At 41.3% G+C, this 60948-nt stretch overlaps 1 protein-coding gene across 1 annotated transcript; it reads right to left on the bottom strand.

Moving 5' to 3' along the window:
- Nucleotides 1–776: 776 nt before the first annotated feature.
- Nucleotides 777–51355, bottom strand: CWH43 (cell wall biogenesis 43 C-terminal homolog). Its single transcript, XM_059065794.2, is given in 18 exon segments — nt 777–855; nt 3904–4059; nt 8789–8824; nt 9137–9165; nt 14323–14467; nt 20256–20399; nt 22645–22780; nt 23836–23917; nt 23919–23942; nt 25517–25596; nt 30133–30258; nt 32980–33237; nt 38098–38186; nt 42118–42319; nt 44455–44609; nt 44985–45105; nt 49471–49662; nt 51280–51355. Coding segments are annotated over 18 exon segments (2097 nt in total). The 5' UTR covers nt 51323–51355.
- Between the last annotated feature and the right edge of the window lie 9593 nt (nt 51356–60948).

Here is a 60948-nt window from a genome sequence, read left to right as displayed (position 1 = left end):
CAAATAACATTCAGGGCCCTTCTAGCTCTAAGATGTAATGTGTGGCCCCCTGAACAACAGTCAAACCACTATTCCTCGCGGAGATAATGCTTTTGGGCTGAATTCTCCCCATCACCTACCTGCTTGGTTCTAGGGAAGAAAATTTTCTCTGTGGGACCCCTCTGTGTGCGGAGGTATGTTCCCTGACAGCTGGTCGCCTGACTGACTGGAGACATCAACAGAGAGTGTCCTGTACAGCCAGGGAGTGATGCAAACCCGGAGAAGAGTCACAATGCTATCATAGCTCAGGGAAGGATGGCAATGGGCGTGCTGCAGCTGCTGAGTCAACAACAATTATATGTACACATTATTCTGCTAACAATTAGACTTAATCTTTAAACATTTTTTTCCCTGCCTTGTTCCAAGAGGGATGTAAGGCTGCTTGATTTCTGTAAGTAATCCTTCCAGCTCGTCAAAAAATCCATTTCCTATTTTTAAGCATTAAAAAGGTAAGACATTTTTGTTATTTCCTCTCTCATAGTAAAACTTTCTTAGGTTACCCCACATTCTATTTTTTATCAAATATTTACAAAAAACAATTTGGAGAAATGCTTGTATTTAACAATATATGTTATAAATTGATAGAATTTCCCACTGCATAGATACCATATTTTTTCAAAATCAAGGGTTTTTTTGTGTATAGTTTCCCACTTTAGTTCATCTCTTCTTTTTATCTTATAATTATATTTTTATTTCCTTTAGGATTGTGTGGTCAATGAATTCCTGTTTTAAATAGTTCATAAAAAGTATTTGGGAGTACTCATATGAAAATGATGATTGTTCTCAAAATTATGTCCTTCTTTGTAAGATCCAAATCTAAAAAGAAAAAAAGTAATTGATATGTAAAAACTATTCCAAAAGATATGTTCTTATGTGAAATTTAACCATAATCTATTGTGGTTTTACTTATCTATCATAAAACCAGGAGAGATATGATTAATTTATAAAACAGCAAATGAAGAAGAAAAAAAGGATTCATGCCTATGGAAAAGGCATACTAAATTTTAACCTTCAAAGTCCTCATTCCATGATTATGGATCATTCCAAAAGCACAATTGTTTGAGAATTATTGGCTGATAACATTTGTGAAAAATAAGTCTGGATTTTCTCCCTTTCTCGTTTGGAATAATATCCATTTTATAGGTGAAGGGATGTTATTCATGTTATATTTACGCATCTATACAATCTATTTTGGTAAAATTGCAATTCCTAAGGCTTCTACAGTGCTCAGGTGCTACAGATTAATGATTTACTTTGCCAATGAATTATTAGGTAATTATATAGCTCTGGTTGGTATGATGAAATACAAAAGGCACTGAAAAGGAAGCTATGACTTCCTTTTCTTAATCAGCAATTGCAATATCCAAATGACTACGATAATGTAGGAGATAGGAGATCTGTTTACTTTGTCATCTCAAAACAACAATAAGGGATATTAAAATTTTGCATAACCTTTGACTGTACTATTCCATGACTAGAACCGAGTACTAATGAAGAAATCAAGGATATACCCAAAGATATAGAGTCCCTGGAAGACTTTCTGTAATAATGAAAGGCTAAATGTGAAATAAAACTATTGGTTAGCTAAGTTTGGTATATCCATACAATGGAATATTATGCAATCACTAAAAATATTTTCAGAAGAGTATTTTATTATTGAAGGAAGTTCATCATATACTGTTTGGATGTAAAAACAAATCAGATTAACAAATATGATGAACACACATACACATATATATGTTTCATACATTTACAAAGTTGGGATAATTGTGTGATATATAGATATATATGCATATAAAAAAGCAAAGATGTATCCAAAAATATTACCAGTGATAATCTTTGAATTGCTTATCTCTCCACTAAAACATAAGCTCCACAGGACAAAGATTTGGTCTTAGTCACCACTCTGTCCTCAGTTTCCAGCATAAGGCCTAGCATGGTACTGGCATCATGGTACTTAATGGCTGTTTGTTGAATTAAGGAATGGAATTTTTTTGTGATTCTTTGATTATTTCTATTTTATAAATTTTCATATGTATATATTTTATAAGGAATTTTAAAGCAGACCTTCTACTTAATGCTTCTGTTATTTTCATAATTAAACTGAGTGAGAAAGCAGATCGAGCACCCTTCACAGTTGGTGTGGATCAATCTACAGCTGTGATTAGCCAAAAATATTTTATTTGGACTTCTCCACACTCCTGATATGAGAATAAGGAAACAGGAAAATTATTTTTCTTCCCAGATCTTTGAGCTTCCATTTAAGAAGTAATCTCAGTCAACAAAAGGAGGGAAGCTTTCTATTTTACTTCTACTGTTACTGCTACAAATACCGTTGCTGCTATTGCAGCTACTGGCTCTGGAGGATTTACCATGCAATATTTTAAGAACTTTGTGTGTCATTCAAACCTCAAAAAAACTTAGGAGTCAGGCACTACCACTTTTCCCATTTTGCAGATGAGATTTGAAGCTTAGAGAGGTTAAGCAACTTGCTCACAGTTGCGCAGCTGTTCACTGGCAAAAAGTGAAGGTCTGAACTGGGCAGCTTTTCCCCAGAGCCCATGCTCTTCACAGCCACATTGCAGTTACAAAGGGCAAGATCAAATACAACGACTGAAGCAAATCAAGACTTGGCTATAGCTCTCCTTACGTTTGCTGCCTACACTTTGATACAGTTTTTTCTTGTAAGGAGAGACAAGGAAGAAAAAGAGAATGGAAAAATGTCATTTCCCCCCCAAACAAAATGACATCTGAGAAGTTTCTATAGCTAGTAGCTGGTAAAAGTAGTAGAAATGTCAAATAATACTAACAAGGTCTATGACATGTTCTGGGTCTGGTTTGAGGCAGACATTTCCTCTCATTATACAGTCATGGGAAGAGAAAAGAGCAACTACTCCAAATCACATGTTTTGCTGCAAATAGATTTCTCAGATAACCTCTATTTAAAACTAAACAACACCCAACTTATTTCAAAGGGTAGAGTATCTGTAATGGAAATAAATAATCCACTCTCGATAGTCTCAATTCTTACTGCACATTAGAATAACCTGGAAAGATTATTTTTTAACCTGAAGCCCATGTATCACCAAGAGGTTCTGATGAATTGGTCTGGGGTGGGACCCAGGCAGAGGGAAGGGTTTTTTTGGCAGTACGTGGGCCTCTCACTGTTGTGGCCTCTCCCGTTGCGGAGCACTGGCTCCGGACGCGCATGCTCAGTGGCCATGGCTCACGGGCCCAGCTGCTCCGTGGCATGTGGGATCTTCCTGGAACGGGGCACGAACCCGTGTCCCCTGCATTGGCAGGTGGACTCTCAACCACTGCGCCACCAGGGAAGCCCCAAGGGGAGTTTTTAAAAGCTCTCCAGGTGAGTCTAAGTGCAGCCAACGCTGAGAATCACAGCACACCAATGATGCTAACAGGCTTCCTTCCCACTTGTTGGCTCTGTCACTGACCAGCCACGTAACCCTGATGAAGTTATGTTCCTCAGCCTAAGCTTCTTTACCTCTAAAATGGGGATAACAAGAGGACTGATCCAATGTGGATTAATCGAGACAACACAGGGCACTAGAACAGGGTCTAGGACACAAAAACACTTTAATATTAGCTATTATGATGGTGATGGTGCCGTGCCGTTGATCTTTTTTGCCTGAAGTTGGGACTTCAACACATTTCTCTATCCCAGAAAGCAGGGATCATAACTTCAACCCAAGTAGGATGTCATAATCTTTACCAGGAGCTCCCTTAACATGAATAAACCTCTAGAACCGAATCTAATTTGTAGCTCATTGTGAGGTAATATTTAGGTCCCTAGAGGGGATGGACAACCTCATAGCTGTAGTTCACAACATAAAGGAACTCACTCACCTGGGATTCAAGTGAATTTTCTCGGGAACTTCCCTGGGGTCTGTGACCACTTTCTGGTTGTCTCTATAATTAATGGGATCATCAGGGATCCTAAATTTGGCCATCTGAATTTCAGAGTCACTCAGCTCAGCATGGGAGATTCTTGCATAACCCAATCTGTGGCAGAAACAAATGGTTTGTAAAGATAGTATTATCATACAGAAATCTGATGAGATCTAGTATTATAGATAACACCTTCATTATTAAGCCAATTTCCCATTTCTAACTCTACTCTGTATATCACTAGAATTAACTTGATTTATTACTCTAAATATTTATCAAAATATTGCTTTTATGATATAAATGAATAAGGAATATGCACGTAGGTTTAATTAACTAAACATACTTGGCAAACTTACTCTATTACACTAATGAATATTCTGTCTGTACAAATTGCCTCTCACACATTTGTTTTGTGTCAATAGCAGGAATTCTTCAGAATGACAGGAGCATAGGCCTAAATTCTTTCTTACCTTAAAAAATCCAAACACCTCATGCACATTTTCATTCACATTGAAACATCTAAAATAAAAGATTTTTAATGCCTGAAAAATTGCACAATTTTCATGTCTGAAAAAATTGTACATCTTGTTTTTGCTTACATCTTTTGGTTCTCCAGGAAATTCAAAGCATTTTGTAGATGTTATCTATCTGGATAGTTATCGAGAAGCTCACATGGAAAAATGGAAGACCATGAGCAGCCAAGAATTCATTTTATTTTATTTATTTTTTGCCTTTTAAAAAATGTCAGCCTCAGTCATTCACTTATTGAAAAAACAAATACATAGCCAGTCCCTACTACATGCAGGCATTGTTCAGGTACTGGGAATAAACAGTGAAGGTCTTGCCCTCATGGAGCTTTCATCCTAGTTGGGGAAAACAAATTAAATATGTATATGTATGGTGATCAGTACCCAAGTGCTATGGGGGAAAAGGCAGAGTACAGAAGACAGGGCATGCCAGGTGACAAAGGCTGTTATTTTATAGTGGATGGTCAGAGCATAACTCTCTGACAAAGTGACATTTGAGCAAAAAGTTGAATGAAGTGAGAGAGCAAACCATACAGGTATTGGAGGAAGGGCATTCTAGGGAATGGGAACAGCAAATGCAAAGGTCCTGGGGTAGAATGCACTTGGCTTTTCTGAGAACCAACTCCACAATGACTGGAGTGGAGTGCATAGGGGGAACCTGAGTTTGCACGGGGGTGGGGGCAGCAGATGATGCAAAGCCTTCCTGACAGACTTGAGATTTTCTTCTGAGAATGAATTGGTAATCCAAGGAGTTTTGTGCAGAGATGCAGTGGCTACTGTGTAGACAGCAGACTCCAGGGAAAGGGTCAAAGCAGAGAGAACAGTTAGGAGGCCACTGCAACAATTTAGGTAAAAGACGATGGAGGCTTGGGCCACAGTGGCAGTAGGAGGAACACTTAAAACCTGTAACTACATATAAAATAGAGACAGAAATCCAGAGCTGGAACCAGCAGAGGCAGCAAATCTGCCCACCACAGCAGGTAAGAGAAGAGCTATGATGGCATCAGATGTGGGTCTGAGTTGTCTGACAGGTTAATGCATTTGTCTAAGCTCAGGTCCCAAATCTGTGCAGTTCCCTGTAATTCTATGTCACTGCCTCTAGTAAATCTAGGTTATTTATTTCCCAAATCTCTAAGATCAAAGTTCTAACCCATTTCACAGACACAGGCTTCAAAAAGTCCTTGACGATAAGGAATCTGACAATTCAAATCTTCTACTAAAACAGGGACTCTCTCATTGTTGTCCAGTAAATATTTATTAAGTGCCTACTGAGAGTAGGGCATTGAATTAGATGATCAAGGTAAAGTTTATAGAATTGGTTTTGTGGACAGAAACTAAATAACAGTAGTCCTAACTTCATTAATTTTGGTATTTTCAAAATTAACTTCCTGTCTGTTCCAGACTAAACATCTGTGTTCCCTCCCCCCAAATTCATATGTTGTAGCCCTAACCACCCCCATTGCCCCAGTGTAGCCATATTTGGAGACAGAGCCTCTAAGAAAGTTATTAAGTTAAATGAGTTCATAAGGGTGGGTCCCTGATCCAATAGGATTAGTGTCCTTAAAGAAGAGATATCACAGAGCATGCATGCTCTTTCCCTCTGTCTCCAGAACCATGAGAAAATTAGTTTCTGTTGTTAAAGCCATCCAGTCTATGGTATTTTGTTGTGGCAGCCTAAGCAGACTATTATACCATCTCTGACAGTCAGTCACTATATGTATGTGTGTATATATTAATATATATCTCCAAATATTTCTAAATATATACATATATTTCCCATCCCACTCTCCTAAGGAGAGACAAAGAAGGTCTTGGGCCACAAATGTACAAAGAGAGCCCAGTGATTAACTATTATGGGAACTAGTACTATAAATACCCCTGTCCCTTGGCAACTAACAATTTTTACATCTTGAATATATACCTTTTTCAGTCTATCTCATAAACTGTCTTCTAGAAATTCTAATAACCCCATTAAAGCAACCACTTTAATATGAATTTAAACAGAAGCAATGTTTTCAATCTGAAATATCATATACTTTACAAAACTAGCATGCTCCCTCCCACCTTAATGTTTTGGAAACACCAAAATAATAGTCAAGCTATCTGTCCTGCAGCCATATAGGCAGGTGCTGGGTCTTTAGAGTTTCTGAATTATTAGTGTAACCAGAATGAGCTTAGCATCTCAGGGGCCTCCCTGGCCACCTCAGTAAGCATGTGAACCAATGAAATTATCCAGGAACCAATTTACTAAGTAATATCCAAAGTCCTTCATGAGAGTCCACAAGACCTGCTCCCTTCCCTCGCTGGCCATACACTCCCCACTTACCTCCTTTACCTCCATCTCCATATACACCCTCCTGCCCCACAAATATCACTTTTCTTCAAAAACATCAGCCTTCCTGCCTTTGGGCTTTTGCACTAGCTGGTCCTGCTACCTGGAAAGGCCTTCTCCCAGACAGCCACATGGGCCACTCCTTCAAGTCTTAGCTCTAATGTCAACTTTTCATTAAGACCTACCCAAGCCCCTATTTACAACTGCATCCCATCTCCATATTCTGGATGTTCCTTATCCTGCTCAAGTTTTCCTCACTATAGTTATCACCTCCTAAAATAAGACACAATGGAATTATTGACTCCATCATTCCAATCATTGTCTATCTTCCCTCAGCCAGTTGAGGGATGCTTCTCTGAACTTTCACTGCTATACCCCTGCTGGCTGACATACATTATGCCCCATCAATACTTGTTGAATGGCAAATGGGGTAAAGAACAGTAGAACCTAATGGTTTGCTTTCACCAGACTGTGACTCATAAGTGAACAAGCCATATCTCCAAAGGGAGAGAAGTTGACCATGTGATTCTATATCATCTCCAGAAAGCAACCATTTCTTTCATCAATGTAGATCACAGATCTTAGAACAGAAGGTTACCTAAGGGGTGATCAGTTCCACACCAGCTCCCCTCTTCAGTCAGGCAATGCCAAGATGCCTCCAGGTGATAAACTGCTCTGTATGGAGGAGGAACTAAGGCCCAGAGAGGTCCATCCTAGAAGGCCCCACTGTCCCACAGTTCCCAGCACTGCCCCAAGAAGGGTAGTTAGAGTTCTCAGGTCAAAGAACTCCACAGATTCTGTACTAACGGAATTTCAGGATGAGTTTCAGGGATGGTCTCCAGCATGTTGCATCCACTAAAGAACCCTGTAAGTGGAGGGGCCTGTGAATCCATCACTGTCAACAAGATCTGTCCCTCCTTACCTCTCTCACATCACCTCCCATCTAACTCTACTCCAGCCGTGCTGGCCTCCTAAAACTCTTGCACTTCCTCTTCCCTCTGCCTGGATGCTCTTCTCAGGATGTATGCAGGCGGACTCCCCCTCATTCGGGCTGCTGCCTGAACAGCACCCCATCAGAACAGCGACCCTTCCCACCCTCGGTACTCCCCACCCTTCTTACCTGGCTTTATTCATCCTTCTCATCATATTTATCCCCACCTGGCATAGTCTATTCCTTACATGCTTACTTTCTGTCTCTTTCCACTGGAGTGGAAGCTCCATGAGTCAAGGATTTTATTTTGTTCCTGTTATATCCCCATTGCCTAGAACAATGCCAGTCATGTAATAGGTATTTAATAAATACTTGCTGAATAAATGATTGACTGATGAGTCCCTTTTTTGATATTAAACTGCTCTTTGCTTTGTTTAAAGCAACAGTGCCTTCAAAACAGATTTACACAGTTACGTGTTTGAATTCTGAGATCTTTCAGCTATAGTATTTTTGAATTTTTACATATATATGGATAATATTCATTTTTTGATATGGGATGATATGGGGTGATATTTTTAAAAATATAATCTACCTTGAGAGCTCACCACAATATAGTAGTGGCTCCAGCCAAGGTAGTTACCTTACCCAAGATTACATGATTAGAAGCTGGCAAAGCTGGAATTCAAGCCCACGGTCCATGCTGTTTCCACCATGGCATACAGTCAAAAACGGTGCCATTCCTAACATGTACTGACAGTTACATAATTATCATGCTTAATAACTCACACAGTATCTTCTTTGTATAACTAAACTTAATTTGCTTAACCATTTACTCCTTCTTAACTCATTAGGCTATACACTGAAAAAAATGTTAAACTGGGTAACTAGTCAAATCAATGTCTATGAAAAGTAACACAATTAAATAATTGCTTCCAGAAAGTTTTTCTTTCCAGGATAGACCCAAAAGATCACAATAACAGTAGATTAAGAAAAACAACAATCCAAAAAAAAAAAAGAAAGAAAGAAAAACAACAATCAAACACCTATGCTTACTTGATCAGCCCTCAATATATAATGTATTCACACCATCTGTCTTTTTTTTTTTAAATAAATTTATTTATTTACTTATTTTTGGCTGTGTTGGGTCTTCGTTGCTGTGCGAGGGCTTTCTCCAGTTGCGGCGAGTGTGGGCCACTCTTCATCGCGGTGCACAGGCCTCTCACTATCGTGGCCTCTCTTGTTGCGGAGCACAGGCTCCAGACACGCAGGCTCAGTAGTTGTGGCTCATGGGCTTAGTTGCTCCACAGCATGTGGGGTCTTCCCAGACCAGGGCTCGAACCCGTGTCTCCTGCATTGGCAGGCAGATTCCCAACCACTGCGCCACCAGGGAAGCCCACACACCATCTGTCTTGCTCTGTGCTGTCAATATCCTAATAATGAAAAGAGAATGTTTAAAGCATTAAAAACGGTGCTCTATTCTGAATTGCCAAGAAAACGTGTGAGCTACAGTAATAAACATGCCTTTCTTTTGTGCATGCTATTTTCTCTGCCTAACTCCTACTGATTTTTTAAGGTCAAAATCATTTATTCATTCTATAGATATTTTTGGAGCACCTACCATATGCCCATGTGGCCCCAGTATGAGATGCTGGGAGTAAAACATGAAGGTGGTCTAGAGAGAGAGTTAGGCAGCAATCACAACACGGTACTGGCTCCGCACAGCTTTCCAAGTCTCTCTTCCCAGGCAGAATTGACTGCATGCTCATCGGTCATCCTGTGTAGTCCTTTATGCGCACCAGCTACACCACTTTGTACAGTTAATTGTTTAGATGTCTCCACTCTCCCCTTCCTGAGCAGAAAGACTCAATCACCTAGGCTCCCTGGTTGCTAACATGAAGGCTGGCATTTGGGAGGAGCTCATTCTGTTTGTTAAATTGAGTCACTGGCAACACATGTTTCAGAAGTAATCATGAGTCCATTTGACGTTGAAAGCTTGAGACCAGCGTTACTTTTCATCAGAAATTCAGAATATAAACATTTTTTTCTATAATGTGTTGATAAAACTCTAAATATGGAGATTTATACTAAAGAAATATTCATTTTCTTCTTTTAAAAAATATACCTGACTTTTGACTATGTTGACTAAATTTTACTATTAAAATTTAATTTTAAAAATATTTTTATATCGCAAAGAACACACCACAATTGATTATGTATTAATTTTTTTTTCTTAAGCTTGGTGGTGGACACATGAATGCTTGTTAATTAATCTTTACTATTACTTACATATCACACACATATCAACTATGACTTTTGTATACATGGAAAAATTGTAATATATTTTAAAAATTAAATTTAAAAATTTTAATGATAAAAAAAGCAAATAAATTCTAAAGGTACTGTTCTGGTTTGCCTTGGGAAGAGATAAAAATTTAGTCATTCAGCTGTATATTGTGGGGATAATCAATTATGAATATGTTTTACTATCTTTTTATCTTACTAGGTTTTAAAAAGTTGCTCGCAGATTTTAAGACTGTGGAATTTAAACATTCATTTCTTAAAGAGAAATATCTGTTCACTCAAGCATTTATGATTAAAACTTCCCTCTGCATTAATAAAGTTCCTTATAGAAAAAGTTATATAAGAATCCACTGCAAATCTTTTTTTTTTAACATCTTTATTGGAGTAAAATTGCTTTACAATGTGTGTTTGTTTCTGCTTTATAACAAAGTGAATCAGCTATACATATACATATATCCCCATATATCCTCCCTCTGGCGTCTCCCTCCCACCCACCCTATCCCACCCCTCTAGGTGGTCACAAAGCACTGAGCTGATCTCCCTGTGCTATGCGGCTGCTTCCCACTAGCTATCTATTTCACATTTGGTAGTATATATATGTCCATGCCACTCTATCACTTCATCCCAGCTTACCCTTCCCCCTCCCCGTGTCAAGTCCATTCTCTACATATGCATCTTTATTCCTGTCCTGCCCCTAGGTTCTTCAGAGCCTCTCTATTTTTTTTTTTAGATTCCATATATATGTGTTAGCATACGGTATTTGTTTTTCTCTTTCTGACTTACTTCACTCTGTATGACAGACTCTAGGTCCATCCACCTCACTACAAATAACTCAATTTCCTTTCTTTTTATGGCTGAGTAATATTCCATTGTATATATATGCCACATCTTCTTTATCCATTCATCTGTCTATGGACACTCAGGTTGCTTCCATGTCCTGGCTATTGTAAATAGAGCTGCAACGAACTTTGTGGTACATGACTCTTTTTGAATTATGGTTTTCTCAGGGTATATGCCCAGTAGTGGGATTGCTGGGTCGTATGGTACTTCTATTTGTAGTTTTTTATACATACAGTTCTCCATAGTGGCTGTATCAATTTACATTCCCACCAACAGTGCACGAGGGTTCCCTTTTCTCCACACTCCCTCCAGCATTTATTGTTTGTAGATTTTTTGATGATGGCCATTCTGACCAGTGTGAGATGATATCTCATTGTAGTTTTGATTTGCATTTCTCTAATGATTAGTGATGTTGAGCATCCTTTCATGTGTTTGTTGGCAATCTGTGTATCTTCTTTGGAGAAATGTCTATTTAGGTCTTCTGCCCATTTTTCGATTGGGTTATTTGTCTTTTTTGATATTGAGCTGCATGAGCTGTTTGTATATTTTGGAGATTAATCCTTTGTCAGTTGCTTCATTTGCAAATATTTTCTCCCATTCTGAGGGTTGTCTTTTCGTCTTTTTTATGGTTTCCTTTGCTGTGCAAAAGCTTTTGAGTTTTATTAGGTCCCATTTGTTTATTTTTGTTTTTATTTCCATTTCTCTAGGAGGTGGGTCAAAAAGGATCTTGCTGTTATTTATGTCATAGAGTTTTCTGCCTATGTTTTCCTCTAAGAGTTTTACAGTGTCTGTCCACTGCCAATCTTGACACAGCTTCTGACTGTGACAGTGGAACCCAACAGAGTATTAAATAAAAATCAAATAAAATTCCTCTTACACACACACACACACACACACACACACACACACACAAATTCTCTCTCTTATTAGGATACAATCAATTTTTTCTTAAATTTGCCAAATATCATCTTGTATAGTAGTCTTCTATATTTTATAGACCATATATACTTACACATTTATCTAATGTGATTTGATACATACAGCCAGACGTACATAATACAAATATGTAGCTACCGCTTATTAAGTTCCTCCTACATGCAAGGCTTAGGGCTTTTCAGGCATTACTTTATTTTCATCCTCAGAACAACCCTATGATATGATAGGTATTACTATCCCCTCTTTATAGATGTGGACATTGAGGCCCAGAAAGGTTAAATAATTTGCCTCAAGGTCACAAAGCTGGTAAATGTGGCACCAGGTAGGCTAGTGAGTGATGAGAGACTACATGGAGAGGCCCAGCCAACAACCAGCACCAAGGCCCCAGACCAGTGAGTGGGGACATGTCAGACCTCCCCAGCCACAGCCACCAGCTGACTCCACGAATGAATGCAGACAAGAACAGAAAACCACTCAGTAGACCCACAGAGTCATGAGGATATTGGACCATTGTTCTTTTTAAGCCACTAAGGTTTGTAGCTTGGACAGTGATGCACTAATAAATAACTAATGCAACCCCTGTGATTCCACTCTCCAGACTTTCCTCTTACTCTTCTGACTTCTCCTTAATCTCTTTTCTGAGATAATCTCCATTCTCTTCCCTCACCCTTCACCCCCATGATAGCCACACTAAATGTGACTCTATCAGGAGTTTTCTTTGGTCTTCCTCTTGCAATTCTCTAACTCCATAAGCAATATCATCCCCTTCCACGGTTTTAATGATCACCTAGATGGTGGCAACCCCTTATTCTGTATCTCTAGTCCTGACAGCCCTTCTCAGTTCCAGATCCATATGTCCAGCTGCCTAATGGACAGCTCCACTAATATCCCACAGACGCCTCAACTCAGCCTAAAGCTGAACTCATCTTCTTTGTAAAACTCTTCTTCCTTATGTATTCGCTATAATAATAAGAGTCATCATCATAAACCCTCTGACCAAAGCCAAAATTAGGAGTCCATCTTGACTCCACTTCTGCTTTATCCACTAGGGCAGAGATTAACTCATTTCCCTAATATCTGCCTTGCCCCTCTTCCAAAGTTGTAGGATTTTTAGCTAGGTATAAGGGTATTAAGATTAAATATTGCATCTCTCAACTTCCCGTACAGTGAGGTATGGCCAATGACTAAATTCCAGTCAATGAAATGTAGGTAGAAGAGGTCAGTTTCCTGGAATTTGCCTTAGAGATAAGTTGCATATGCTCTTGGTCCCCTCTGTATCCCTTCCTCCCTCTTGCTAACTAGAACAAGGATGCTGACATCTTGGACCATGAGGCAAACTTGGTAGTGGAAGCCTTGTAATGTGGAGTGACAAGATAGAAGGAGCACACTCCCGATACCACAAAGTGCCGTACTAGTGGTGAATCACCTGCCCGGACTTTTACATAAAGAGCTATACTTCTCTTATTTAAGCCACTGTCGTTTTGTGTTTTCTGTCACATACAGAATACCCTCATCATACAATGCTCTCTCTCACCTGTCTTTCCAAGCACTTGATAAAATGGATAAGTTTTTTGTTTGCAGATATTATCTCAAGACAATGAAGTAAAAAAAAAAAGACATGTAAAGGACCAAGAAATCTACATAGGGCTTAACTAAATATAATAATTGTATTTCTCATTACAAACGAACGCATTTAACCTTCTAGTGTATATATGTCTCAAGGATTTGATTTGTCTGTCAGTTTCCCAGAGTATGATTATATCTGGATACACTGAGAAATTCAACCATTTGGGACCTGAACAGGTAAGGACAAATTCAGTGTCATTTAGTGAGGCCCTGATCAGCCAGCCTCTCTATATGCCATTTTATCTTTTACTCTCATCATGATTAACTTGTGCAGTGTGGCAGATTGTATTTTCTAAACGCGGCTATAATAATCCACTTTCCATATGGCATTCTTATAATGTGACTTTGATACACCTCTCATCGAGATGGGGTTTATGTTTCTTCCACTTGAATGTGAGCAGGCTTGTGATGACAGCAGAAATCACATTATATGACTTACAAGGCTAGGTCATACAAGGCAATACAACTTCTTCCTGGTTCTCTTAGGACGCTCACTCTTAAAACCCAGCCATCATGCAGGAAAGAAGCCTAAGCAGCCCACGGAGAGGAAGCAGGACCCTGAGCCTGAAGCCCCAGCTGAGCTCCTAGTCAACAGCCCCACCAACTTGCCACTTACGTGTCATCTGCAAAGTGGCTCCTCCAGTCCCCAGGTGAGCCGCCTAGCTGTGTGGAGCAGAGATGAGCTATCCCCACTAAGTCCTGTCCAAATTGCAGATTTATGAGCAAAGAGATGAATGCTACTTAAAGACAGTATGTTTTTTGGTAGTTTTTCATGCAGTAGTAGATAATCAGGATACATATTACAATGTTGGGTTAGGTTTTTCAAAACATGAAGAAGAAACACTTTATTTAAGAAATCAGAAATCCTATTAAGATTGTGTTACCTTCACATTGCCACGTTCAATGAGCTATAGATAATCTCTGGAACCAGGTGCTGAAGTGATATATCCCAGAAATATCACTTGCTCAGAGCTATTTTTCAGTAGTTTTGAAACAGCAATAGCTTGAAGTTTCCTATCGAGGTCATCTCTGAAAAAATGCAAAAATATACCTCTTTACTGTATTTGCAAAACAATTTTTGAAAAATATTAGGTACCTGGGCTTCCCTGGTGGCGCAGTGGTTGAGAATCCCCCTGCCGATGCAGGGGACACGGGTTCGTGCCCCGGTCTGGGAAGATCCCACATGCCGCGGAGCGGCTGGGCCCGTGAGCCATGGCTACTGAGCCTGCGCGTCCGGAGCCTGTGCTCCGCAATGGGAGAGGCCACAACAGCGACAGGCCCACGTACCACAAAAAAAAAAAAAAAAAAAAAAAAAAAAAAAAATTAGGTACCTAAGTTCCCAAAGAATATCTTCAAACACTGCACAAACCCAGAATAATTCCTACTGGGACACATTGACTTAATGTTACGCAAATGAGCAAGACAGCTATAGTGCTTCAACTGGGCAGGCTGACAAACTTGACCAAGAACAACATGACCTTTCCCCACAAATCATTTGGAGTCGAGTGGATATAAATATCGAAAAACAGCAATTGCTCAACTTTTCATCAGAAGAAATTATAACAATAATCTAAGACCTGGTCATCAGTATTACAGCTAAAGATTAATAGTTTAAAAAAAAAAAAAAGCAAGGAGTACCAGTAAGAGGGAGAATTCTAACATTCACAGAACACACCAGGTTTGTTAAACCTACTCAGCTCCTTCAACTGAACAGTTTCTGAAAGCCTCCCTGGCTCTCCTGGTCAAATACTGGCTAAGTGTGCTGCTTTTATCATGCTAAGAACTATAAGTGTGTAACTGAGACAACCAGGCAAGTACATCAAGACTCTGAGGGGTTTATAGTCAGTCTGTCTGGGGAAAAATAGGGACATCATATTTGCATGATCCAGCAAGAAAAATGGAAACCACTCTAGGTGTTTCAAACAAAGTGAATTTAATACCAGGGATTGGCTACTAGGTGATAGGAAGCCAAACAGGAATCAGTGAAGCAACTAGAGGTTAGTAGCAGTGAGAAACCTCTACCACCTCTAGGGCTAGAGGGACAACAGGAAGAGGTGATATTCCCAGAGTCCACAAGCCAGTCCTAACTGGTTGGAAATGGTACTATGGAGGAGGCTACTCAGAAGGATCCAGGGCCATTGAAGGAGGAGTTGGAGCCACAGAAGAGACTTAGCTGCTGCCAGAGTCAACAGAGAAAGAAGAGAGAGAATGAGAAGTACTCTGTCTCCTTCCCTCCTCCAGCCCTCCAGCCTTGCATTTGTGCGTCCCATTGGCTAAACCTACCCAGAAGCCTGAAGGCAACAGACTCTGGGAAATGTGGTTTCCTGCAATCTGTAGCTGGAAGGGAGCTGAACCAGGAATGGATCCAAAAGCAAATAGGCAGCAGACCAACACAGGCACTTACAGAGTAAGACAGCTAATAAATGACTGTTAAGAAAAATCAATGACAAAGGAAGATAGAGGGAGATCACCAAGAGCTGAGAAGACTGGAGAAACCTCACTGAGGTAGGATCAGAAGACAGGACTAAGCTTATCCATTCTTACGTATAGACAGCTGAGCACTATTAAAAGATGTCTCAAGAAACAGAAGAGTGAAAAGGATGACCATTTGCTAAACATCTTTGCCTAGATCCATTCCCAGCCCTTCTCTATGCCCTGGAGGCTGGTCTCTGCAGATTTAATCTCCTGGGCTTCCTTGTCTACTAATTTCCAGTGAGGTTTGGGTAGGAAGAGAGAGAAATTGGAGTATTTCTTCAAGCTGCATTCCTCATGCCTAGTGGCCCCTCTTCTGGTTCCAGATCAAACGGGGCTCTGGGAATACTGTTTCCTCTACCTGTCCCTTCAGACCTAAGGATGGTACTGATTCCCCACCATGACTAGTGTCTGAGTACCTTAGCATCTCTTATCTGTTCCTCTGACCCTTCCAACATCGTGGTAAGTAGTCCCTTCATTAAGTCTGCAGTGAATTCTATTCCTTCTGACACACAACTGGGATTCAAATCCAATCTAGAGAATGCCAAAGTCACTGCACCACAGATAGAGCTTTCATTCAAATACGTTTTAGCAATATATTACCAAAAAATAATCTGTGAATTTGGCTTTACATTTTCTCAGGAGATAAAGTTCTCAGGAGATAAATCCAGTGATAATAATAAAAATAAAACCTATATGTATGTATGGGTATAAAGAAAGGAGGGGGAGGAATTAGGAGAGAGGGAGAAAGAGAGAGATTGAACACGTGTTTTATGTTTTCTTATCTGTTGATATTTGATCAGCCCAATAGCCCTATGATGTGGGCTAGAAAAAATAATTTTATCTGATTTTCAGAGACAAGGGAACTTGAGCTCACTGAGTTTATCTTACAACAGAACCAAAACTGTAACTACAGACTACAGGTTCTGTGCTCTTTCTTCTTTGTACATTTATGCATATTATAAGAAACAAACACGGTGATTAACTGGTGGCTCAGTTAATTACCTAAAATAATACCAATTTTAGTTACGGTGTATACCTAAGTAACTTCTAAGGAATGCTATTTTCTGTTTATTGGTTGTAAAGAGATATTTGTGTCGTCAGTAATTTTAGAAATCCCGTTGAATCAGCTAATAACATGCATAAGCATTCTGTAATTCATTCCTAATATGATTTCATGTTTATATGCCATAATCACTAGAAAATGAAATCACTAAATATTTTTTCAGAGTAAGAATTTTTTATCTAGTATTATAAAAACAAAGGCAGGGCTTCCCTGGTGGCGCAGTGGTTGGGAGTCTGCCTGCCGATGCAGGGGACACAGGTTCGTGCCCCGGTCCGGGAAGATCCCACGTGCCACGGAGCGGCTGGGCCCGTGAGCCATGGCCACTGACCCTGCGTGTCTGGAGCCTGTGCTCCGCAACGGGAGAGGCCACTACAGTGAGAGGCCCGAGTACTGCAAAAAAGGCAAGCAAAAATATGTAGTGATGGCTTCACAAGTTATTTGAAGCATGAACTTTCTCCTGTCACTTGTTGGGAGTGGACAGGGCTTCTAAAGAGTGAGACAAGAGATAAGGCTCTAAGGGAAAAGGCTGCACCCGGCATTGTGCTTGGGACACAGTAGATGCTTGATTCGTGTTTGATGAATGACTTTTTTTAAAGCTGCCCAATGCACTTCACACTTAGAGGTGTCTGATTTGCTTTAATAATAATGGCCAGTATTAATTGAGCAGCTACTCTAGTCACATACTTTGCATGAGATAATATATCTTATTTAATTCCCTCAAGAATCCTATAAGTAGGATTATCGCTCCTGACTTACGGATGGGAAAACTGAGGCTCAAGGTAGTTAAATAATTTGGTGAAGGATACACCTTGACTTAGGATTCAAACCAGATTGTCTGATTCCTCCAGGTTCTGGAGTTTCATGCTCTTACCCATTAAACTATATTGCTTCCCTTCCCTTCCCTTCCCTTCCAGTCACATCTCTTCAACAGGTGCTAGCTATTATCATTACTGCTGTGATTGTTAACATTATTATTAAATCAAGTGAGTAAGGTAGCAAGCAAAGGGTATATTGTTAGTTACAGGGCTTTAAATATGTGGTTAATAGAAAGTTAGAAAAGGTAATCCTTCCCTCCTCTTTTCCAAACAATTTGAGGGCTATTTTTTAGTCTTCTCTTCCCTCACAAGTCTAGTCTTCACATTTTAGAGGTCAAAGGGAGTTAAAGGGGGCAGGGGGAAAAAAAGCAAAGGAAAACAGGATGGAGTATACTCAACTGTTTCTTAGGTTGAGACCTTGCCACCTTTAAACACGAAAGTGCCTTTTTTTTTTTTTTTTTTTGCGGTACGCGGGCCTCTCACTGTTGTGGCCTCTCCCGTTGCGGAGCACAGGCTCTGGACGCGCAGGCTCAGCGGCCATGGCTCACGGGCCCAGCCGCTCCGCGGCATGTGGGATCTTCCCAGACCGGGCTACGAACCTGCGTCCCCTGCATCGGCAGGCGGACTCTCAACCACTGCGCCACCAGGGAAGCCCAAAAGTGCCTATTTTTTAAAAGATAAACACAATTCAAGTGCAATTTAAGCTCGGCAGAATGATTTCTGAATGCCTATACTTGCAACCTGAAAATTGCTGGGAGAAACAGAAGGTGTTTCTTCAAACATCTTTTTACAGAGATGTGGACTGTCTATACCATCTGTCCTCCAAACACCCTTCCCATTTCTAAGAAGACCAGCAAGAGTCCGATTAGCCAACAGTTCATATTAATTACATTTGAATGGTTGGTTTATATTCCTTATGCTCTGACTTATTTCAGAAAACAGTCAAGTAAGCTTTCACAGATCCATGTAATACTGTGAGAAAAAGGGAAGTAATAGGAAAATATGGGTAGCAGACATACTCATTTTGCTTACATGAAACTTACAGTACAACAATGTTGGGTTCTGTCATACTGTAAGTTTCACCTAAACAAAACGAATATGTCTCCTACCTGTATTTTTTTGTTTGTTGTTTTTCTAATGTTCTATATGTCACTGTAAAGCTCTGTGGCCTCTTGTGTCATTAATGTGGACAGGGCCCATATGCTGTATTTTGTAGCACTAAGCACTTCGCATTTGTGTTTTCAATTACTATTTGAGAATGTTTAGTATGGTACAGTATAAATTATATACTTTTATCTTCGCTTTAACAACATATTGCTGGCATTATTCGTGATTTATTCAGTACTAAGTCACTGGTTGTGAATGTTATTCTTTGGGGATAAAATTCATTCCCCATTCTTCATGTCTCCTTGGAGGGGAACCGACTTAGAAAATCATCTCTGGCCTCTCTCCCTCTCACCCTTTACTTCTTGGGAGGATTTTTGTAATTAAGTTTGTAAGAATGAATTGGGCATGCTTGTCTCAAACACTTCCTCACTCTTCTCCCTGGAACCTGCCGGTTTGCAGAAAGGGTGTTTCCTTGTGTTATCTTCTCCACTAAGGGGAGAGTTTGACAGGGCAGACTCACCAGGTAGGTCAGCTGCTTTTGGGGAGCCAGCATCATGTATTGTTGGGGGAATGTATTAGCAGGTCCATGTGGACACACTTAAGCCATGTTGTCCAAATACGTGTATCAGAATCAAAAGAGATATTTTGACCTTCCTGCCAGATTCCTCTGCCTACCTCTCAGTTGACTGAAAACATGAGGGAAAAAGAAATGTTATTTAGTACCCTCAAATCCCAACAGTACTTCCAACTGGAGTAATCCTGTAGGAAAAGGGAATTTCATCTTTCCGTAGTCTGGTTTACCATGTGGTTTCAAGCATTTGCAGGCTCTGAGTTGGGTCTACTTAATTCCTAGATGTGTGACCCAGGTTGGACAAGTCTTCTAACCTTCAGTCTAGTTTATTTATCTGTAAAATGGGGCTATAATAGTACTAAAGTTATACAAAATGAAGATTAAATACAATAATGCACTTAGCACAGCACCTGCTCAGTAACTGCTGGCTAACATGGCCATCATGCTGCCTTGTACCATCGTTAAGGACTGCCTGCATCTCAAAGGTTTCTATGCCTGATTTTTTTTCTTTTTCTTTTTTTGGGGGGGGCGGTGGGGGGGATCTCAGTTCCTGGACCAGGGATTGAACCCAGGCCCCGGCAGTGAAAGCCCAGATTCCTAACCACTAGGCCACCAGGGAACTCCCTCTATGCCTGATTTTTAAAACCAGCAACACAGAGAAAAATACTTTGGAAAAAAAAAAAAAAAAGGAAGAAAGTAAGAAAGGTCAATGCATGGAAGTCAAAGTAATGTGTTAATAATATTTCTTGGCATTTGTGTACTTCAAGAAAGACCAAACAAACCCACTCGTGATTCCCAAAGTGGGTCACAACAAAATCCACCCGTCTGTCGGAAATGTTAACAGTGATGGCTGGTGCAATCTCGCCCTCTGGTGACGGAAGAAGGTGATGCTCTGATTTCACAATCCGGTATCTTGACAAAACCATAATCCTGTATTCGAATGGAAAGAAACACGTGCGTCACTATTGGTCCCACCATATCATGCAAACAGGACTAAGAATATGTGTTCAAGAGGGATGCGCACGCTTCAAGCATAGCACTGAGGGGCACGGAGAGCAATAATGTGGCGGAGAGGTATGGGGCAGTCTGCCGGACTGTTCATTGCATCTGGGCTATTCAGCACGCCTCACTGGGTCACCAAGCACAACACTATCACCTCTGTTTAATAAGTGCTATGGAGGGCTTCCCTGGTGGCGCAGTGGTTGAGAGTCCGCCTGCCGATGCGGGGGACGCGGGTTCGTGCCCCGGTCCTTGAAGATCCCACGTGCCGCGGAGCGGCTGGGCCCGTGAGCCATGGCCGCTGAGCCTGCGCGTCCGGAGCCTGTGCTCCGCAATGGGAGAGGCCACAACAGTGAGAGGCCCGCATACCGCAAAGAAAAAAAAAAAAAAAGAAAAGAAAAAAGTGCTATGGAAACACGAAAAGGGCAGAATTAGGATGCACACACTCCATTTTACTAGCACTGTTACTCTGGCAACTTACCTGCATAAACAATTCTAATATTAATCAATGCATTTGAGAATGTACGACCTTGCCAGCCAGGACACAGAGCAACAATTCCCAAAATTACCAACTACAAATGGTCCGATAAAGATAGGAAAACCCGTTCCGCCTCACTCTAAGTCAAAGAACTACATGGGGAAAGGATGATCAGAGCTCAGACCTCAGGCTGCACGCACTATCTGGCCTCCTCCTGAAGTTCCTCTGACAGAACCACGCCTACAGTGACGATCCCTGAATGCACATGCCCAGCCTGTGCTGTCCCACTTGGCCCTCCAGGCTGCACACAATCACCTATGGATGTCACTTGAGCGTCCAGGGGCATCTTCAACTTGGCACAATCCTGATGCTCACCTGGTCATTCCTGTCCCATTAAATGGCATCATCTCCTATCAGGGACTCAGGTAAAACACCCTGGTGCTATCCTTGTCACTTCCAGCCCCGATATCTAAACCATCAGGAAGTCCTGTCAGCCCTGCTCCAAAATAGCTCCTAAGTTTGCCCCCTTCTAACCATCTCCACGCCTCCCACTGTCATTTCTCACCTGTGCTAATGCCTCTACCTCATCACCTGTCTCCCTGCTCCCACTCCTGTTCCCTGACAATCTGTTTTTCTAGGAATAGCCGGAATGATCTTTCAAAAATGTAAATCAGATTAGATTGCTCCCGTGTTTACAATCCTCCAGTGGTTTCCTATCAGAACTGAATTAAAAGGCTTCCGTGGTGGTGCAGTGGTTAAGAATCCGCCTGCCAATGCAGGAGACACCGGTTCAAGCCCTGGTCCGGGAAGATCCCACGTGCCGCAGAACAACTAAGTCCGTGCACCACAACTACTGAGCCTGCGCTCTAGAGCCCGTGAGCCACGACTACTGAAGCCCGCATGCCTAGAGACCGTGCTCTGCAGCAAGAGAAGCCACTGCAATGAGAAGCCCATGCACCACAACAAAGAGTAGCCCCAGCTCGCTGCAGCTAGAGAAAAGCCCGCACGCAGCAGCAAGGACCCAACACAGCCAAAAATAAATAAAATTAAATAAATAATTTTTTTAAAAAAAAAATTGAATTAAATCAGTGGTAAGCATGGCTTATGGGACCCTGTAAGATCAGGGGCCCACCTTTGACCTCCTTTCTTACTAGTTCCGCCTCAAACCCTGTGCTCTGGCACACCAAGACTGACCTGGCCGCAAGTCTTTACACTGGCTCCTCCCACAGCGGGTCCTGGGTCCTCCTCATCATGGGGTCGGCAGAGAGACCTTCTTGACCATGCTACCTACAGCAGCATCCCCTGCTGCCCTGCCCACCCAGCTGCTCTCCTTTTCTACACAGCACTTACCATTATCTCAAATTATTTTTTTCTGTGTGTCCATGATTATTTTCTGTCTCTTCACACTGTAACGCAAGCTCCATGAGGACAGCGTCCAGGACAGATACGTTTAGTGCTGTAACCTCAGCTCCTACACTAAATGGTTTATAAGAGTGAAGAATTGAAAGTATCCAGCAAAAGGGAAACCATTAAAACAGGATGGAATATGCATATCTTCAGCACCTCCTCATCCTCCAAGAAGCATCACTGGGACATATTCATGGGACTAAGGTATAATAATATCAACTTTCCACTCCAAGCCCATGCTGCCTAGTCTTTCAGGGATATGTTTGGGATTAATTCCGAAGGGACACTCACCGCCAAGTGTGATCCCTTGCACTTGGACCAAAGTCGGTATAGAAACCCAGCTTCTTCCCTAACCACATGGTCAGGTCATTGTCCCCAATATAGGGCTTAGAAGCATCGCTCTCCAAAATTGTTATGAAATCTGCACCTGTTCAGAAAAAAAAAAAAACACATGGTGATTAACCATAGCAATGTAAAAACAATTAGCAAAACCTGATTCTTTAATCCCCTGCCTTTACTCATAAATCAAAAACCAAAGCAATTCCTAATGAGTTACTAAAGTGAACTGGTTCAAATCTGAGCTGTAAAATTTTTTTTTTACCATATTTAGAATGTAATTAAAACATGGGACACCTTGAGGAAATGTAGGAAAGGATAAAAACATAACTTTTCTAAATTTTCAAATATGAACATCGTTCCCCAAATTTCAAATAAGCTTAATACCTTTCTCAAATATCCAATTTATGTTCAGAAACAATAGAGTATACAGTAGTGTTTTATTCCTGGGCAAACACCTCCAGTGCATTGACACAGAAGTAAGTTTATTCAGATACCCTGGTCAGATGTGCCCCAGAGGCCTGTAATCAGGACTAAGGGCCAGAGAAATTTCTTAATGGCATTAGAATCACACAGACCCTCAGCTATTTCTCAGGAGACATGCTTATCCTTAGGAATAACTAGAACAGTTTAGCCCTTTAAGTATCTTGCTCCATTCTCCATGTAGTTGATCTAAGAACAAAACACCCACATATTTTAAAGAATGCTTCATCCAAAGATGAGTACCCCAGGGCACGGAAACAAGTAAAATTGGCCCTCAGGCTCTTGAAAGCAATTTGCTTTGCAAGGGAGCATATCACTCCAACCCATTCTGCCTTTTAATCTGACAATTTTCTGGTCCCCAACAGTGGGTTCCCAAGTGACAGGAGCCACCAGCAGGGCATTTCCAAGAGCAAAGGCATGACAGGATTCTCCTGCAGATACCCAGTAAGAGACTTTGTTCAGAATCAACTGAATTAATTGCTCTCAAGCAAACACAGATGTGGTTACACAAGCTTAATCCTCCTGTAGCCGCCCACCAAAGTAAAGCCTTTTTAAGAGATTAGGTTATGACCCAGCAAACCCTCCTCCTATTACTTATGATCTTGCTCAAAATAAATGTAACAGTAGGAGTTTCTCAAAACCTGGAAATAATTTCAGTAAGACTTACCTGTTTGAGCAGTTGAGCTGATCTTTCTAAATTAGACCATCCTTCATTGTCAAAGCCAAACCTGAAAGGCCAGATGGCTGGCAGAGACCTCTGTGGCTGGTGCCTGAGGAATTGTTTTAATGATAATTTAGGATAAATGAACAATGGCAGTTTCAGTGATCCACTCTTCTCCACCTCTCTCCACCAAAATTCATATTTCAGCAAAGGATATTTTTTAGGCATCTGCCCACAGCTAACGCATAATAATAAGGAGATATTTGCTAGTAGGTATTTTATAATCTGTGAATTTCTAGCTTAGGCTTGGAAGTTAGGAAGAATGTTTGGAAAAGTGATATTTCTGATAAGCATTGTTTATAATAGCAAAAAATTAGAAAAAACCTGGCTGTTGTTTCAATAGGAAAAATAGGAAGATGAATAAAAAAACGATCATACATAAAATGGAATACTACACAGCCCTAATAAATGAATTAGGGCTACATATTTCCATTTGGATGAATCTCACCAGGATTATTTTAAATAAAAATTTAAGTTGCAAAATATATATGTCAGATGTTATTTAGATAAAGTTAAAAACACGGAAAAATACAATATTGTATATAGGTGTGTCATGTGTAGTAACAATATAAAGAAATGCATGAATATGATAACAAGCATATGCAGGAAGGGGTTACCCTTATATCAGAGAATGAGACCACAGAGGGATACACAGAGCCCTTTACCATATTTACAGAGTGGTCTGCCAACTCTGCGTTATACACGGTGTTGCTCCCTACTGCGCTGGCAAGGCCAAGGTTCAGGAGCACAGCACCCTATGAAGAGTCCTCTTTTGAGCCCATGGGCCCAATCAGAGAATGCAGTGCCCAACCCTAACCATCTATTTCAAACTAATACCAACGGATCAACAACAGGGATCCTGTGAAAGAGTATGGCCAGATTAGACCAACTCTATCACCATAACTGAAAAAAACAACTCAAAGTGGAACATACAAGTTCAAGCTGAGAGAAGGGTAAGCACCACCTTTGCATAGGAGGGCCACCACTTAACCTAAACAGCTCATTGTGCTACAGCAGCAAGGTGTGAATCGCATCTCTATGCAAGAAATATTACTCAGTTTACCGAATGTCCTATAAAGAGAACAGAACCATCATGAGAGACTTCGAGAGGCATGATTATATTCATCAAGTTATACCTTTTCACGTAACTACATACCTATGATTAACTCTGGCTCTCATCACTCCAAAACCTGTTATTCCCATGTCAGTAAACGTCACCACCCTCCATCCAGTTGCTCAAACCAAAACATAGAAGTCATCCTTGATTCTTTCCTTCTTCTCATTCAGTGTCATCTAATCCATCAGCAACTCCTATCAGCTTTACTTTCAAAATATATTCTAAGTCTATCCACTCCTCTCCAACTCCAGGGCCACAGCTCCCATCCAAACTTCCAGGGTCTTCTCCTGGACAACTGAAAAAGCCTCATAACTTATCTCCATGCTTCTACTCTACAATCCATTCTTCACAGAGCAGCCAAGTTAATATATATCATATTTCTTCATGCTCCTGTTTGAAATATTCTGGTGGCTTCCACTGCAAGAAAAATAAAGTCAGAACTCCTTTCTGTGCTCTGTAGGCCATATATCATATAAAATTCTATATCAAAACATTTAATAACTTACCCCTCTTCCCAATTTCTTCTCATTGGTTTTATGCCATAGTCCTAATCCCAACAACCTCACACCAACAAACAGCCACAAAACTAAATAGAAATCAGAAATAATTGTTTAGAAGAAACTTTCTTTTTTAAAAAAATAACTTTATGAAAATATTGAATTTATTGGCCAAGATTTTATGCAAAGGGGCAATGTCTAGTTCCTGGGTTAATTTTCATGTGTGACATGCATATACAACCCATACTTTAAACTCAGGTTTCAAAGAAGCACCCCTAAAAGTGTTCCAAGAACCATGAACTAAAATAAAAATAAATCACAAATATATACAAGAAATAATATACAAGAAAGCAAGTCTCCATGAGCAGGAACCACAGCAAAAACACCCTGCTGAATCACACCCAAAATACTTCAGATATTAAATATTTTAGGGCTTCCCTGGTGGCGCAGTGGTTGGGAGTCCGCCTGCTGATGTGGGGGATACGGGTTCGTGCCCCAGTCCGGGAGGATCCCACATGCCGCGGAGCGGCTGGGCCCATGAGCCATGGCCGCTGAGCCTGCACATCTGGAGCCTGTGCTTCGCAACGCAAGAGACCGCAGCAGTGAGAGGCCCGCGTACCAAAAAAAAAAAAAAAAATTTAGAATCGAATATAAAATAAGCATGCTTAACAAGTTTAGAAAAATAAAAGAGGATATTCAATGGGATAACTAAGAAATATGAGATTAAATTAATGGGCAAGAAAATTTGTAAAGAAATTAAATAGACTTATAGAAATAAAATTATTTAATAATTATAACAATTAAAATTAGAAACTCAATGGACAAGATAAAAAGCAGATTAGACAAAACTTAATGGAGAATTAGTATAAGGGGCAGCTTAAAAACAAAGGTAGAGTTTATGAAAGAGGTTAAGGGACATGAAGAAGAGAATAAGAAGATCCAACACATATCTAACTGGAGTCAAAAAAGGAGAGAAGAGAAAGAATGGGAAAGAGGTAATATTTGCAGAAATAATGCTGAGAATTTTCCAGAATTGATTAAAAAAACACGTGATTCAAAAAGCCCAAACCCTCACAGGTAAGGGAGGGGCTGGATCCACATCCAGATGTATTACAGTGAAACTCAGATCACCGAAACAAAGAAAAATCTTAAATGCTCCCAGAGAGAAAAGCCACTGTATCTTCAAAAGAGCAAAGATTACACTGATGGCTGACTTCTCAAAAGCAAAAAAAATGGAAGTCAGACAATAGGGGAATACTCTCTTTAATGTTCTGAGAAAAAAATAACCAACTACGGAAAAAAAGAAATGGAAGGTATAATTTCCAACCTAGAAAGAGGAGTGGAGAGGAGAAGGATAAGAAAAACGGAAAAAGAAAACCCAATCAATGCAAAAGCAAGAAGAAAAAAGAGGAAAAATACACCTAGAGAAAGTAGAAAAAGCAAAAGCAAAGTAAGAGTACGGAAATAAATCATAACACAGGGGAAATCATGACAAAAATAAATTACATTTCAAGTTAAAAGACAAAGATTGACATTCTAGTAAAAGCAAACAATGGAGACAGTAAGGAGATCAGTGGTTGCCAGGGTCTGGAGGAAGGAGGGAAGGATGAATTGGTTGAGCACATTACTATGTTTATGACAGTGAAACTATTCTGTATGATACTATATAGTGGATAAATGTCATTATACATTTGTCAAAACCCACAGAACAGTTTATATTAGAATGAACTCTAATATATTAGAGTTCTAATATATTAGAGTGAACTCTAATATAAACTGTGGACTTTAGTGAATAATAATGTATCAATATTGGCTCATCAATTGTAACAAATGCACCACAATAAAGCAAGATGTTAATAATGGTGGAAACTGAGGAGGTGGGAGTGTGAGCCGATATATGGGAACTCCACACTTTCTGCTCAATTTGTCTGTAAACCTAAAACTGCTCTGAAAAATAAAAACTATTAATTTTTTTTAAAAAAAACAGTCATTGTCATTGGCAGGGGGAGGGAGGGATGAATAGGCAGAGCACAGAGGATTTTTAAGGCAGTGACACTACACCATATGATATTACAATGGTGGATATATATCATTATACATTCATCAAAAACCACAGAATGTACAACATCAAGAATGAGTCCTAATTAAAACAAGGGCTTTGGGTGATAGTCCTGTTTCACTGTAGGTTCATCAGTTGTGGTAGGGCATGTCACCAGCAGGGAAGGCAGTGTATAAGTGGGCTCAGAGGGTCCTATGGGAAATCTCTGTACTTTCTGCTCAATTCTGCTGTGAACCAAAAATGGGTCCAAAAAATAAAGCTTGTTTTGGAAAATCATACAAAGCTATCTAAACAACTTTGTAAATAAGTTGTTTCAAGTGCCTCAATTTGATGAATGAATTAAATAACTTAATAATAATAGTAATAATAAAGACAAAGATTATCAGGACTAAAAACAAACAAACAAAAGCCGCCAGATCCTGATTTCAAGGGACAGACCTAAAGTATAAGAATACATACATACAAAAAAAAAAAAACCCACCTAAATTTAAATTTTTCCCCTAAATTTTAATATAACTTTTTAAAATTATGATGGAACATATATGAAGGTGTTTATATAATGATCTTATTGCTTCATGACATTTCTTTTAGAAATATATTAAAATTTTAGTTAGCTTCTTAATTGTTTTTTAGCTCTTTACACCATAAGATTCTGTCTTCTCTAGTAAAGCATCAAGTCATTGACGGTAGAGACCAGATTTTATATATCTTTGTATTCTACATAATGCTATGGAGTTATGCAGTATGTTGCATCCTAATACACTATCTGTAAATATTACACATTCAATAAACATTTTTATTTAATCTAGTATATTTTGAGATGAGTCAGACTGAATAGTAAACTAATTTCATGCCTGAGTTTCCAGTTCATCAATATTCCAAACATTAACATATTAAATCTCCCAAAAAAGAACAAGAAATGAAATAAATGGTCTCAACTATTACAACAAAATATTTTGGAAATCCTACCTGTTAAATCTACATTAGAAGTGAAACAAAACTAATACAGAGTATTTATGGTTGAAAAAACACAGTATCAGAGATTTGCTTTAAAGTATTTTACCAAAAAATATAAGGAAGATAGGTATTAACAACATTAGCAAATGTTAATAATTGTTGGAACTGGTTTAAGGGTACATGAGGGTTCATCATACTCTTTAATCTCATATGTCTGAAAATTTATGTTTCATAATAAAATGCTTTTTTTAACATCTTTATTGGAGGATAATTGCTTTACAGTGTTGTATTAATTTCTGCTGAATAACAAAGTGAATCAGCTATCTGCATACATATATCCCCATATCCCCTCCCTCTTGCGTCTCCCTCCCACCCTCCCTATCCCACCGCTCTAGGTGGTCACAAACCATCAGGTTGATCTCCCTGTGCTATGCGGCTGCTTCCCACTAGCTATTTATTTTACACTTGGTAGTGTATACATGTCAATGCCACTCTCTCACTTCATCCCAGCTTACACTTCCCCCCGCCGTGTCCTCAAATCCATTCTCTACATCTGTGTCTTTATTCCTGTCCTGGCCTTAGGTTCATCAGAACCTTTTTTATTTTTTTTTTAGATTACATATATATGTGTTAGCATACGGTATTTGTTTTTCTCTTTCTCACTTACTTCACTCTTTATGACAGACTTTAGGTCCATCCACCTCACTACAAATAATTCAGTTTCACTTCTTTTACTTACATTCCCACCAACAGTGCAAGGTGGTTCCCTTTTCTCCACACCCTCACTAGCATTTATTTTCTGTAGATTTTTTGATGATGGCCATTCTGACTGGTGTGAGGTGATACCTCATTGTAGTTTTGATTTGCATTTCTCTAATGATTTGTGATGTTGAGCATCTTTTCATGTGTTTGTTAGAGAAATGTCTATTTAGGTCTTCTGCCCATTTTTGGATTGGGTTGTTTGGTTTTTTGATTTTGATCTGCATGAGCTGCTTGTATATTTTGGAGCGTAATCCTTGTCAGTTCCTTCATTTGCAAACATTTTCTCCCATTCTGAGGGTTGTCTTTTCATCTTTTTTATGATTTCCTTTGCTATGCAAAAGCTTTTAAGTTTCATTAGGTCCCATTTGTTTATTTTTGTTTATATTTCCATTTCTCTAGGAGGTGGGTCAAAAAGGATCTTGCTGTGATTTATGTCATACAGTATTCTGCCTATGTTTTCCTCTAAGAGTTTTATAGTGTCTGGCCTTACATTTAGGTCTTTAATCCATTTTGAGTTTATTTTTGTGTATGGTGTTAGGAATTGTTCTAATTTCATTCTTTTACATGTAGCTATCCAGTTTTCCCAGCACCACTTATTGAAGAGGCTGTCTTTTCTCCATTGGATACTCTTGCCTCCTTTATCAAAGATAAGGTGACCATATGTGCATGGGTTTATTTCTGGGCTTCTATCCTGTTCCATTGATCTATATATTTGTGTGTGTGCCAGTACTATACTGTCTCGATTACTGTAGCTTTGTAGTATAGTCTGAAGTCCAGGAACCTCAACATAATAAAGCCCATATATGATAATAAAATGCTTTTAAAAAGGAAGAAAAACTATACTCACCAAGTTTCATGTATTTTCCACTCTCTCTGAAAAGCATTTTAGGACTATTTTTTGTTTGAAGATGAAAATCAAGGCTTTTCTTGGGACCAAATAGCATATTCGGTCCAATAATTAGCATCACTGTCACTGTTAAAAAAAGAAACATAAATATATTACATTCTAATCCAAAAATCCTTCTAATGGTAAATTCCAGGAGCCTTGATTTCATTTAAATGGACATATCCTGAAAAATCAGTTATTGAGTTATCTCAGTACCTAAGTAATTACTCCAGTATTACTTTTGATAATTAGGATGATCATAAAAAATCAGGTAGGGTTCTAGAAATTATGCTTTATGTTAAAAAACCCAACTTTTTCTGATGAGGGGTTTCTTTGAATTTCCTGAGTGTTTCCTAGTTGTTAGGTTGGTAATAGTGTTGATCGCTGACTGTTGGTCATGCAGGGAAGGGTGGGGAGAAGAGAAAGCAGCCTTCTGGACTGCCTTAGGGACTCAGTCTTCTCCACTGAAGAGACCACAGGCACCAAGTTGAGGAGCACAAGAGGAGGATTTGTAGGTTCTTAATACGGCAGTGTTTGTGGCAACAGTTCTGTCCTGGATTGTGGGTCCACACAGAGGATGCACACTGGAACTCACACTGGGCCAAGAAAGATGAGCTTAACTGGGGTGCATTCCAATGTAGCTTACACGTGAAGTCTACATACTTCTAACATTGTATATAATAAGAATGGAAACAGAGGTATGATTGAACAATATATAAATTAGAGAATGTCAAGTAAAAGTTATGCTTAGGTGGAAGGCTAAAATAAAGTTATGTGCAATTTCTAGGAAATAGCAGGAGAAAACTAGACAATACATTTATATCTAGTTTCTGATCTAATTCAGATTCTTTTCAATCATTATTCAAAGCTACTCTGAACATTACTAATATTCCTTAGTTTTTGTGGCCTTATCGACATAATGTCACTCTTACTAAAAAGAATTCTTAGTTGTTTGAAGCTGAATAAAGCACAATTTCTGCAATTCCATTAAGTAGCGAGAAAGAACTCAGAACACCCTTCATTCATAACATTCTAAAGAAAGAAATATATGCTTAGAATGGCTCTTACTTTCATTCGTTTGCTCCACATGGCAGACCCCCAAACAAGCTGGAGTAAGAAAAAAGCAGGGCATTGGATAGGAAGATAGAGCAGGAGAGAGTACACACACACACCTGAAAGAAATCAGAAGAAATACAAAGTTCGCAAAGCCGAGATTATCGCAGAGGAAATGCAGTAATGTATGTCTCTGATCAGCTGACAGCCTGGATGTCCCACCAGAAATAGCAAATCCTCAAAAGTTTTTAAAAATATCTCACATGTGGGGCTTCCCTGGTGGCGCAGTGGTTGGGAGTCCGCCTGCCAATGCAGGGGACGCGGGTTCGTGCCCTGGTCCGGGAGGATCCCACATGCTGCGGAGCGACTGGGCCCGTGAGCCATGGCCGCTGAGCCTGTGCATCCGGAGCCTGTGCTCCACAACGGGAGAGGCCACAACAGTGAGAGGCCCGCATACCACAAAAAAAAATCTCACATAATTGAAAAATACCTCTTCCAAATCAGCCTGTCCTGACAGATGTCTAGCTCATAGAGGAGAAAAGTTTATGTGAAAATGTACAGGGTGATTGGATATATTCCAAGGGCACAAGGGGGAACTGCAGATGAACATAAGTAGAAGCCCAGACTTTTGTGCAGCACTTACCCCAGCTATAACCCCTTAAGAATTTGTCTAATCTGATGTGTGGTATCTCCCCCACTACACAGAAGCTCCAGGTGGGTAGGACCCTATGTCTCTTAAATCCCTTACACCTGGCACTGTGCCTGGACCATAGTAGGTGCACAATAATTTTTTAATGAATAAATGAACAAATGGAAAAATGCCTGAACAAACAAGAACTGAATCCCCTATTAACATGTTTTGTTTCCTCAGTTTTTCAAAGATTTTATCCTGGAGGCTCTGGACATGTTTTACTTAAACTAAAACGACAGGCAATATTTGATCTGTGTCTGCTTGGTACACATCAGTAATTTCACTATTGCCAGAAGACAATTTCTGAAATATTAAACTGAACTAAGTTTATGATATTTTAATTTTGGTACATAAGTTCATAACCACTGAAATGGAAGATATGTACTCTATGAATTGAGAATTTACCATTTACACTAAGATTCACATATGAAAAAATCTTTTGGTAAAAAGAGGGTAAATAAAAGCCATACATAAAATTCAGGGGAACCGGAAAAATCACACTTCCTATATATATTTACAAGCCTACCACCAAAATAGCAATGTGAGCACCATGCTCATATTTTTTCCTTACATATCATATAATATGGGGTTACAGGGGCCTCTTTTATAACTTATTATGGATTAAACTTGTTTTGTTCACAGCTATTCACTTCCAAGGCCTTTGCAGTAATAAATATTACTGAAACTCATTAATGAATTAAGAAATTTCTTTTTAAATGGTAATTTAGACATTCCTCCAGGTTTTTTTTTAACCAAGAGAGTCTATTTCAATAAGAAAGGCAAGATCATCCTATTTATCTTAGTCATGTAAAGTGCTAAATCCTAGTTAGTCCTGAAGGGAATTTTTTTCTCCCGTCGCGGAGCACAGGCTCCGGACGCGCAGCCTCAGCGGCTATGGCTCACGGGCCCAGCCGCTCCGCAGCATGTGGGATCTTCCCGGACCCGGGCACGAACCCGTGTCCCCTGCATCGGTAGGCGGACTTGCAACCACTGCGCCACCAGGGAAGCCCCTGAAGGGAATTTTTGAGTAGTTACTTGAATCCAGACTTTTCACATGTAGTCACCCAAAAGCACATCAGATCTTTCTCTAGCATACACACCTCCTAGGACAAATTTAAAAGCTGTGCACCATGCACAGAAAAATATTTCTAGAAGATAAAATATCATGTCAGTGGTCATGGCTTTCCCACGGCCTGACCCTGAGCTGATGAGGTGTCCAAGCACTTCAGGCCACATGGACGCCGTGAAGAGGGCGAGCACACAGCCAGAGAGAGCGGCTGCCCACGTGGGCAGGTAAAGGAGACCCACAGCCGAGGTCGTTCCTGTTTGTGAGAGAGAGAAAGAAAAACCATCAGACAGGAAAGTAGAAATAGTCTCTTCCATTTTCTTAAAAAAAAAAAAAGAGGAATAATAAGCTTATAGGATGACCAATTTATAGCTATTTAGAGCCAGAAGGGACCTTAGGGACATTCTGGGTCAGTTTCTAGACTGATGAGAAACTAAGGTCTTAGCAAGGTTAACATGCTTTGCTCAAGGTCATGCAGCTAGTTATTTGCACAACTGGAGGTGGAATGTGGGTCCAGTAAATCTCAGTCCAGTGCTATTTCTTCAGGAAGAACAGCAGGTGAGAAGAAGGCATTTTTAGTTTATTTGTGTTAAGATCCTCATAGCAAAAACTGGAAAAAAAAAAAAAAAAGGAAATTACCTCTAATACCAAAAATGTGTTAATTTAATTTAACCAGCCAGATCTAGGACATTAGAAAACATGTAGAGTCATGTTTGTAGAACATTTCTGTTAAGAAACTTTCTAAAGGCCTTTAAATGCTGCCCCTCGTCCCACGATATATAAGTTGACTTTACCAACCCCATAGCCCCCAAAGAAGCTGGGACTGAGACTGCATTTGTAGACTCACTGCTTTACAGTTCTGCAGGCAGTTCATTCATTCACACAACAGCCTCGGAGTTGTTGGGGGCTGTGCGATCTGCCTGGTCCACAGCAGGCACTTAGTAAATGCCAATTCGTTGAGCCAAATCTGAGGGAATATAACATTTCTCCACAGTCCTATGAAATTCGCTTTGAGACAACAGCACAGCAGGGGCTTACAGCACCCCATTTTGGAGCCATCAATATAACACCTTTGCAGAGAATATGACATCCTCTAGACATTGGACATTTCAGTCAATGTTTTATAACAGTGAGCCACCCTTCAAGTATGTCTACAGCAGCCTCCTCACTGCTTGCGGCAAGAACCGCGGGAAGAGGATCCAGCCAGCTTCGTAGTGCCCCATGGCTCTCACCCGTCAGTAAGTTCTACTTGCACCATCACAGGACAATGCCATGCGACTGTCTATTCCTCCCCACTTCAAAAACAACCCAAAGATTTTAACTCCATAGTTAGACCTTCAAAATCTTAGATCCAACAATTATTTTAATGACAGAAGTTTTTTTTCATTTTGAAATGAACAAAACATAATGCCTATTCACTGCAGAAATTTTAAAAATACAGAACTGTGAACAAGCAATTAAGGATCGCCTAGGACTGAGATGAGATTATCCCAGCTAATACTCCTATATATCTCCCCTATGTCTTTTTCTGTGTATATGCAGACGTATTTTTACATAAATGGAATCGTACCACATATTGAGGATTATATTCTGCTTTTTGTGGGACATTATATCAAGAACATGTTTTTCGTGTTATTAATGTTTTTCTTCTAAAACATATTTATGTACGTACACTCTTGCACTGGATAAATACACACAAAAATAAGCAACCATTTTCCTATTCTTGGCCATTTAGGAAGCTTCTAACACTGTGAGGAACATCTTTCTTTGTCAATTAATCTCTTACTACACCTCTGATTATTTCCTTAAAATAATTCTTAAACAAAGATTCTTGGGCTTCCCTGGTGGCTCAGTGGTTGAGAGTCCGCCTGCTGATGCAGGGGACACGGGTTTGTGCCCCGGTCCGGGAGGATCCCATGTGCCGCGGAGCGGCTGGGCTCGTGAGCCATGGCCTCTGAGCCTGCGCGTCCGGAGCCTATGCTCCGCAACGGGAGAGGCCACAACAGTGAGAGGCCCGCCTACTGCAAAAAAAAAAAAAAAAAAAAAAAATTCTTACGGCTTCCCTGGTGGCGCAGTGGTTGAGAATCCGCCTGCCGATGCAGGGGACACGGGTTTGAGCCCTGGCCGGGGAAGATCCCACATGCCGCCGAGCAACTGGGCCTGTGAGCCACAACTACTGAGCCTGCACGTCTGGAGCCTGTGCTCCGCAACAAGAGAGGCTGCGATAGTGAGAGGCCCGCGCACCGCGATGAAGAGTAGCCCCCGCTTGCCACAACTAGAGAAAGCCCTCGCACAGAAACGAAGACCAAACACAGCCATAAATTCATTAATTAATTAAATTAATTTTTTTTTAAAAAGATTCTTAGACGTACAACTACAATGTCAAGAGGCAAAAGCATTTTAAAGAGTCAATACTTGTGGTCAACTGCCTTCCCGGGAGGTTATACCAGTTCTCACTTCCTCCAGAAACTCTGCCAGGAGTCCAGAAGGTGAGCCTTTTGAACCCTGCCGAAAGCATTTCTTTTTAAAAAATCTTTACCAAATTAATGATTAAGTCATAGCATATTTTGATTTTCATTTATTTATTTATTTATTTTTGCGGTACGCAGGCCTCTCACTGTTGTGGCCTCTCCCGTTGCGGAGCACAGGCTCCGGACGCGCAGGCTCAGCGGCCATGGCTCACGGGCCCAGCCGCTCCGCGGCATGTGGGATCTTCTCGGACCGGGGCACGAACCCGTGTCCCCTACATCGGCAGACGGATTCTCAGCCACTGCGCCACCAGGGAAGCCCTGGCAGGTGGATTCTTAACCACTGTGCCACCAGGGAAGCCCCTAAAATTGTACTTTTAAACAGATGAGAAATTCAATCCAAACTCTGAAAGGTAAAAGACAGTTCCTCTGTCCCCTGTCACCTATTAGTTCCCCTAGTGAAGGCCAACAATGTTAGCATTTTCTTCTGCATCCTCCCAGAGATAGTCTGTGCACAGGAAGACAAATGCATGTGTGTGCATTTCCCTTTTTGTACACTAGTGGTAGCATATGACACACTGTTACTTTACCTTTTTCTCTTAACTATATAACTTAACCATTTTTTGTTGGAGACTGAGTCCTCCCAAATAATCCCCCCCAGATCTTTACAACATCTAAGACACCAAGCAGGATTCATGGTAATATAATATTCCAATGATATTTATACTAACTAACATGTTCACTTTTAATAGATCAAGTTTTCTCATACAATAAAACTGTAAGCACACTGTATAGTACACTGGGGTCCTATCAGTGCATTTAGTGTATTTATTTCTTTTTAAATAGAACTTTGATTTTACTAATTTAATTGCCATCAAGATCTAAAGTTCCCGTATCTTTGCATTTGGGAAATTCTATTGGTCACTTCCATAATTAATTTCATACTGGGACCCAGTTGGGACTTTAACTGTACAATGAAAAAATATGATTTCTTTTTCTGCATTCTGCTTTATGGGGTGTTTTCCAGAGACGAATCACAGTGAAAAGTGGGCACCATCTCTAGATAATTGTGAGCTCCTACTTAATTCAGGTGAGCAGACCATCAGAGAGGGAGATGGAGCTCAGGAATTACAGCCCTGCTTTCCTCTCTACTGCAAACAGCCCATTAGAAGCCCTAAATCTGCTTGCCCCTAGGGCCTTTTATTTCATACTTCAGAGAGACAGTCAAACTAAATTAGGTTTAACTCTCAATAAGCATAAGCATAAAACAGCAAGTTCACAGCTTTACTGTTCTTTAGGTTTATGTTTCTGTGGACCTCAGTTTTCCCATGTTTGAAATGAAGCTACTAATTACCTGCCCAATAAGCCTTTTGCTCCTATTCCATAAGAAAAGGCATGATATAAATGCTGCACAACTTTCAATGTATTTCACGTTCATTTTCCTAACTGCATAGAGATTAAGAAGCTATATATGCTCACGGCACACTCCGCATTTACAAAGTTACCTGGCCATTTTTGTGCAGAATCTCAGGAGGCATTTCTCTGATGAGAAGAAAGGTTACTCCTACATTACATTCACACAAGCATCCCCATATGGAATGTCTACCCGAAAATACACAAGCAAGGAAAAACAGCTCGACATGACCGCAACTGTTTGCTCACACAGCTCCAGGAGGATGACGACCTGGGTAACCTCAGGAATTAAGCAGCCTATTTGGATGACATACATGTCTTCACGCAAGGATGATGGTACTGAGGGTGCACAGAAACATACCTAAGAAGTTATTTAACCCTCATCTTCCATTACCGTTACGTGTAGTCTCACAAACCCACGCCCAGCCTCTAGTACAAAACTCTGAATCACCTGCTTAATTAAAATGTATAAGGACATCTCTCCTCACAGAAACCAAACATAGTATTTGCCCTGTCACAGAGCGGGAATTTTTTAATTTAACACTAAAACTGACTCTCACCATTCCTGCCTTTTAAGGGGAAGGAAGCAGAGTGGCATAATTCAGTTTCAGTCACAGTAATGAAATGGCCATAATCATAAAAATAAGTAGATTGCTCCAGAAATATGAAAGTCTTCATTGATATTCTATATTCCTGAAGGGTGTGAATGGGCAGAGAGGGTCCAAGCCTTTGAATAAGCAAACATGGACCCCAAGGCTGGGTAGTGCAGGGCCAAAACTGTTACACACAAAAGAGAAAGGGAAACTGAGCTTCATTATGGAGTCCCAAAGGAAGGTATTCCTGAAAACAGAGAAGCTCTTGGAGAGGGGAAGAGGTCTGGCAAAGTGGCAATGTCTGACCCTCCATCTCCTCAGACTGTCAGTAAAACTGTTCCTGACATCTGTGCCTGGATAAGTCATTTAGGAGGCGGGGGAGAGTATATCAGCACAGTCGGGGGATAAGACAGCTAAGGAGGAGAGGGAAAGTGAAGGAGAAGGAAGCAGGGACCTGGAACCAGTAGTCACTGGTAACCATGGTGACATCTGGGTTCTAGTGGCTGCACTTGGTGAGACTATCCCACCGAGCAACAGCACATGTTGTAGGGTCATCTCCTTCCACTCCAGAGGCACATGGAGTAAATTGGACAACTGCAAGTAAATCGGACAACGAAGCATTTCTGTAGGGAAACCACACACCTGTCATCCACCAGGTTAAACTGGAACCAGGAAACCATGGACAAGGCGAAAGCATCAATCCAATCGCCAAGCCCAGCAGAATTGCACCTCTGTAAAAAAATGACATGTTATAGGACATCTGACATTGTTACTACTCCATGTTCCCGAATATAAAACAGATGTATCTCCTACCTCTAGGCACACCCAAGAGATAATATGAGTGTGAAACAACCAATGAGATAATGAAAGCCCACTGGGAACCAATATCATATACATTCAGAACACTGACATAACAGCACCTCTGACTTGAGATAAACGATATCTGCAGTCTTTCATGATCAGTGTAAACACAGTTAATTGAGTTTTCTCAGACTATTAAATTATAGTTCATACTGGCCACGTGACATTTTAAATGACTCTGCCAAAGATAAAAAGAAAAAGACACTGGGAATAGTTTCTATTTAGTGTGCCTCTTTTCATTCTTTTCTCAACCTCAGTACTGCTTTTATCAATAGTCTCTGCCTTCCTGGGACTGATGTGAGTTTGGTAAATAATTAATAGTTGTGTGTTTTTAAAAACAACCACAAACTATTTCATTCTTTTGCTACTTTGGCAAAAACTTGGAGGAGGAGGGAAAAAAAAGAATTTAAACTTTAGGGGAAAATCCAGCAGCAATAAAAGCTACAACATGGCACTCAGTAAAATAACTGTAATATAAATAAACTAAAAAACATAGTACTTACTACATACCAGGCACTGTTTGAAGATTTTTACATATATTAGCTCATCTAACACTCACAAGTCTGTAGGTAAATGCGATAATTATCCCCATTTTGCAGAGGAGGACACTGGGGGAAAGAGCACTGAGAAACCTGCCACAGATTGTACACAGTCGCCCACGTAGGACTAAGAATCCAAAAAAGCCCCTCCAGCTCTGGAGTGAGGTTCTCAGCCACTCTCCTGCCTATCCCTACCTTCTAAGGTTAAGGGTGGTCCTGGGTCTACAGAAGAGAGAAAAGGCTGGCGTGGACACTGTTGATCATTGTTTATCCCCAAGTCAACAACAAATGTTTATGAGGACCTACTGTGTGCCAGGCTCTGTTCTAGGGGCTTGGGATGCGTCAGTGAACAAAGATCCCTTTCCTTCATGCGCTCACATTCCAGTGGGGGACAGGACCAGACAATAAACACAGTTAGAAAATAACACAGGATATTAGAAGGTAGAAGACACTACAGAAGAGCGAGAGTTTTGGGGTCGGGAGTGCTGGGGTGGGCTAATGGGAAGTTGGAACATGTGGCTAAGACAGTGTCCTGGTCCCTCATCCTCCCAGACTCTGTGGTTTCTGCACTGATCCTCTGGTTTCCCAAAGTCCCCTCAGCACCATCTGTGTCTCTCTCTCAGCTTCCTCCCATCTCCCACATCTTCAGCCCATCAAAACAGATTTATGACCCATTCCCTTAAGTAGAAACTAGAGAATTTTAGAGAGCAATTCCTACTATGTCAGTCATAGGTGATGCTGATCTAATGCAACATTTCTCAGACAGGGTTCTGAGAAACACCCATTTTATGATGTGTTGATAGGTGTTCTAACAAAGGAATTCCATGTTCGAATAAGTTGGAGAAACTCCCGAGACTCTCTGTGATGCTAATGTGCCTTGTGAATCACAAAGGAAGATGCAGTGTTTCCAAAACCTACTTGATCTAAAAGAGGTTTGGGTTTTGCTTGTTTTTCCTCTCAGATTACCCATTAACATCTCAGAAACCAGTGTTCCACACAAAACAATTTGGGAAATCCTGGTCTCAGGCGGTGCCTCTCCATCTTCAATGTGTCACTCCAGCATACAAAATCATAAAATGAAAACCCTCATTTTAAAGGTGAGCAAAACAAGGCCAGGGATGTCAGGTGACTGGTCCAAAGTGGAACGGTGAATTGCTGTCGGCCAACCAGGACTCCAGCCCTCAAGACTGGCCTCGGATTCTGGTTCAGTTCTGATGCTCCTTCCTCACACATCTTATGCTTGTTTTCATGGGAGCGTTGGAAATGAAGCTTTAACATATAAGAATAAACTCCTTCCCTTCCCCTCTCTTCTTCTGTGCCTTTCTTCCTTCTCTCCCCTCCTCCCAAATATGCCAGAGCATCCAAGATCAAAAAGATATAGACTCTGGGACTTCCCTGGTGGCGCAGTGGTTGAGAGTCCGCCTGCCGATGCAGGGGACACAGGTTCGTGCCCCAGTCCGGGAAGACCCCACATGCCACGGAGCGGCTGGGCCCATGAGCCATGGCTGCGGAGCCTGCGCGTCCGGAGCCTGTGCTCCTCAACGGGAGAGGCCACAATGGTGAGAGGCCCGCGTATCACAAAAAAAAAAAAAAAAAAAAAAAAAAGATATAGACTCTGGATGAGATCACATATGTACACTTCCTAGCTCAGGGCCGGACACAGAGGAACTCATAAGTATTAGTTCCTTTTCCCATTCCCTGCCCTCAAAGAGTTTAGCGTCTAGAAAGGATGAAGGACATAAAATAACTGTAGTATAAACAATTTGTAATACAGAATAATAATAAGAGATGTACAAGGGGGTGGGGGTGGGATGGGCATTCAAGGTAGTCTGTGGGATAATCAGAGAAGACTTCACAGAGGAGATGCATGACCTGGGTTTTGAAGGGTGAGTAAGAGCTTGCCAAGACATCAAGGCAGAGAAGGTAGCCCAGACACAGGGAAGAGCACATACATGCAGATGGAGGACTGGGACAATCTGGCACGTCTAGGGAACTGAAAATGATTTCAGCCCAGGTAAAGCATGGGGATGAGGCAGAGAGCATCTTTAAAATATTAAATGAGGCTGAGGGTGCAGATCCTTTCTCATATGACCTGGTTTGGGGGAGAAAAACTGCTGAAAGGTTTTTAAGCAAAAGAGTGATGGATTCAGGTGTACATTTTAGAGATCTCACTCTCAGTGTGGAGATGGCCACACTGCAGAGAGGCCATTAGAAGACCAGAGCAGTAGCCTGATGAAAGATGGCAGGATCCACTAAGGAGATATGGTGGGGGATGGTGAGGGAGGGATAGATGCTTTAAGAGAAGTAGTAGAATCGACTGGACTTAATACCAAGTGAGATGCAGAAAATGAGGAAGACACACAATTCTAAGATGACTCCTGGTTTCCAGCTTAGATGGTAGAGGGATAGACAGAGTAAACCAAGGCCGGGAGGAGAAAGGACATGTCTGGGTAGTGAAAACTACTGAGCCAGACTTGGACACACTGCATGTGAGACAATTGTGGGATGTGCCCAGACATCCTCTGGGGAAAGAGCCAGTGTGTCTCCATATGTGGGAATTTCGGTGCTTTAGGAGAAAACAGATATCTGAGGCAGATGTTTTAAGGGTTCCTCCCATCTTTTTATGTGAAAGGCTGGACCTGGCCATGGGAGAAAAGAGGTGTCAGGAACAGTAGACAGAGGGTCAGTGAGGACCAAGCACAGGAACCAGCACTTAAGCTCAAGACTGCTAACTCCTTGGGAGCCCCATGGCTGGAACAAGTCCCAAAGTACAGAGGATGCAGAGCCCCCCCCCCAAGGCTTCCCTCCTTTGCAGAGATTAAAGCTCTCTGCCTTGCTGCCAACCCAGTCTCTCCTCAAGGCCCTCTGGTCTCATCCTACCCAGTGCCCATAACTGTAATAGGGGGATCTGGAGGAATGCCATGCTTTCCCTGCCCCTGAGAACTCTCTTCTTGGCAGGAATTCCTCAGCGTGCCCATGCAGGAGCTCCCAGGACCTCTCCCTTAGCCGTGCACAATCCTCAGTCCTCCCTCATCTACCTCCCAGCAATCCTTCAGCACAGGGGCAAATACCCCTCCAGCTCCGTCATGTCCAGAGTAGATCCAGTACTGTCCTACTGCAGTAACGTCCTGCAATGTTTCTGACATCTAGGGAAAGAGGAACACGAAACATCTGGCTGGTGCAGATCTAGCTGCTCAAACAGAGGAGGAATTTCTTCAACAATACTAGCCAATTTCTGGATTGCTTCCAAACCCAAATTCACCCAAATGGCTTAGGATCTGGCCCTGGATGGGGATGCCCACTCACTGCCCATCTGGAAACAAGAGAGACTTCTCCAAAAATCCAGTGGGTAAGGAACATGAGACTGCCAAAGGCAGCCCCTGCCAACAACCAGTTCGGTCTAGAAGCCATCACCCTGGCTGCCTCACCAGACTTCTTCCCCTCAGGTCTACAGCAGGCACCATATAGAATGAAAAATGGAAAAGGATCAGTTACATGGAAATTTACCCTCTATATTTAACAGAATCGTACCTGGCTTCAAGGAGCTTACTTCCGAAGAGGCAATGAGACCCAGTCCAAAGCAGAATGTGCTGGGAGATAGTCGGTGGGAGAGGTTATTTCAGGCAGGCTAGAGCAGGAATGATTTAGGGAGAACAAATAATTTTGGAATTTGAGAACAGAAAATGCAGAAATTTATTTACTTCATTAAAGTGAAATTAACAGTATGAGCTAAAATATATACACGAAAAGTGAAAGGTATGTTCAGGGAACAAACGCAGTCCACCTTGAGTGGAACACTTTCAGAATAGCAGGCTGCTTCTCCCCAGAAGAACAGGGCTCTCATCTAACCCTCTGTGTCCCTGGAGTGATAACAGTGCATCGCCTGAGCAGTTACCATGGGCCAGGCCCTATGCCCAGCCCTTTACATGAACTCATTTAACCTTCACAACCACTTTACAAGGTAGGCTCCATTACTAATCCCATTTCACAGATTAAAAAACTGAGGCCCAGAGAAAAGAAGTAACTTGGCCAATATCATACAGCTGGTAAAGAGAACTTACGCAGCACCTGTGTACTTAACTATACTATACTTCTTGGGACTGTTTAACCGCGAGGTCTCGGTTTGTTGCGTTAATGACTTCACATACAGAAATGTAACAACTGGAGAAAATGCTGTCAGGAGAATTTCTTTGTAGGAACAGAGAGCCTGCTGGGTAGATGTTTCATGACACTGAGAAGCCCTCTCCAGGATAGAAAGAAAACTTCGGGTCTGCCTGTGAGGGTGCCAGCCCGATTTCACAAGGAGGAAGAAAGCCATTCTGCCAATAAAGGAGTGAGAGGAAGGAGAAGCAGAGCTGAAAGCTATAATAGGGCTGAGGGAGAGAAGTTGTGAAGACAGAAGGAGGCCAGGGCCTGGAGGCTAGGAGACAGTCTTTGGAGAAGAGAGAAGCCTAAGTTGAATTTGCTGATTAACACTGCTGCATACTATGGTGGGTGGCCCTCCCCCAAGACCCAGCAAATCTTCAATAAAGCTACCCCCAAAAATGCCTGGGATGATCGGACATCCTGGGGAAGCTGGTGGGGAGTCAAGTTTTGTAAATGGGGCACAGTGCAAAAACAGGAAGGGACCAACGACTGGGTCACATAAATCTAAAACAGAGGTGAGAAAGAAGAAAACTCCAGTCGGGAAATGTAAGCGATACTCTGAATCCAGATCCTTATCAGGCTGTACCTGTGAAATTTGCTGCCTGAGTTTCTACTTCACGTTAGCGATTTATGAAATATAAAACATATAGACTGAGTTCTAAATGTTCTAATTCATATCAATGTCCCTCGACCAATTTACATGCATGATGTTCCCTTGTTCTCACTAACCCCACTTCATGCCAAAATTGGGGCCAAGGGGGAATTATACAAGCCCTTTGTTCGTGGTGAGCCAAACCCTCTAAACTTCCATTAATCTGTGAGATTTCTCCTTGTATTTACAAAAGAACGGCGACTCACTGAGAGTTACACACAAAGCCAGGAGCAAGTTATGTAGAATCTAGTAACACTTGTTCCTTCTTCTCAGAAGAGTCTCGAGTTAGCATGTGAAGCACACGTGCAAGTTTGTTAGCTCCAGACAGGTGATCTGAAAGGTGGTATGAATATGTAGGATTTCCTTTCTTTTTAAATTTCATATTTGGAGCTTAAATATCTTCAGAGTTGGGTCCGGGGCGAGGCGGGAACAAAAGCAAAAAACAAAAAGAACCAAATAAACCCATACAGTTCCCACATTCCTCGTCCTGGAAAGTCCTGTCCAGAGGGAAAGAGGAGGAAGACAGAGATGAAACCCAGCAGGGAGTATGAGGCCTGGGTCTCCTCCTGCACTCCACGCTGAGACAAGCCAGAGACAGATTGCTATTGTCACCCTCTCTGCTGGCGAGGAAAAGGTGCCTTCTGCTTAGATAACAGTCCACTACCTGCGCCAGCTACTCTTGCAGAGGGAGAAAAAGTAGAAATGGAGATAGAGTGCAGAAGGACTAGTTTTATCTTTCCAAGAGGTGTTACATTCAGATAAGAAAGAGAAAATCCCTAAATAAACTGGGCCTACACTTACCTGTGCAAATGCGATCAAGTGTGGCGATGGTACTTAATGTCAGTATCACTCTGTTGGACATATGATAAGTCCAGACTGGGTTCAGTGAAGTGTACCAAATGCGGAGGACAACAAGAAGAATCTGTCCTAAAATGAATCCCCAGATTCTGAAGTACCTGTAAGTACAGAAGTATTTTTAACAACTTTTTATGTGGTTTCAATGTACTATGTCCATTGTGAATTTCACAGTGTCAAAGAAGGAGTATATGAGGTAGTCTTGTTGGTAATCTACATGACTTAGCCTTGTTGGCACATGACTTAGCCTTTGTATAGCCTGTTACCTAGGCAACTTGTTATAATGCCTTCATTCTCACAACGTTATTGAGACTGACAGCAAATATTCACATCCCGATTTTGTGAAAAGGAGAAAAGTGAGACTTCTACAAGGCCTTATGCAAGGTAAACACAATATCTTGCAACTCCTGGTCCCAACCTTCCCTTTGGTAATTGACCACATTTGTTTGTCTGTAGGCACAAGATATGAACCATACCTTTGCAAACCACTTCCTGTCCACCATGTCACGGCTTGCACTACCAGTGAGGAAGACAGACCAAGCGCGAGAACCACAAGCCGAAGTTTGGCATTTGGAGCCTGGAAGGAGGCTATGCTGCCTGCAAATTAAGGAGAGCTAAACATTTCTGGCAATCATGCATTGGTATTCGATGATCTGCATTTGATAATTGCTGTGTCTGATACATGGTTACACTCGGGAAGGTAGAATGAATATATAATTATCTGCGTGCATAAATCTTCTTGAAAATTTTTATTGAGATATCATTCATACCATAAATTCATTCTGCTAAAGTGTATGATTCAATGGTTCTTAATACATTCACAAAGTTGTGCAACTCTTACCACTATCTAACTCCAGAATATTTTCATCACCCCAGGAAGAAACCTGTGCCCATTAGCAGTCACTCCCTTTCCTCTTCTTCCCCCCAACCCCGACCCCCAGCCCCCGGCAATCACTTATCTACTTCCTACCTATATGGATTTTTCCTATTCTGGACATTCCATATAAATGAAATCATAAAATATGCAGCCTTCTGTGACTGTTTTTTTTTCATTTAGCATAATGTTTTGGAGGTTCATCCTTTTTTTTTTTTTCGGTACGCGGGCCTCTCACTGTTGTGGCCTCCCCCATTGCGGAGCACAGGCTCCGGACGCGCAGGCTCAGCGGCCATGGCTCACGGGCCCAGCCGCTGCATGGCATGTGGGATCCTCCCGGACCGGGGCACAAACCCACGTCCCCTGCATCAGCAGGCGGACTCTCAACCACTGCACCACAAGGGAAGCCCGGTTCATCCATGTTGATGGGCCTAGAGACTATCATACTAAGTGAAGTAAGCCAAATGGAGAAAGACAAATATATGATACCACTTATATGTGGAATCTTACCAAAAAAAAAAAGATACAAATGAACTTATTTGCAAAAGAGAAAACAAACTTATGGTTACCGATGGGAAAAGTAAGCGGCGGGGGGGAGACAATTAGGAGGTTGGGATTAACATATACACATTACTATATATAAAATAGATAACCAACAAGGACCTACTGTATAGCACAGGGAACTATTCTCAGTATTTTGTAATAAGCTATAAGGAAAAAGAATCTGAAAAATAGATTATATACAAAACTGAATCAGTCTGTATACCTGAAACTAACATGACCTTGTAAACCAATTAAACTTCAATAAAATCTTTTTTAAAAAAGGTCCATGCATGTAGTACCATGTATCAATGCTTCATTCCTTTTTATGGCTAAATAATATCCCATGGCATGGATATACTGCCTTTTGTTTATCCATTCATCAGTTGATGGGCATTTGGGTTGTTTCTACTTTTTGGCTACTATGAATAATGCTGTTATGAACATTTGTGTACCAGGTCTTATGTGAACACATGTTTCCATTTTTCTTGGGTCTATACCAAGGAGTGGAGGTGTTGGGTCATATGACAACTATGTTTAACATCTTGAGGAACTGCCAAACTGTTTTCCAAATCAGCTGCACCATTTCACATTTCCACCAGCAGTGTGTGAAGGTTTCAATTTCTTCATATCCTTGTCAACATTATTGTCTATGTTTTTGATCGTAGCCATTTTAGTGGGTCAAGATACTTAAGGTCAAAAATAACCTAGGAGCCTGTGCTCCGCAATGGGAGAGGCCACAACAGTGAGAGGCCCACGTAACCCAAATAAATAAATAAATAAATAAATAAATAACCTAAATCACTGGTAGTATGAACTAGTTTAATAGTTAACTACATAGTAATCAACCTAAAATATCTGAGGTGTCAGCGATGAGATAGCATGGAACACTCAGATCTTCTTTGTAGCTATCTAAGAATGCCTTAGGACTCTGTAAAAACAAAGTTGTTTCGTTTCCTTAAGCATCATCTGAAAAGGGAGTTTTAAAGCAAATCATGGCTTACTTCAGCCTCTCTCTAGCATCAACAAAGCTCAATGGCTACCTGGAAGAGCATCTGACAAAAACTGGTTTCTTCATCCTCAACTCTGAGTCACTTTCCTACCCACTCCCCTTTCTCAAATACAATTCTACCTCTACTCAAGGTGATGGGTTTTCAGGGAGGAAGCAGATGAAAGGGGAGCAACAAGAAGCATCTCAAATACCATACCCCCCGTCAAAGTTATTTACTATTACATTATAGCCTCCAGAAGTGCCTGGGCGAGAACTGGACTCAAAAATAAAAAACTGTCCCAGTAACTGTTCGGTGGGTGGCTTTGTAGGTAAAGCTGCCATGGGCAGCATTGAGCAAAGGCAGCGAAAAAGGGCCACTGAGGAGATCCCTCTCGTAAAGCCAGCCCAGGAGTGTGATGAGGCCATCGTCATTCATAGCAGGATTCTGTAAGCCAAGGCCAGTTTAACTCAGTTACTATATATACTCAAAAAGAAGAAAGTTTCATTTCTATTATTTCTAGAGCTGAAAATTTCATGGTTATTTCATTCCTATAGACATCATCTTTTAAAAGGATGCATTTTCCAGTGGTCTTTACCACTGCTACTTCTGAGCTCTAGACCTTTGTGGGTAATCACATAACTCACTACACTCACTAACCATGTTCTGCCTTCTTCAGGGACTGATGCACAGAAAACCAGAAGGTAATTCCCTAGTGATTCCTGTCACTGTTTCTGAAAAAAGTCAAGTGGCTGTTCCTAGACAGAAGATATACACAGCATGGCTCAAGAACAAATGCCACTTGGAAAACTCAGAGAAACCAACTGTGTTATAGCAGAAGGGCAAGACAAGCAGACTTTTCAGCTACAGATTCCACCAGACTGGAGTCTGGTGTTTTTGTTTTTTAAAAGCTTTTCTCCATGACCTCACCTTACTTTTTTTTACTACCAGTACTTCTCCAAGGTCTCTCAATATTTATTTATTTATTTTTTTTTTTTTGCGGTACGCGGGCCTCTCACTGTTGTGGCCTCTCCCATTGCAGAGCACAGGCTCCGGACGTACAGGCTCAGCGGCCATGGCTCACAGGCCCAGCCGCTCCGCGGCACGTGGGATCTTCCCGGACCGGGGCACGAACCCGTGTCTCCTGCACTGGCAGGCGGATTCTCAACCACTGCGCCACCAGGGAAGCCCCTCTCAATATTTATTAATGTTAATTACCTCAAGTGTTTGTGATAGTAAGTATACATTTTCTAATTGCTGGGTTTTGGTAATGTGACATACTGAAATTCAGAATTCAAAAGCTACAAAAGGTATACAGTGCAAAGTTTCCCTTTCATACCTGTGTCCAGGTACCAAATTTTTCACCTTGGAAGCAACTAAAATGGTATCAGGTTTTTAAAAAAGACTTCTAGACCTATTTAATGCATGTCCAATTAATTATTAAATATATTTTCATCTTACCTATTTAACACAAATGCTAGTATTCTGCACATACTGTTTAGCGCTTCTTTTTTCCCACTTAACAACATATTTTGAAGAACATTCCATTTCCTTACAGAAATGTTCTCATTCTTTAATATAGCTGCATAGTATTCTATAGTACTCCAATTTTTATAACCATAACTTATTTAACCTAACCTATCCCATATAGATGACATATAGGTTGTTTCTAACATTATTATTATAAACATTGCTGCAATGATTAAAGAACCTTCTATTTTTATCATTTTACGTATATGTGAGTTTATCTATAGGATATACTCCCAGAAGTGGGATTGCTGAGTGAAAGATACATATTTGTACTTTTGATAAACAATGCTAACTGATCCTTTGCAGAAGTTGTGACACTTTACAGCTCCGCCAGCAATGCGTAAGTGCCTGCTTTCCCACGGTTACAACAGTATTGTCAGAGTTTGTTCTTTGCCAACCTGATATGTGAGACTGTCCATAAATATATGTGTGTGTGTATGATTTGTATTCTATACATTTTAGTATCTTTTTAAGAACCAGTTATATTTCCTTTCCAGTAAACTGATCATATCCTTTGCTTTCTCTTCTATTGAACTATTGGTCCTTTTTTATTATTGATTTGTAAGAACTCCATATATTAAGGAAATTAGCCCTCTGACTGGAAAAGCTCCAATAGCTATCCTAATCTGTTGATTGCCTTTGCTTAATACGGTGTTCATCATGCATAATTTTCATATTTTTAGGCAGTATCATTTAACAACTTTTTAATGGCTTCGGAGTTTCATGTCATAGTTGGAAAAAAGAACAAAAATATGTTCAAGAGTTAAGCTGTTCTCCAAGGTATCTTTCCCCTCTTCATCTCAGTGATCCTTAAGCTCCTCCAATCTGACGGAAAAGTTAAACATGTAAATATGCTGACTCTTGGTCTAGACTTCCAATTCTACTAAAACTCTTCAAGGTAGTAGTAAGAGAAAGAGAAATCTTTTATTTTTTATTTAATCGTTTAGCATTCAAAGAACAGTCTACATATTTTCACTTGATTTTTAACTAAAAAACAAAAAAACTTAAGGAATCACTTTTAAATCTTACCATCGGTAATTATCCGCAGCAGGGCTACCATCCACTTCTTGTTAGCCAATTTCCAGACAGGAGTAATTGTGAGGAATAATGGAGAAAGAAATGCTATGGCAAAAGCTTCAAGCCCAGTGAGTTCTAGTGTTTGCAGGGGAAAGTAATAGATCATCCGTCCCAGGCCATTGCAGAGAGACCAAGAAACATATCCTAGGGGAAAAAAAAGTTTTTAAGAGAGAGAGAAAGTGTAACTTTCTCATTGTTTCAAACAGTAGCCCTTCCCTCCACTAAAACTCCGGCTGGCCGCCCTCCTTCGTGACCCTGGCCTTAACTGGGTTCCAGTAACAGAATTCCTCTCCTTTCCTGTCAGGCCCAGGATGAGAATGGCTCAACATCGCTTGCTTGTCCCTTTAACCTCATTCATACCTCCCATAGGTAGGCAGTCCCTTTATGAAAGGCTCTTCATTTGGACTATCTAGGTTAAATCTGGTTTCCTGTCAGGACCCTGATTGATAACATTTCCTTAACTAAATCGACCCTTCTTTAATGAGAAATATCGTGAAAATCAAAAAGAGCAACAAACGGCCTAACTCCTTCCTCCCGCTCCAGACTACAACCAAAGGCACATTAGTTAGGAAATAATCATTTTCTTGTGAGCAGACCATTTTAAACCTAACCCTTAGGAGACAGTGTAGAGTAGTGGAAAACCCAGATTTGACGTTACTTTCACCAGCTGCCAACTACTGACTGTGTAACCATCTACAATGATGATAATTAACCAATGGGCAGTTACCGTGTGCTAGGCTCTGTGCTAAGTATTCACCCCCATCTTCTCTCTTCTTCCGCATCCTATGAAATTGACACTATTTCGACTCCCCTCTTACAAATGCAAAATCAAACAACAAAAACTCCTTAGACTCAGAAAGTTAAGTAATTGCCTAAGGTCACAAAAGTGGCAAATGGCAGAGTGAACTTAAAACCGATCGGTCTGGTTCCAAACCATCCTTAACCACCGAAAGCAGTACTTTTAACCACCTCGCAGAGTTATTAAGATTAAAAAAGATAAAGTACACAAAGTACCTAGCACCCTAGGTACTCGCTGAATGTAATTCGCTTTACATCGCGTACTTGTGAGATACAGACTGGGCCAAAAAATGAGGCCCGCCCCTCGGCCCGAGCATTACCAGCTCCCAGAACATCAAGTTCTCAGGAAGGCACCCCTCCCCTTCATCGTGAACAGAGAGATGCTAGCAATCTCCTGAACGTTTGTCTGGGAATTCTGATTTCAGCCATACAACTCCGACAATATTACAACAATAATTGTTCTTGGGTCTTTTTGCAAAGCTGCTAAGTGAGCACATGGGACTCGAGTTCGACGTTTTCCGCCAAATACTCAAATGTGCAGCCACAACCCAAGGCCACTTGTGAGGAGTCAACCCAGGCGGTAGCCACCGCGCTGAGTGCTCACCTACAACTACCGAGGGAAACGGGTGCCCCTTTCCTTCTGAAAGGTAAAGTTCGGTGCTGAAATTTATTCAGTTAAAGATCACGGGTGAGGGGACTCGGGGTTGGTACCAGCTTCGCGGTTCAAGGCCGACAGGTGAAGAGATTGGGCCCCTTGGGCGCAACACCAGGGTGGGGTGGGAGCTGTCTCTCTCTCAATTCCTCCAGCAGCAGAAGTTGCCAGGGGACGATAAGCATCTCTATTCCGGGCACCAAGAGCGCGTTCCTCCATCCGGGAGCCCAGCGAACTCGGCCGGGCACCGCGGCTCCGAGCAGGGCCGGGGCAGCGGACAGGCGAATGTGCGGCGGGCGGCCTCGGCTTACCCAGGAGGCTCTCCAGGAGCACTTCTCTCCACGGCGAGGGCATGGCCGAGGGAAGCCGCGCAGCCCGCACACCCGCCGCACCGCGCCGGCCGCCGAGTCCTCTGGGGTCGGCGTCCATGCCTCGGGCTCTCGTCGAGTCTGCAGCCGCCCGGCCGGCCGCCCGCCGACACGCAAGCCGCTCCCAGGCGAGGGTAGGGCCCGCTGCCCCCGCCGCGTCCCATCCAGCGCCGCCCGCCCGGCTCCACCGCCTCTGCGCGGCCCGCGGCCCGCGCCACCGCCTCCGCCGACGCCACGGCGCAGCGAGCGGGACCCGGGGGCCTCCGATGTGCCGCCCAGAAGAAACCGGGTGGCCGGGCTCGCCGGCAGAGTGGCCCCGGGGATGGCGCGCTGCGAGCGCCCAAGAGGACGGCATCATTGCAACTCTGCACCCGCGGTGCCCTTTGAACGAGGCCCAGGGGGCGCGTTGCGAGGGGAAGGCTTAGACGCAGGTGGGGAGCCTGAGCTGCCAGGGGCTCTAGCGCCTTCGGCGAGCAGGTGCGAACAGGACCTTGGCGTTCCTAAGGCCTGGGCGACGCTCTCGGGCGAGCGGGCACCTGCGATGGCCAGGTGTGCGCCTCTCCTTCTCAGCTTTGGTAGTAAACAAATCGCATTCTGGGAAGGAGGTTGAAAAATTCTAGAGATTACAGAATTTTCTGTGGCTTTTATTTTTTTATGGTATGCGGGCCTCTCACTGTTGTGGCCTCTCCCGTTGCGGAGCACAGGCTCCGGACGCGCAGGCCTAGCGGCCATGGCTCACGGGCTTAGTTGCTCCGCGGCATGTGGGATCTTCCCAGACCAGGGCACGAACCCGTGTCTCCTGTATCGGCAGGCGGATTCTCAACCACTGCGCCACCAGGGAAGCCCAGCCCTTCTGTGGCTTTTAGAGACGTCGCGACACTTGCTCAGGGGAGAGAAAAAACAGTGATGGCAGTGGAAGTTCTGCCTTCCTCCACTTTATGGATAACGATCTTTGATAGTGCCGGTCCCTGAGGAGAAAGGGAGAGACGTTCTAACTAACAATGGAGCGAGTGAACTAGTCCAGTTATTTCTCATTCAAATATTACCACACCCCAGGATGTCTTGAGTTTTTTTAGAGCCTTCTCAAACAATTTATTTTAATTCGCTTTAATTTTTTGGAACGGTTTGTCATTTACCACTTTCGGAAGGTTTGCTCTGAAATTAAACAATGATGGATTGCCTAAAAGTGTAAATCAGTTAAGAGCAGTTTTGAGCAAAGAGTTCCAAATCTCTTAATTACTTACTAGTACTTATTGTCACCAGATAGAGATCAATTGAATAGAATTGAGAGTCCGGAAATAAACCCTCTCATTTAGGCGCAAATGATTTTCAACAAGCTTGCCAAAACAATTACATGAGGGAAGGGGTGGTCTTCTCAACAAATGGATTTAGAACAATTGAAATTCCACGGGAAAAAGGGTAAATCGGACACACACACCCCGAAATCTCACACCATATACAAAAATTAAATAAAAATGGATCAAAGACTTAAATGTAAGAGATGAAATTATAAAAATCTTAAAACTTAGGAGTAAATCTTCGTGATCTTTAGTTAGACTATGGATTCTTAGATACAACATCAAAATCACAAATGACAAAAGAAATAATAAATAAATTGGACTTCATCAAAACTAAAAGCTTTTGTGATTCAAAGGACACAGTCCAAGAAAGTGAAAAGACAATGCACAGAATGGGAGAAAATATTTTATAATTATACATCTGGTAAGGAACTGGTATCTGGAATATATATTTTAAAAAATTACAACTCAGGGACTCCCCTGATGGCACAGCGGTGAAGAATCTGCCTGCCAATGCAAGGGACACGGGTTCGAGCCCTGGTCGAAGAAGATCCCACATGCCATGGAGCAACAAAGCCTGTGCACCACAACTACTTAGCCCGCGTGCCACAATTCCTGAAGCCCATGCGCCTAGAGCCTGTGCTCCTCAACAAGAGAAGCCACCTCAATGAGAAGCCCGCACACCTCAACAAAGAGTAGCCCTCGCTCACCACAACTAGAGAAAGCCCGTGCATGGCAACAAACACCCAATGCAGCCAAAAATTAATAAATAAAAATTATTTTTAAAAATAAATAAAATAAAATAAAATTACAACTCAGTAATACCCACGTTAAAGATGAACAAAGGATTTGATAGGCCTTTTTCCAAAGAACATCTCCAAGTAGCCAATAAGCAAAGTATATTCAGGAAAATATATTCAATATCATTTCATTAGGGAAATACAAATCAAAACCACAGTGAGATACTACTTCACTCTCACTAAGATGGCTATAATCAAAAGTCAGATAATAACAAGGGTTGGCAAAGATGTGGGGAAAGTGGAAAACTCCTACATTGCTGATGGGAATGTAAAATGGTGTAGCCACTTTGGAAAACAATCTGGTAGTTCTTCAAATGATTAAACAGAGTTACCATATGACTGATCAATTCTACTCCTAGGAGTATATACCCAAGAGAAATGAAAACATACAGAATTTGTGCACAAATATTCATAGTAACATTATTCACGATGACCGAAAGTGGAAACAACCCAAATGTGCAACAACAAATAAATGGATAAACAAAATGTGATAAATACACACAATAGAATGTCATCCAGCAATAAAAAGTAATGGAGTACTGATACATTCTACGACATAGATGAACCTCAAAAACACTGTGCTAAGTGAAAGAAGCCAGTCACAAAATAAATCACATATTGTATGATTCCATTTATATGAAATGTTCTGAAAAGGCAAGTTCGTAGTGACCAAGAGTAGATGAGTGGTTGCTTAGGGCTGAGGGGACAGGTAGTGAGGTAAAGGGAATTAATGAGTGGGTATACAAGGGGGAATGAAAATGTTCTAAAATTAGATTGTGGCAATGGTTGCACAACTTTGTGAATATACTAAAAACATTGCATTGCACATGTTGAATGGGTGAATTATATGGGGTGTGAATTATATCTCAATAAGACAATTTTTAAAATACAATTCATTCTAGTTATACCTTGTAAAAATGTTTTGACTGGATTCCAGTCATTTAGTATCAGGCATTCTTCAACGTGTGATAGACTTCAGTGACTGGAAACATCAGACACTGCATTTTCCTTCCTCTTTGCCCAAATATATTTCTTTTCCATGCACCAGTGTGAAAAGCATCTCATTCTGTGCTCTGAATACTTAGTAGGTGCTCTTCAAAGTTTGTCCCTTTTCAAAGCTAAGTGCTAAGAAAAGCTTTCCTTCTACTAAGGATGCAGTGTGTTTTCTCTTCCACTCAGAGCTCAATTTTTGTCTTAGTAGGTTTTTTTTCTCTTTAATACTTTGATCACAGCTAACTGCAAGGGAGTCTGGAAAATGCTGTCTAGCTGTGAGCCCAGAAAGGAAAGAAACCAAGTTTTGGTGAGCAGCTGTCATTTCTGTTATAAAAATCTACTTTATACATCATATTGGCCTTGTGCTAAGCATATGGTAGGTAAGTACATGTTTGGCAATTACATCAATAGCCTCTCCACCATCCGTCTCCATCTGAGATCATTGCCTTCTCTAGGCTTTCTCTAACTTATTCTCTTTTCCAACTGCGGAGACAAGAATGTCACTCAGGATGCAAGGGGGAATCTCACCAGAGGTTTTTTTCCCCTCCCCTTCTACAAAGGGATAATAATGTTTTCGTTTACAATAATTACTCTGCGGACTTCCCTGGTGGTCCAGTGGTTAAGGATCCACCTTCCAACGCAGGGGAAGCGAGTTCAATCCCTCGTTGCGGAACTAGGATCCCATATGCCACTGGGCAGCTAAGCCCCCCGCACAGCAACTACAGAGCCCACGCGCTCTGGAGCTAGCACACCACAACTAGAGAGAAGCCCTCTCACCGCAACAAAGAGTCTGCACACTGAAACGAAAGATCCCGTGTGTCTCAACTAAGACCCAATGCAGCCAAAAGTAAAATAAATAAATATTTTTAAAAATAATAATTATTATTCTGATTTATCATTTTGTCCCTCCGTGGCACATTGTGAGAAATTTTATCATGATTCCTGATCCTTTCCTTTGTCGCTTGTAAGTCTGAATTATTATTGTCCGTATAGTCAGTTAACTATGAAGTTGCTTTTAATTTCATTCCCAAATATCATGTCAAATAGAATGCTCGTATGAACTTTTAATTCCCTTGTTTTCCATTGAATTTCATTGCTATTTAAATACTGGTACTGTATAATTTTTACTCATCACATACAGGATAGGAGTTACTTGTATAACTGATAGCAGCATCATTTGCTTTGCCCTGCTCTGTGAATGCTACCATTATATGTAAATTCAGTGCTGTTACATCTGTTTTTGTATTTACAATCTGCCTGGTTTCAATTTAATTTCAAAGGCCATGGCCTTTTCATTTGTATCAGAATCTCTTCTTTGACCTCAAATTGCCATTTGCATTCTTCCTTTGCATGGAAATGAATGAAACCCATTATGGCACTGCCCACTGTTTCTTTCTGCCTCCCCTATTTCCTGGGGCATGAACACATCAAGTTCAATCAGAACATAATGAGATTATTTTTCTTTTCATCAGAAGACAAGGATCTCTACTAGGAGATAATACTTTTTACAGTATAATAAAGATGTTCTGATCTAGCGAAAAGAGAAATATTTTTCTTTGAAGCGGTGAAATAAGGAGAAACCCATTCATGTTACTTTGACCTCTCAATTATGTTTGTTAATTTTTTCAAAAGCACCTCTGCCACCTGAGGATAAGCTCAGTTCGCGTTTTACGATGACAGATGTTTATTTCTTGCTCGCATCACATGTCCATGGTGGGTCAGCGGCAGCCACTCTCCATCATCGTGCATGTGCCTGCCTGCGGGTCTGCTGGAAGGACCACATCGCTTCCACCCACATGGCAAACTCAGTGACCAAGCCTACCTCAATGGGACAGAGTGTATACAAAGGAGGTGGAAAGTGGTTTTGAACAATAATGCAATCTATTACAACCCTCTTTTTTAAAAAAGAAGAACGTATAGTTCAGTTAGTTCTTTTAATTTTAGTTAGTCATTGATTAGTAGTTATTTAATTCTCTTTGGTTCCCTGCTTTCTTTAACTAATACATTGCGAATATTTTCTCATGTCGATAAACTATCTTGTGCAATGTGATTTTTAATAGCTGCTTATTATTCCATAGCGTGGTTATATCTAACTTACTTAACCGTTCCCCTTTTGATGGATACTTAGGCAGCTTTGTTTAGGGTAATATTCAAATGGATAGGCTCCCTACCTAGAAAACTAACTGCTTGGACTGCTCTTTGTGATTGAGGCACGGAAGTGTTGGTATTTATTCATTACACAGCTAACATCTTTTTTTTTCCATAGAGTCTATTCGAAAGAGAGGTTATTAGGAGATTGGGATTAATATATACACACTACTGTATATAAAACAGATAACCAACAAGGACCTATTGTATAGCACAGGTGACTATACTCAATGTTTTGTAATAATCTATAAGGGAGAAGAATCTGAAAAAGAATATATATATATATATATATATATATATATATATATATACACACACACATATATATAACTGAATCACTGTGCTGTACACCTGAAACAAACATGACATAAATCAACTATACTTCAATTATAAAAATAAAATTAGAAAAAAAAATTTCAAAAAAGAGAGAGAGGTTACTTGTCTTCAATAAAATGAAAAAAGTAATGGAATTCTCTAAGAAGCTGGTGGTCTCTGGCTCTGTCTTAGCCAAAGTCTTCAAGGCACTGGGTTTTTTGTTTGTGGTGTTTTTTTTTGGTATACATATCTATTTTTAATACTTAACATCAGTTTTTTTCTTAATATTTTTATTGGAGTATAATTGCTTTACAATGGTGTGTTAGTTTCTGCTTTATAACAAAGTGAATCAGTTATACATATACATATATCCCCATATCTCTCCCCTCTTGCATCTCCCTCCCACCCTCCCTATCCCACCCCTCTAGGTGGTCACAGAGCACCGAGCTGATCTCCCTGTGCTACGCGGCTGCTTCCCACTAGCTATGTATTTTACATTTGGTAGTGTATATATGTCCATGCCACTCTCTCACTTTGTCCCAGCTTACCCTTCCCCCTTCCCATGTTCTCAAGTGCTTTTTTTTTTTTCTAGATTCCGTATATATGTGTTAGCATATGGTATTTGTTTTTCTCTTTCTGACTTACTTCACTATGTATGACAGACTCTAGGTCCATCCACCTCACTACAAATAACTCAATTTCCTTTCTTTTTATGCCTGGTAATATTTCATTGTATATATGTGCTACATCTTCTTTATCCATTCATCTGTCGATGGAAGGCACTGGGTTTTTTTTTTTTGAGGAAATGGAGGAGTACTCTTTGCCTGCCTCTCTCCAATGTGGACAGGTAAGTGTCTTTCCTTGAGTGGAAAAAATGTGGGATCTCCCTATGGCAGAGAAAGTTAACTCTCTACCAAACATCCCTGCTCGTCCTTCTCTGTGTGCAATAGAGTTGCTACTGGAAAGGAGCTGCCAGCCAGGGACTGCATTTCTCAGCTCCCCTGCCATCTCCATGGGGTCTTAGGTGACCAGCTGTCACCAATGGAAGGTGACCAAGTGATGTGTGTCACTACCAGACAAGCAGGCTAAAGAGTGCTGTCTTTCTCCCCCTCTCTCCCCTTCTGTCCGTGACAGGGAGGCTAGGGAAAGGCTGAGCCACAAGAGGAAGGGAGCCTATGTCCTTGAATGCTTGCAAGGAGGAGAGCTAGCCCTTTGACCAGGACACAGGCCTCGGACTGCTCTTTGTGATTGAGGCAAGGAAGTGTTGGTATTTATTCATTACAGAACTAACATTGCCCTGACCAAGATACCCACATCCAGTGTTTTTCCCAGAGGCTAAGGGGGTATACAAATTAAAGGGAATGCCTTTGAGTATTCATCCTATGCCCCTCTGGGCACAGGAAAGAGAGAAAGAGGAATACTCAGGTTACAAAATATGAGTGTGGTGCTTGAACTGATTTCTCTTCTAGGAACTGTTATGCTGCCCCGAATTAACATTTGTTCAGTAAACACCATCTAGGGAAATCAGTACAGGCAGGGAGCCAGTCTCCTCAACTCCCAGAGTCCTCTGTCTGATTTTTAACCAAAGTTACAGGTGGAATCACCACATTCTTTTGAACTGGCAACGTGAGGAGCATAATACAACTATTAAGAGTGGGGCCTTGGGCCTCCCTGGTGGCGCAGTAGTTGAGAGTCCGCCTGCCGATGCAGGGGACACGGGTTTGTGCCCCGGTCCGGGAAGATCCCACATGCCGCAGAGCGGCTGGGCCCGTGAGCCATGGCCGCTGAGCCTGCGCGTCCAGAGCCTGTGCTCCACAACGGGAGAGGCCATAGCAGTGAGAGGCCCGTGTACCGCAAAAAAAGAAAAAAAGAGTGGGGCCTTGCATGGACATATGTACACTACCAAATATAAAATAGATAGCTAGTGGGAAGCAGCCACATAGCACAGGGAGATCCGCTCAGTGCTTTGTGACCACCTAGAGGGGTTGGATAGGGAGGGTGGGAGGGAGACGCAAGAGGGAGGAGATATGGGGATATATGTATATGTATAGCTGATTCACTTTGTTATACAGCAGCAACTAACACAACAATGTAAAGCAATTATACTCCATTTTTTTTAAAAAGAGAAAAAAATAAAATAAAAGGAAGCACATTAAAAAAAAAAATGTGGGGCCTTGGACCTCACACCAGTCAGAATGGCCACCATCAAAATGTCTACAAATAATAAATGCTGGAGAGAGTTGGAGAAAAGGGAACCCTCCTACACTGTTGGTGGGAATGTAAATTGGTGCAGCCACTATGAGAACAGTATGGAGGTTCCTTTAAAAACTAAAAACTGAGTTACCATATGATCCAGCAATCCCACTCCTGGACATATATCTGTATAAAACTCTAATTCAAAAAGATATATGCACCCCAATGTTCATAGCAGCACTAATTACAATAGCCAACACATGGAAGCAACCTAAATGTCCATTGACAGATGAATGATAAAGAAGATGTGGTATATATATACAATGGAATACTACTCAGCCATAAAAAAGAATGAAATAATGCCATTTGTAGCAGCATGGATGGACCTGGAATATATATATATATATATATATATATATATATATATATATATATATAAATAAAAGTGAAATAAATCAGACAGAGATAGACAAGTATCATATGATATCATTCATATGTAGAATCTAAAATACAGTACAAATTAACCTACCTATGAAACAGAAACAGACTCACAGACATAAAGAACAGACGTGTTGCCAAGGGGGGTAGGGGATGGGGAAGGGATGGACCAGGGGTTTGGGGTTAGTTGATGCAAACTGTTATATATAGAATTGATAAACAACTAGGGCCTACTGTAGAGCACAGGGAACTATATTCAATATCTTGTAATAACCTATAATAGAGAAGAATCTACTCTCGTGCTACAATCTGGACAGGTTGCTCTCCAGGCTGGCCGCACACCTGTTGTTCTGGAGCTTCCCTCCAGCCCCATTTGAGAGATGCTTCCACCTGTCTCCTGTGTTGGACTCCCCATTGCCAGGATCCCATGTCTTCCTCTTAATTGGCTTACTCCAGTGACTTCCTGAGAAATAGTACATAGGAAGTAGGGGTTTGGTTTTTTTTTTGAGGCTTTACCCATAAATGTCATTGTCCATCCCTGTCAGTACAATCCACTGAGATTGAGAAATTATTAGACTAGGAAACATTTTATTGCAATTTTTCATCCCAAGGTTTGACCAAGTATGGCAGAAATTCCAAAACAGCAGTGGCTTGAACAAGATTGAGGCTTTGTCTCTCTTATAATAACATTGGCATAAGTAATCCCAGGCTGGTATGATGGCCCCGTGGTCATCAGGGACACAGGCCCTTTCCATCCTGTTGCTCACTGCCCTCAACAGACAAATTCCACCTCACGATTCAAGATAACTGCCTCAACGCCAGGATTTGCATCCTCATTCAAACCATCAAGAATAAGAAAGGTGAGGGAGAAGGAGAAAGGACGCCCCTGAAGGACACTTCCTAAAAGTTGCACACACTGCTGCTACTTACATCCCATTGACCAGAACTTCGTCATATGATTGCATTAACATTCTATCCTTATTTTATCCTTGTTTTTAACCTTTTCATGATACCTCCCACAGATTTTGTGGTACCCCTATATCTACATCATGACTATTATTGGATTTGAAGCACATGATGTGAAGTAAACATACCTCTTAATTTGTATTACTTTCTATCTTTAATTTATAGCCAGATGTTGGCTGTCATCAACCACCTTTTCTGTTGTATAGGTTATTCTAAGTTTGAAACGCAACATCATCCTATCCCCCAGAATAAAACCCACCCCACAAAACAATAATGATTTTTGAAGTTTGGCTAGGTCGTCTTCCAGGGGAATTTATCCGTGTTGGTGGCGTTAGGCTTCCAAGTGATTCTTAAGTTCCTTGGTTGTGGAGGCATGCCATGTGAGGCAGGAGAGATGCTGCTCTTTCCTGCCATGTGGAGGAAAATAGTTTTACAGAGAAAAAATGAAGGGCAGAGAAGAA

This window comes from Kogia breviceps, chromosome 6 (genome assembly GCF_026419965.1).
Source record: "Kogia breviceps isolate mKogBre1 chromosome 6, mKogBre1 haplotype 1, whole genome shotgun sequence".
Lineage (NCBI taxonomy): Eukaryota > Metazoa > Chordata > Mammalia > Artiodactyla > Physeteridae > Kogia > Kogia breviceps.
The sequence above is the reverse complement of the archived record's forward strand: the minus strand, read 5'-3'. Positions and strand labels throughout refer to the sequence as shown.